General features: G+C 35.1%; 1 protein-coding gene across 2 annotated transcripts; it reads left to right on the top strand.

Moving 5' to 3' along the window:
* Nucleotides 1-23,266: 23,266 nt before the first annotated feature.
* Rpt5 (26S proteasome regulatory subunit Rpt5) lies at nucleotides 23,267-65,455 on the top strand. Of its 2 annotated transcripts, none has more exons than XM_081747839.1 (9): nucleotides 23,267-23,423; nucleotides 29,503-29,709; nucleotides 32,210-32,317; nucleotides 36,671-36,871; nucleotides 44,768-44,870; nucleotides 49,959-50,138; nucleotides 58,358-58,464; nucleotides 64,282-64,509; nucleotides 65,151-65,455. In XM_081747839.1, the coding sequence occupies exons 1-9, from the start codon at nucleotides 23,376-23,378 to the stop codon at nucleotides 65,259-65,261; spliced, it is 1,293 nt and encodes a 430-aa protein (XP_081603965.1). In that variant the 5' UTR covers nucleotides 23,267-23,375; the 3' UTR covers nucleotides 65,262-65,455. The 2 variants fall into 2 exon arrangements, with proteins under 2 accessions (XP_081603965.1, XP_081603960.1); XM_081747834.1 differs by lacking the exon at nucleotides 23,267-23,423 and adding an exon at nucleotides 23,534-23,611.
* The last annotated feature ends 6,634 nt before the right edge of the window (nucleotides 65,456-72,089 follow it).

Here is a 72,089-nt window from a genome sequence, read left to right as displayed (position 1 = left end):
GTTGGCGGAAATCATAGTGATTAGTACGGCAACTTGGACATTAGTCCCAGGCGTGGTCAGAGTGACTTTAACGGCTGGTATACTGCGGGGTGGAAGGCAACGGGAAACCACCACTCTATTTTCCCTAGTTTGCTGGCAGCAAAAAGAGAACATATGAACAATGGTCTTTCGCAGGTTAAAATGTAGTTCCGGAGGTAAAATATCCTCCCATTCGGATCTCCGGGAGGGGGATGGCTTGGGAAGGACTATTGGACGAGAAAGTAATAATGGGAGGAAGACAGACAGAGAAAGAAAGACAAGGAAGAGCAAAAGGTTTAGGATAGGGACATGGAACGTACGTACTATGTTACAGGGAGGAAAATTAGAAAATCTTAAAGAAGAAATGAAACAAAATAATTTAGATTTGGTAGGCGTTTGTGAAGTTAGATGGGAAGGTAATGGGGTATTGAACAGCGAAGAATATAGAATGTTTTATTCAGGTAATGAAAAGGGCGGTCATAATGGCGTAGGAGTAATTCTTGGAAAGCGCTTAAAAGAGAAGGTATTACCTGACCAGGATATTAGTGCGGTTTTTCGTGGAGGGCGCTAGTGTTGTGTTTACATCAGTTTGTAGGTAAGCGCGGTGGGACAGGGGAACGGAGAGCGTCACTCCGCAGTGTATCCAACGATTTTCAAAAGTTGCAGTTTACATGTTATAAGTAGCCTAATCTGTTTCGCTTACTAAAGAACTCCATAAATTATATAGTTGTTATTGAATGCAGTAATAGTTATTCCTGCAGTAATGCAGATGTATTGTGGATAATGGCATATGCATGGAAATTACAATTTAAGAGCAAGATAGCACACAAGTGAGTTTCTACCGTGTATTAAGCAGATTATATATATATATATATATATATATATATATATATATATATATATATATATATATATGTATGTATAAATCGATTACGTTTTATTTGATTTCGTTATAAAACAGTAGAAACCTGTAAAACTCAGTAATAAAATGTTAATGACTAAAAGATTAATTATGGGTTGGTAGCCTAGATACTTGTGCAATATCTTGTAACTGTAAGTCTAAATCAAGTTAAGGCTCGCGATGCTTGTATTTGTTTTAATGTAGATCTATCGATTTACAACTAAATTACTTTCTTGAGTTGTTGAAGAAAGAATTCCGATATGTTTCCACTCGAGAACTGTGGAAGTTCTCTCCGTTGGTCTATTGGCTAGCGCATGTGTCTTTGTTGCACGTGGTTCTATGAGAGCCCAACAATTAATTTTACAATCTTTCACTTTCATTAATCATCTGTCTCCTCTAGCATAAAGAGCATAATCATGGGACGTTAAACTAAAGAAATTTCGTTTAATTTTTTCGATGAATGTGAACCCTTTGGGGAAAAAGGAAGTGAAGAAGAAATTTTCCTTAATTTTTTAAAGGGCTACGGGATTGGATAGTTTGTCTTTCGGAATTGCCTTGTAAAACCTGATTACAATGCATCTTTCTTTTAGGATTATTATTGTAATCCAGCCTTTTGGTAAATGTGAAATAAAAGTATCGATAAAACATCAGCGTATGGGTAATGTAAGCATAAATATCATTGGTTCAATACACAATAAATTCACAACTTTTATTTATGAGTATAGAAATTCCCTTTGAACTCCCTCTGAATTTCTTTCAGACCCTAAGTCTCTTGTGACAAAGAATTAATTCTACTATCTGTTTTCATACACAATATAATTTTGAAACTTGGGAGCCTAGTGTTGTCTTTGTGTCTGTAATACATAATCATTTGTCGATTGACTTCATAAGACTGAGTTTAGCCCGTGAGCATAAGTTGCATATAGTTCAAACATATCAGATGTACGGTCTTGTTTAACAAATCATGTATGCACATATGAAATTCAAGGACAAAGGCAATCAATCGTCTTTAAACAGCTGTATTTTTATTTCAAGTGTAATTACTAAAATGTGCTACGTATAGTTCCAAGAGGTTGGGATCCTTAAAAAAAAAAAAAAAAAAAAAAAGGGAAAAAAACTGAACTTACATACTTAACATTGACACTCATCTTCTTCTTAATGATTTGATGTAAGAAGCGGCCGCATGATTTCCGGCCAATCGTTTCATCTCCGGTATCTTTGAGATGGCAGTGGAAGACAAAACTTCGTTCTTCTAACTTGATATTTTGAAAAACTTACGCAAGTGATTTTGTTACTTAAATACATATCTATTCACTCTAATCAATTTCGAAAGTACCATTAACTTTATAATAACATAATGAATGTAAGAGTTACCATGAAAATGTATTTTGTATTTCTTTTTAAATATTAAATTCATTTTTTCTGAATTTCACTGGAGCTATAAGAAATCAATTGTCAGGCTCCCCACTTTAAATTTTAATCGCTCCCCTACCGCCCCCAATGTAACATTGGGTTTATTTCTTTTAAATAAATTTTTCAAAATATGGTAGAAATAGTGGATTTTTAAATTACCAAGCCATGCTAAATAATGACAGGTTAGATATCAGAGAAAGTTATCTTTATCTACCATCTTAATTAGGGGCGGATCCAAATCTCCTTCGGAGGCTGTTAGATTATCAGTTTCTCTCTCACCAGTCTTTTGCAGCACATCCGAAAATGATCTCAATGTAACTTTGTTAACTGAAGGTACTGTCAATCGATCGATCACATGGTCCAAATTGGTAGCAATTTCGAAGACGCCTTATCTCAAAACTACACAATAGAACTTGCTTTAAACAATGAAAGCGCAGTTGCCAAAGTATAACTTTGATTCACAAAGATGAACTTCGAGGTTTTGTTAACAGATGAAGTAGGAATTCCTTACACTCTAATGCTACGAAGTTCTCAGTGTTCCTTTGTACAACACTGAGGTTAGGTTATTCGCTACTTATTGCCAAATTAGTATGGAGTTTTTTTTTTTTTTTTTTTTTTTTTTTTTTTTTTTTTTGCAGTCCCTTAAAATGTTCTGAAAATAACTTCCATAACTTTTGAAATTGTGTTTGTCTTAACTTGAACATATGCGTGAAGTGGTTTATTATGAACAGGGCAAAAACAACTGTGATTAATTACAAGTAATCCGGTTAGAAACATTGTTGTTTGTATTTTAGTTCCAAAACCGGCCGCCCGCACTCGTTCGCTGGTTAGATTATAGTGAACGTAGAATTTATTGATGATAGAGTTATGATGTTAAGACTTAAAGGAAAAACGAAGTATCTAGTGGTGATACAGACATATGCACCGACGACTTCGCATGCATATGAAGAAGTAGAGGAAAATTATGAGAAAATAGAAGAAATTATAGATAGGGAGAAGAAAGGTGCATGCATAATTCTAATGGGAGATTTCAATGCAGTTGTGGGAGAAAAACAAGAAGGTAGTATCGTAGGTAAATATGGTTTAGGCGAAAGAAATGAAAGGGGAGAGGGACTGGTGAATTTCTGTAGACAGAATTCACTAGTAATTGGGAACACTTGGTTCAATCAGCACAAGAGAAGAAGATATACATGGAAATCACCAATAGACGGCGGAAGATATCAGATAGACTATGTTATGATTGAGGACAGGTATCGGAATAGCTTAAAGAACGCGAAGACCCTTCCCGGGGCAGATATTTTCTCCGATCATAATCTTGTGCTGGCCGAAGTAGATATTCAACTGAAAAATGTAGGCAGAAGAAGAGTAGGTAACAAAGTGTTGAATACTGAGAAGTTGAAAAACGAGGAAATAAGAAATCTTTTTGTTAAAAAATTCGAAGAAAAATGTTCAAACGAGGAAAGAATAGGTGCAGGTAGTAACGCACGGTGGGAACATATTAAACGTTGCTTACAGCAAGCCGCAGAAGAAGCAGTAGGTTACCGCGAACACAAAACTGCTAAGAAACCATGGGTTACAGAGCAGATGTTACAGAAAATGAGGGAGAGGAAGGTGTGGAAACAGGTTGATACAGAAGAGGGCAGAAAGATGTACAGAAAGTTAAATAATGAATTACGAAGAGAAACAGACAGAGCGAGGGAAGAGTTTTACAAAAGAAGATGCGAGGACATAGAAGAATTACAAAGAGTTGGGAAATACGAGGAAATGTACAAGGAGGTGAAATCTATGGAATTTCGGAGGAAACAAGGGGGATTATGATGGCAGTAGAAAATAAGAATGGGAAGGTAGTCATCGAGAGAAATGAGGTCATAGGAAGGTGGAAAGAATACATTGAAGACTTATATGAGAGTAGGGATAGACCGTGTAGCCTAAATGTTGAAGTAGAAAATGAAGTAGGCGAGGATGATAAAGGATTTAGTATTCTTCGGGATGAGTTTGAAAAGGCTATATCCGAGATTAGGAATGGGAGGGCAACTGGAATAGATAACATACCAATCGAATTCATTAAAAATATAGGAGACAAGGGAAAGAAAGAATTGTTCCGACTATACAACGAAATATATGAAACAGGAGAATGGCCAAAATACTTTCTGAAAACGATCATGATACCGATGGCTAAGAAATCGAATCCAAAGAGATGTGAAGATTATAGAACTATTAGTCTCATATCTCAGGCAGCTAAAATTCTGCTCCGAATACTGAACAGAAGGTTATATGAAAGAACAAATAAAGAAATTGAGGAGGAGCAGTTCGGGTTCAGACGAGGCAAGGGCACAAGAGATGCAATTGGATTATTAAGGGCGATCGGTGAAAGATTTATAGAAAAAGGGAAACAGGTGTATGTTATATTTATTGATCTAGAAAAGGCTTTTGACCGCGTGAATTGGGAATTGTTGTTGGGAGTTCTAAGGAAGATAGGGTTAGAATGGAAAGATAGAAGACTTATAAGAAACTTATACATGAACCAACAAGTAAGTGTTAGGATAAGGGAAGAACTGACGGAAGAGAGTGCAATTGGAAGGGGAGTTCGACAAGGATGCTGCCTCTCGCCAACACTATTTAATGTCTATCTAGAAGAGATAATGAAAAAGAGTTTACATGATGATGATGGTATTTCGGTAGGAGGAGAATGATTAGATGCATAAGATTTGCAGATGATATGGCGCTTGTTGCAGAATCTGAAAAGAAAATCAATAAAATGTTAGAAAAAATGAGAAAGGGCTTTGAAGAATATGGGATGAAAATAAATGTTAGAAAGACAAAAGCCATGGTGATTGGAACGAAGGGGTCTGTGTCAAATATAAAAGTAGGAAGGGAGAAAGTAGAACAAGTGGATAGTTTTCGATATCTGGGTAGTATTCTTAGTAATAACATGAAGTGAGAACGTGAAATAAAAGCAAGGATAGGAATGGCGAAAGAAGCCTTTAAGAAGAAGAAAAGTCTGTTTTGTGGGAACTTGAAGAAAGAGTTGAGAAAAAGACTCATAAAATGCTTCGTGTGGAGTGTTGTACTGTATGGGGCGGAAACGTGGACATTACGTAAAGGTGATGAAAATCGACTGGAAGCCTTCGAAATGTGGGTGTGGAGAAGAATGGAAAGAATTAGTTGGGTCGAGCGCAAAACGAATGAGAGAGTGTTAGAAATGGTGGGTGAGAAAAGAACATTTTAGATATTATTAGGAAGAGGAAGAGAAACTGGTTGGGACATTGCCTAAGAAGAGATTGTATCATGAGGGACGTCCTAGAGGGTATGGTGTCGGGAAAGAGAGGGAGGGGGCGAAGGAGACTACAATTAATGGATGATATAAAAACAGAAAGATCATACGCGAAGACGAAGAAGTTAGCGGAGGACCGTGGAGCATGGAAGCTTCTCAGCTGCGGCAAGTGACCTGCCAATAAAGGCAGAATACCTATGATGATGACATGTGATAATTCGTTTAAAATTTCAGTCTCGCTATTTAAAATTAGTAAGTTATTTAGCCATGTACCCCATGCTTGTTCTGAGGCGACTTTTTACATTTTTGATACGATTCATGGTTATCTCAGCTGAGCAGCTTGTTACAGAGAATGAAAGCAGAATTCTGTAGGGCCCATATAAGTTTGGAAATCTCGAGAGCTGCTGTAAAGTTTAAGTGTTGTTTGCCACGACTCGATTTTGGTGTTGTTTGCCACGGTATTGTTCGTTGTGGCTTATCTTATATCACAATCGTGAAGATTTATACAAAATCGACTCATAAGCTATGGGTTGCCAGATGACCATATTATAATAATCAAATCCATTATATTTATAAACAGAATACATACAATACAAGCTGTCGCAAGCACGTTTTTGGGTTCCTGCGCTATCAGCTGTTAACGCCACAGTTAAATTTATTTAAGGTGAGTTCAAGCACTCAATATAATAATTTGTTTGCTTAGAAACTCTCCAAATGCATTTCTAAAACTGAAATGGCGTACAATTTGTTTGCGTTTGACTGTGTAGCCAACATTAAATCAAGGCATATCATTAGGACTACCCATAAGGGGGATAGCAATCCCGACAAATGGAGACCCGAACCTTCCGTAGGGGACGCGATATACTTTTTTTTAAATATATATTTTATAACCTTTGTAGAAATCAAATTAAACAAAATTAATTTAAAAACATGGATTTAGCGATCTTTGGTGAGGGGAGCAAAATTTAGTCTATTGGAAATACAAAAATTTAGTAATTTTTGTATTGTTATTTGGCTATTTTCAAGTTCACACAAAGAGCTTCCTAGTGGCTAAGCAGTTAGCATACGAGCCTTTGGCGTGGGAGACCAGGATTCGATTCTCGACCGGAGCTCATGTGGTTCGGCTTCCACGTTAAAATTGTAGGTTCACGTTTCATATAGCCTCGATGCTGAATGGGACGCTAAAATTGAAAATCAAATCAATCCCACAGAGATTATTAAAATACAAGGGTCGGCAATCCCTCCATAGCCTTTCCGAAACAAGATGGAATGTGCATGAATTGGAATGGATTTGAGTTAAGCCTGGGCCTACAGCCTAACATGGTTTCCGATCCATATGAGTTTCCACTGGTAATCGAATCCGGGTCTTCCACACCAAAGGCGCGTACGCTATCCACATAGCCACAAGGGAGCTCTGTGTACTATTTGATACAATAAAACCTATGGCAGAAGTAAACGGGCAGATTACATTTCTCTAAGTTAACACCATTAATTCTCTCGGACGTTTGAAGGAAAAATTTAGAATGTAAGAAGCTGAATCCCGCAATCGAAAGATAACTCATTTGATACTGAACCACTCCCAGAAGAAACCAAAGAAGAACAATTTAAAATATTGGTTTTTTGATGTAATCGTTCACAAGATCTATCTCAGGTGGATACTGGGTGTGCAGAAATGAGAAATATTTGCTTAACTTTTCAAGCAGTTTTCAGAGTAAACACTTTGGATGACAGTGACTCGATCAAGAAATCAACATCAGAGTTAGTGTCTGATGAAGACAACGTTAAGTTGTCGAAACCGTTACACTATAATTTAGTTTTTAATAAAGAAGTGTATACTCTGGTCAGAAGTGTTTATTAATTCTTGAGAAAGAGAGATATAAAAATGATCGAAAATGGCCACTATCAGTGTTGAATTTATAGTTTTCTGGGTCGGTTAGATGAACAGTGATACTTTCGATCCGTTTTAGTTCAAATTCAAACCCGCAACTTGGGGAAGGGGGAGGAAGAGATATTTAAAAATGATCGAAAATGACCGATATTAGTGCTGAATCCACATTTTTTGTGTCGCTGAGATGAACGGTGACACTTCCGATGCCATGGACCGCAACATGGGGAGGGATATATATATATATATATATATATATATATATATATATATACAGTAGGAAGTTGAAAATCCGAACTAATTGGGACCACAGGTAGTTCAGATTTCAAAATTGTGCGGATTTTCTAAAATGTTCAAGAAAATGCCATTTAGGCTTAAATACGGTACGGTATGCTCTTCTATCGATACAGTGGTTATACAGTACATACACACGGAGAAAAATGCATAGTCCAGTCGGCATGTAAATGCTGTTTTTACCAGGTTACGCGCGTCACCACATTAAGTAATGTTGTTTCATCCGTAGTACGATCTACACCACCGTCCAGCGAAAATTTTGTATTGTGGGACCACCATTTCAAATCTAGTATTAACGCCATACCCATTCCGATGGTGGCAACTTACGTATATAATGTGGTTACCAGCTTCCTACGACTGTCCCCTCTTGGTTCTTTCTAAATCTGTGACTCCCTACCGTACGAGAGTAATAAGACGTCATATCATTCTGTGAGAAGGAAAGAGAGGAAAGATGTTTTTAACACGAAATCCAGACACCGAACTTCAGACTTGGCATGATGTTCCCACCTGTTGTACTTTTATAAGGCTACATACATTTAATGTTTCTAAAGAACCTGCTCGTACACTAAATTACACTGTTCTTGTAACTTACACTTAAAACTTAACTTGTATAAACCTAAGGGAAAATAAAAATAAAAATATGTGATAAACAATTACCTATGAATGAGCCTTTGTAAAAACACTGACTTCACACTGAGAGATGCTCTTTAGGGTTCTGTCAAAATTACTGCTCTAAGTGGTCACATTATTCTATACGAGTGGTGTCCAATTATAATGAGCCTGAGGGCCATAACCGTCTTTACTAGTTAGGTGGAGGGCCGCAGCTAATAATAACGATAATAATAATAATAATAATAATAATAATAATAATAATAATAATAATAATAATAATAATATTTTATTACACTACAAAAGAAAAATATAAAAATGTATTTGAAATATTACATACCTATTCAAAGTGACAAATGAGGATGACTAGCATTGTTTACAAGGGCTGGGATATCTATTGTTGTGGGAGCCGCTGGGGCTCAGTGGTAGAGCGTTCACCTCTGGTGCGTGGGGTCCCGGGTTCGATCCCAGCTCCGGCCAAGTGAACTTTGTTGAGGACAAACACCGTGTGCGTGGGTTTTCTTGGGGTTCCCCTGTTTCCTCCCACTTTCTTCATTCCACCATTTCATTAATTTCTCATCATCACTGTCTCCTTTAGCCAAGCCGGCTCAACCATGGGACATAAAACTTAAAGATGTCATGTCATTACATTTTTCTATTGTTGCCAGCCGCAGAAGATGTAAAAGAGAAGCATCTCCAATTCAGCTTCTGAAACGATTCTTCACAATTTTCTTGGTGGAAAATGCACTTTCACACAAATAAGTACTACCAAACATTGACACTATTTTCCGACCAAACTCACAAAAGTTAGAGAAACGTTCGTTAGAAAAGTAACCTGAATAAATTTACTCCTTTCTCTGTCATTGTCTGAAAGAATGAGTCATCCTGAAAGCCACGAAGTTCGAGCTGCAAGTTTGCAGATTGTTCTTCGATGTCCGTTGTCATTGGATTTGTAAATAATGCAATGTCGTTTTTTAGTTTATCAAAATCTGAGAATCCTGCAAATGCATTAAATTCATTCATGACACTCTCGATGTCTCTAGAGAACTCAAGAAAATCAAATGCTTTCTTTTCAAAATCTATTGTCAGACGATTGCGACTTGGAAAGTGTGTTAAATTATTTTTCTTCTAGTCAGAGTTCGAAGAAGAAAGGGTCTGCTTTACAAAGCTACACCAGATGTTTTGGTTTGATTTGGCTTATTGAAGTAATCATCCCTTTTAGCAAAGATGCCTCGCCTGTAGTTACATTACCGACTCCAGTGTTGTCGTGAATGCCTGCACCTTTTTGTTGTACAGAAGCGCCATATGGATGCCTTATTTTCAAAGAAGAGTGGAAACATTAAAAGAATGAATAAATATAATTGGAAATATTATCAGTAATAACAATCGTAAATTGTGAGTTTCGTGGGCCGCAGAAAATGGTTTGGAGGGCCGCATGTGGCCCGCGGGCCGCCATTTGGACAGCTCTGTTCTATACCGTCACCTCATCTAATGTCACTTTAAGCACTGACTCTCACTACTACACTCACGTGAACCCTGTTCTCATTCTTGAAATGTGAGCATGTGAGATTAAGAAATAAACGCTTATACCTTGTTGTGAGAGATCGTATGTTTAACCCTGTAGTTGTAAAATTTTCAAAAACAAAGATAGTTAAACTAAAATTTACTGTTCCTTGATATAACTGGGTAAAATTTACTGTTTTGTTTAGGTATAACAAACGGTTCTGTGAACTCGAAATATTTTAACAACCGGTTCTCACGAACCAGTGCGAACCGACTGAATAGCACCACTATAGGGTCACTACGAAAGTTTTGAGATGTGAAATAACTTACATACTTAAAATCAATTTAACACGTACATTTTCTCAAAGTATTCACCATTACACTGTACACACTTTTGCATCCTCGCAAACCACTTTTGGAAGCAGTGTTGCCAGTCTTTTTCTTCATGTGTTGAAAGTTCCTTCTCGTAAGGCACCACAGTTTCTTCAGGGCAGCAAAATCTCTTCCCACGCATGCTCTCTTTGATCCTAGGGAACAAAAAAAAAAAAAAAAAAAAAAACACTGGGTCAAAGCGATAAAGCGGATGAGTCATACGTTTGACCTCCATAGATCCTAAAAACTGAATTGGATGTTGGCCGTGTGTGCGGACGCGTTGTCATGATGAAGCAGGATCCCACGCAATCCAGTTCTTGGACGCCGTTCTCGAAGCTTTTGGAACACTTTTGTTAGGCAAACAGGGTGTACCACTGAGCAGTAACAGTCCTTTGTTCTTCAAGTGGAACAGTTGCAACATGGCCAGATTTGGAGAAGAAAGTTGCGAACATCTTCTTCCCCACACTTCGCGGTCGCTTCACTTTCGTGGGTGGATTTTCGTCTGGAAAGATCCAAACTGTAGACTGGCGTTTATTTTCAGGGTCAAATTGATAGATCAAAGTCTCACCACCAGTAACAATGTCAGAGACGCGTCGAGAATTGCCTCCATCAAATCTTGCAAGCATTTCTTCACACCATTCCACACGCATGCGCTTCTGCTATTCAATCAAAGTGTGAGGCACCAACGAGATGAAACCTTCCTGAGCCGAAGATAATTATGAAGAATTTTTGTTACTGCTGGCGATCCAATGTTCACTGTAGATTCAATGTCCTTGAAAGTTGTTCGAGGATTTTTTCGAATCATTTGTTCCACAGCGGTAATGGTTTCATCTGACACAGCTGTTGCCGGACGTCCAGCTCTCTCTTCATCTTTAAGCGATGTCCGGCCTCTTCTGAATTAACCAAACATCCGAAAAATTATAGCACGGGAAGGAGCAAGATCCCCAAATGCCCCCTGCAAAAGGTCAAGGCTTTGTGTCTCGTTCAAACCACTTTTGAAATCGTAAAGGATCATTGCCCGAAAATGTTCCCTTTCGAGCTCCATTCTAGACAACCGAATACTGCTCACATCAACAAACAAGTGAAGGTGATACGGCCACGCCAATAAGCGAGGCGAGTTGAAACTTGCTTCGCGTCGCTCTGGATACCACTACCGAACGCAATTGTTGGAATTCAAATACTGTGCCACACAATGCATACCGTATCTCAAAACTTTCGTAGTGACCCTCGTATATATATATATATATATATATATATATATATATATATATATATATATATATATATATATATATATATATATATATATATATATATATGGTCAAAATGACCGATATTAGTGTTGAATCTATAGTTCAAGTGACACTTCTGATGCTGTTTAAATCCAAATTCAGAGCCGCATCTTGGGGGGGGGGGAGGGAAATAAATGAACCTGATGAAAAATAACCCATATTAGTGTCGAATCCATAGTTTCCGGGGTCGCTGAGATGACCAGTGAAACTCCTGATGCCATGCCGCGCAACATAGAAGATGAGGAGAGGGAAATATCTAAAAATGATCAAAAATGACTTATATTAATGTCTGATCCGTAGTTTTAGGGTCGCTGAGATGAAGAGTGACACTTCCGATCCCGTTTAAAACCAAATTCAGCCCCGCATCTTGCGAGAAGGGGAGATAATAAAATGATCGAAAATGACCAATATTAGTGCCGAATTCATTATTTTCGGGGTCGCCGAGATGATCAATGATCTTTCCGATGCCGTTTAAATCGACACCATTAAAAACGAAAACAGCATATTTCACGGGTACTAATCACATGAGATACGGAATTGTGCATTTAAATTTTCATTTCAACCCAGCGAAGCGGGTAATATATGCTAAAAGTCATCACTCGCTTTTACCTTCCATCCAATGCAAACCTACCTTTACTTAAGTTATTCAATTATAATTTAATTTAGACATTACTGTTTCTTGCTTTTACTTCATTCTAAAACCAGAAAACGATAATGTTCTGCGAGAAGTAAATAACTACGAACTTACGGTATGAGTAACATTAATGATATTGTTATTTTTAGACGAAACGAATTTGAAAAAGTGGGGCTCAGTACCGAAAGAAACGGAAGGAAAAGCAGAAGAATGTAAAGTGGAAACAGAATGTATTATTGAAGTATTTTTTTTCTCAATAACTTTAGGCAGTCAAAACCAAAGTTTTAAAGTACATACTGGTAACTGAAGTGCGACCAGAGTTGAGAATTCAGAATTCAAAATGCGTTCTAGTCGAGAAAGAGCCAAGTGACATTAATGAACGTGAAAGAAACGTCGATCTCAGAAGAAACTACAGTTACCAAAGAACCTGAATCTCAAGATAACCACTTACGCTCAGATGAGTCAGAAGATGAACCTGCTCAACCAACATCATCGACCTATTTATGGTATGTGAGCAAATTAACTACAATTAACGATAACCTCAGGATGCTACTTGTTTGACATGGCACTTAAGTAGTTCAACATGCAGATTGCCATTTCGCTGATGTTGCTCGATGTGGAGATTTAACCAAAAGTGAAACGAGAAAATTGACTAGAGAATAATTTTACTATTCTCTGCCAAATGCACTCATGGAAGTTTACTCTCCTTTAAAAGAACCTCTGTTCTGCTGCAAGTTGTTACCACCCGTAAGCACCGCATTGCATTTAGCTCGGCGGACGGTTTCAGTAAGCAGTGAAAGTTAAATCTAAAAATGGCAAACTATGAGTCCAGTGCAGTGCATCTACACAGTTTCGAGCGATGGAAAACTTTGTAAATCCGAGTCAACCGACAAAAGACAATCGACGATGTAGTATATAAGGTTATTGAAATAGACGAAAGAAATGGAGGTTTATTCTTACACGAATTCTCGACGTAACCAGGAAATTGGCTAAACAAAATTTAGGATTTTGAGGATACTGAGAAAGCGTTGTAGACGCTATCAGCGGCGGAAAGGTTTTGGAGATACTGAGTCTTTTGAGAAAATATGATCCAATTATGAGTGAGCCCCTTACAAAGGTCAAGATAGAAAAGAAGATCAATTGTGCTACATTTTACATGTAGAAGGAATTTATCAGCGAGCTGGAGGAGCAAATTATTCAGCAAGTTAAGAAAGCGAACCTACACACTACATGAAGCATCATTTTTACAGTATCTCCGCTTCTAAAAGGATCAAGTTAGTCAAGTTTCGTGATATGTGAAAATGGATGACGTAAAAATAAAAGTTTGGGAATCTTCGTTGAATCCTCGTCGGAAATGGAGGGAGAGAATGTAGAAGATCTGACGATATTGATTCTGATCAAGATCAAGAAAGGTGAAATGACATTCAGGATTGTAGAGGACAAGCATATAACAATGCTAGCGAGTGTACATACTGGAGTCCAACAACGCATAAAAAGGTGACCCCTAAACCACTGTTACTAGCAAGCACTAATCATTTTCTGAATCTGGCAGGTGTACACGCTGCTCCTGTCGCGGCTGATTCCGTTATATTTTTCGGAACATTGGAGTGTGCTTCCGTTTCTCCTTGTCAACCCAAAGATAGGATGCCCTTACTGTTGTTACAGTTACAGGACAAGGTCTGAAGCACTTGATTGAAACTCGCTGGAGTACATTACAGGATGCAGTTAAGTTGATGAAACTCACTTTCCTAAAATCATAGAAGTACTGAAACAACTTTCAACGAATGGAACAGAAAACGTCGCTGTTCTGTAACTGATACTGCCTTATTGCTCACTGCAATGGAGTAGCTCGCATTTTTAGGCTATCTCGAGTTCTGAAGTGGACTCCTCGACAAAATTAATTTCATACAGCTGTAATTGCATATGGAGAAAAAAACTTCAGCGTTCACCATTTTGAGGCAAAAATTAGAAGCTAGGATGGCTGTTCCTGAAGAACAAAGGTAACCTTGTAGATAACGGATTCAAATACACTAAGAATCTTTGTCAGAAACTGGACATGGAGTTTTCGCCAAACCGAACAAGAAAGAAGAAACTGAACCCTTGTACGAACAGAAATTTAGAAGATTAATATTTTACTACCCTGGATGAGATCACTCAAGACATCTCTACACAATTCCAGCATTCTTCATGAACTAGATAACCAATTTTGTTTCTTGGCACCATCAAAGCTTTTGGATCCTGAATACGAGTGCAGAATGAATAATGTATTGTAGATACATGTTAAAAGATTATAATATTGTATTAGGTGATTGGGATAAGTATAATTTAAAAGTCAAATTTAAAGCTTAGAATATTACAACGGTGTTAAATTGTGACATGTAAGGCACGTGTTATTGTTTGTTATTGTCTGTCTGTTTGTGTAAGAAGTTGGACATGGTTATGTTTATGTTTGTTACTCGTGAAATCCTGGCGAGACGCTAACTCGCAGGATTATGTAAATATAAATTAAGAAAATTAATGTCAGCTTGAAATGAGTAATAATATCATTTGTTAACATTGATACAATTCGGATATGGCATAATATTCAGATTCGCAGAAATTGATAGTCTGGGAATTCGGTCACAATGTAATACGGTCTGAAACGAATGTTGACCAATAGCTGAGGTAAACAAAGTCGAATCACGAAATGACGAATTCCATCGACTGCGAGAAGAAACAAAAACCCAGATTTGGATGGAATCAGGATCAGTCGAAGAGTAGCGGATGAGCCATAGATCAGTCGCAGCTCAGAAGAGATCAGAAGTTGATCTACATCAAGTTCCAAGTACTACGAACTACCATCTACTAATGGTTGGCCATTAGTTGACTAACAGTGGAAGCCGAGTCGCAGAGACCAACCTCATCCTGATAGAGAGAGACGTAGCCCAGCAGTGGATATTCGTCGTTCCAGTCTGAAGCTATATTACCAAGGTATGTGTACCTCAGTTATGTGTGTTACTCGTGATCGAAACTCCAGGCATTTGACATACTGTGATCTGAACAATTAGGTCATATCCAATATTCCACACACTTACACTATGACATTCATTATTCAAATACATGCCATTTAATTAAAATAAAGTGTTTCTGTGATTATCCTCTCGCTAGAACTTCTACTTACTCGGTACCTACTCATTTCAGATAATGAGTGGCAGTGGCTTCTTTACGTCAACTCTTAATTATCCCCAAGGTTAATAGGCACGACGTAAGGAGGTTGTTAGTATGTATGTGACAGCGTTAACACTGAAGAGTTTTGAACTGAAGAATAAATATTTAAAATACTTCAGAACAAAAGGAGATATCTTAAAGTTTTACAACTTGTCTAACTGTTTAACATTAGTATTTCTGTTCCAAATATTGGCATTTTGACGATTGAAATAGGTATTGCCAGTTGTAAGTGGAGCTCCTCTAAGTTAAACTAATTAAGAATTATTTAACATCGTCTATGATCCAGGAAAGGTTGACTAACTTGGCAATTTTGCCGATTGAAAGAAAATTGCCAGGTGAAATTTATTTTTTGATTATGTACTTTTAGAGTTTGCTACTTGGAAAGAACATAAAATTTGTTAGTAAGTACAATGCAAAGATAATTTGATATGCATTATAAATAAACAAATGCATTTAATTAACTCTATACGTCGACTTTTACCTTAACTACTTATTAATTTAACAGGTAGCATTAAGATTGTAAGTGATTGGGGTAGTTATTTAAGACTTACGTGGGAAAGAAAACTGCAGTTCGCCCCCGGTCCCAATAACACAAGCTACGCCATTGCTTGTAGAATGTATTCCGAACCCGGGTACGTCTGTCTCAGCAACAAAGGTATGCAATATCTTAAATCATGTTAGACAATGTACGTTTGATACCTGACAGAGTGAAAGTATTATTATAAACGAGCCCGTGTAAGTTGTTATTGCAATGAAAAATAGCAATGTTAAATAATAAACTTTCCATTATAATTTTATTTTCCCATTTCAAGACAATTTACATCTAAAATCACTGTCCAGAAACAATTATTCCATAATTATTGACTTAAGTTGATAACTAACGTATAAAAGACAACTTATTAAGGAAGTAATAAATAATGAAAATCAAGTCATGGAAATAAAAGATATTTTCATTAACTATAGGGTAGTCGAACTATTTTTCAATATCAAGAAGAACATGGATCGTATGTTCTACGTGTCCTTCATGCGATTTATATATTTTCACAGGCTGAAGTTCGTGGTTGTAAGTGTATTGAACACCATACTCGACGCTTCGACCATTCCTCATATTTAAATAATCTTTGTCTCTCTGTACGCATTGAGCTGGAGTAGGGCTACCAAATGTACTGCCTTTATATAGTAACCTTCTCCTATATGAACTGTTGAGATTCCAAATGCCCGGTGTCCTTCCAAAACCAAAGTTTATACCATTCGTGCGATTTTTTTAGAATCGCTTTTATTAGTCATCGAAGCTTAACTGATAGGAATAATCTATTATCTGACACTCACTGTTGTTGAGTGCTGACCTATTATTTAATTAAGTCTGACATTTGAGTAAAAATCAAGTACGTAGCTATGAATATACCGTAGATAGTCATAGGGAGTACCTGGTTTTTAGTCAAGAAATATGGAATCTTTAGGCCTGAAATATCTCAGACCACAAAATCCAACGATTCGTCCAGCGCAGAGCACACTTCATGACATTTTTTAAACATCACTTCAATGCCCGAAGAATTTGATATCAAGCTAATATACAAGAATATACACTAGCTAAAATATACATTAGCTAAAATAGCAGTCCTTCGCACTGGAAGATCAGGTTTACGGAAAATATTTGAACCCCCTTCCTCTTTAGGATACGCATTTCAATGAAAATGTAGTTATATAAAACCATAAGATAGTCTATTTCTGATATATACTTTAAACTTCTCTATACCTCCTTGAGATACGCCTGTTAATCAATGTGACATGATTAAAACCAGGAGACAGGAGGAATGTTCAATTCTACGTATATACATTGTTCTATTTCAATGTGGCAAAAAAGCAAAAAAGAAAAGAAAAGAAAAAGAAATAAATTGCACTCCCCCATTAAAACCGGAATTTTGGAAAATGGTGAGTCGTGTGTCCGTTTATTACATCTTAACTTGAGAGGTTCATGAGATACTCTATTTTTCGCATTAATTTTAAACCCCATGCTCCTTTGGGTTACGCCCTTTAATCAAAGTGGTGATTGAAATCTAGCACTAGGTAGATACTTAGTATATTCCAAAAAATTATTTCAAAGTTTTCAGCCATTTTCACGTAATATGATCAGAAACAATAGGCAACATCACTTTAAGTGCGAAAGGATAAAAATAATAAGACATACCTTTTTCCTCTTAAAACAGAATTTTAAAAAAATCGCTGGGGCAGTTTTTCGCTTATTTTTGATGACGAATTAATACGTCAAGTTTCATCTCCCTAATTTCAATGATTTATGTGGTACTCTATTCTGGGCAAAATATCTGAATATCATTTACCTACCTTGGCATACATATTTTTAAGAAGTGTATCGTATTAATTGCTCTCGTAACAAAAGGAGTTTTCTGTCCAAATATTACGTTTCTAGATATAGTAATATAGCCTGAATTTTCAGGAATCACCTTCACTCTTCCATATAATCATACATCTTGTTCCCTTCCTCTTCTAGGAGTGGGATTTTCGAAAATGATGAAGTACGTGTTTCCTTATTTTTACTTTCGAGCGACGAAAGGAAGAGAAGAAAGTTCGGTGGTGGTGAAAAAAATCGAATACGAAATTTCAACGGATTTACACATTTCATTGTCCACAGATACTGAAAAAGTGAGTTTTCGACATCTGTTCATGTGTTCGTCCTGACCTAGAGGCCATACCTCTTAAATATCTCAACCAAATTTTAAATTTAAGGTATCCTTCAGGAGAATTTTCTGAATTTCTTTCCTGTCTCTAAAACTAATGGTAGCTTACTTAAGGGTAAAAATAAAAGTTGCGATTTTCTCAAAAACGGGTCTAACGATTTTGTTCGTATTTTATAAATCAATTTTCTAAAAACAACTCCACATTGTGATATAAATCATTTCTCTAGGGAAAATCAAAAATTGGTAGTTTATTCTTAGGGATATTTTTCTTTCGGATGATTCCCCCCCCCCCAAAAAAAAACACTACTCATGCGATTTTCTTCATAATTCATAAATAAACATTTCATTAATTACCTGACAATATAGAATAACTCATTTGTCCTCAAAAAATATACGAGGAATAATTTAATATTTTGATGAGTTTTTCCGAACGATTTTCTCAAAAGCGGCTCATGTGATTTTCTTCATACTTCATAAATAAATAAATATTTCATTAATAACATGACAATATGGCGTAACTTATTTGTCCTAAAAATTGCGAGGAGTAGTTTTATTCTTGGGGATGATTTTTTCCCGGGAGATTATCTCAAATAGGACTCATTCGGTTTTGTTCATATTTCGTAAATAAATATTTCATTAATAACCTGAGTATATGGTATAAGTCGTTTGTGCTAAAATATCTAAGAGAGGTAGTTTATTCTCTGGAGCGAGGTTTAACGGACTATTTTCTCAATAATGAGTCATGCCATTCATAAATAAATATTTCATTAATAATTCTTTAATCTTGTATAAGTTATTTCTTATGAAAATAATCACAAGGAGTAGTTTTCTCTTAGGTATGAGTTTATATTTAGACCACTTTCTCAGAAACGACACGGGCTATATTGGCCATTTTTCATAAATGAATATTTCATTACTATTCTTATAATGTTGCAAATGTCACTTCCATAAGAATATTCACAAGGGGTAGTTTACTCTTGGAGAGATTTAGGTTTTTTTTTTAAATTTTTTTATAAATTTATAAAACACTGTTCACGCTATTTTATCATTATTTTATAAATAAACGTTTCATTAATAACGTTAACATATGGCATAAGTTATTTCCTATGCAAAAATAAACAAGAGGTAGTTTGCTTTTCGGAATGAGTTTTCTTTCGAGGAAGTTTTCTGAAAACGCCTTGAAATTTTATTTTTATTTTACAAGAAAATATTTTGTTAATAACTACAACACAACATTTTTTATTTTATGGAACTGGAGCGAGAAAGTATAGTGTATAGGCCCGTGCCTTTTATTATTTAAGAATATATATAGCGAATTTTACACTTCCAACACAAGTGAGTCCTTACGTTAAGTATTTTGTGAATAAATAATGGGAAAGAAATCCTCTTAAGGAAAGAAATTTTCGCAAACGCTGAAATATGTATTTAATTATTTTTATTTAAGAGTTTATATGCCGATTTTCGCATCTTCAAATTATGCAAATTCTCAAAGGCACTTTCTCGAAAAAGAAAGGACAATTTGGATATTATGGTAATGAGATTATTGACCACCTTCTTCCTTCTAAGATGAAGACTTTTCAAAATACTGAACACCCGTCTCATTATTTGTTTTTAAAAGCTTATATAGACAATTTCACGTCTCTAACTTAAGCAAATTCCCACATATGGCACTCCTTTCCCCCTTACGACAAGAACTTTCAAAAGTACTGAAACAGTATTCTCTTATTTTTAGTTATCAGTTCATAAACCGAATTTCACACCTCCAACTTAAGCGAATCCTCACACTAGGAATCTTTCAATAACAAAAGTGAAATTTAGACTGTATAGATTAGGACTTCCCTCTTAGGAACAGAATTTTCGAGCACATTGAAATAGTTGTCCCCTTATTTTTATAGAAGAATTTATACATAAAATTTCTCATTTCAACTTAAGTGAAACTTATTTCGAAACTTTGTGATTAAATAAAGGAAAATTTCCATATGATTGAAATTGTTCTCTTTCCCCTCTTTGATGTGGAATTATCAAAAACGCTGAAATAGGTATTTCCTTATACTTAATTTAAAGTCCATATACCGAATTTCAAATCTGCAACTGAAACTAATCCTCACGATAGTACGGGCCCTGGCCATATGTCCCGTAGGAATGGCAGGTCTGACAGCTGTTCTCTCCGGATCCGATATCTACAATCAAAAACAAGTATTAAAAAAAACTTGGGTAGGCAGTCTGAATTCCGGACAGTTTTTTTCTATGACGTCATCAATATGGCCGCCAAAGAGTTTCGACTTACCAAATTTAAAATTTTATAACTGCCTTACTATTCAAAATAAAAATTTTTCATTCTTCTTTTATTTGTCAGAGAATATATTGGACTTTTATTGTAATTATAAAAGTTTGCCTTCTTTTGCCACCATTTTTAAATATGGCCGTTCAAACTAGAGAAATTATAATTTTCACATTTTTTTTTAATGTTTTATGTCAAATGCCTTTGAAACGGTTATGTTTAAGGAAAAACATCCCAAAACAAATGTTATGGGGCATTTAATAGCTTTCAAACGTGACCAGAATCATTGATAGATTAATAATAGATTAATAATAGAGATATTCCATTTTATGTTAATTAAACGTAAAATTTTCTTCAGTAAGTTCGAAGTATTAAAATTGTATCCATAGATGTTGGCGCCGAGAACTTTCGATGCCAGAGCTGAAAATGCGGAGAAGTAAGGTTTGCAGAAATGTTTAGAAATATATTTGCCTTTAAAACGAGAATAAGGTTGGATAGCTTTAAAACACTAAGCCGCAAAACTCGAAAATCAAGGTTAGGTTGGGTTAGATATGCCGAACCTTTTTAAATGCCTTTTCACCTTAGTTACCTTAGAATTTCGGCTGTAATTCCTAAAAAAATACACTGGGCTCTGAAAGATAGCGTACCCATAATTTATCCAGTAGTCTGAAATAACTATCATTATTTTGTGTAAAATAACACGATAGCTATTTAGCATAAACTTTCCATCCGCTTTCCATTCTTTCAGGTCTATATTAATATTATTGCTACTGGAGTTAGGAATTTGTTTTAATATTTACAAAGTGTTATTTCCACTTTCAGGATGATGGTGAGAGGGGCAATTTGTGTTTAATATTATTTATCCAGCTAATATATATATATATACCAATAATTCAAATTATATTTATCTTTGTTTTAGGCTATATGAAACATTGAGCTTGTAACGATCAGAAACCCTATTGTACCATGGCATCAAAACCCTATTCATCTCAATCATTAGTTGGAATTAAATTTCCAGTGGAAAGAATGAAATATCATGAGACTAGTACCCATATTGACATTGACAAATATATTATCTGTCCACCAGCTACGAAAGAAATAACATGTACGTCAGTCGTTGGAAGGAAAAATATTCTTCATGCTGATGAAATAAGGAAAGATGTAGGTTTAATTAAGAACTTCTGCATTGCAACCAGAAACAGAGTTTATTTATCATTGCACTAATACATGTTACAAACAGCACATTTTAAAGAAGACATGGCCGAAGTTAGAGAAGAGTTTAATTGGAGAAGGAAAGGATGATGATAATGGACTTGATAATATTGAGCAGGAAAGGAAAAATAGATCGATCAGATATCACATCTCGAGAAAAGCCATCCCGAAACTTAAATCAATTCGAAGTGAAATGTGTAGCGTGTGGTTATAAGAAACGTGGCGATATCGAAGAAAAATATATTTCCAGAGCATCAGTATTTCTTGAAGCAACTTTATATGTGAAAGATGATGTATATACTTGGAAGATGAAACATCTGTTGCGACTTGGAAGATGAAACATCTGTTGCGACTTGGAAGATGAAACATCTGTTTTTGGAGCTGATCTGTTTTATCACAAGATATGCCTTGGAATTTACATTATAAAGTACAGAAGAAATCAGAAAGGAAATGAAAATAAAGAAAGGTCAGTACAGGTAATCAACAAAGAAGAAATGTTGCAAGATGTTTTTCCATTAATTAAAGATATTCTAGATAAAGGTAAAGGTTTTACACAATCTGAAATCGTGATTAAATAAATCAGAAAGGAGAAATAAAGGTAACAAACAAGGAAGTAAAACTTTATCTGCCCAAACCTTTTGGATCTGATATAAAATTTCTAATCTGATCATGAAAAATTAACCTAGTTTTGTTTATTCTTCTAAGTTAAGTGTTGATCAGTTAGCTGAAGCCATACGAAATACAAGTGTAGCAAGAGATGCAGGAGTATTGATTTGTGAGTCTATTTTAAATTGTGAATTTTGTTTGAACCATAGAATTGGTAATTCTGAAGATTTTAAACAGCGCTCTCGCTGTTGTTCACTGGAGTGCTGTGCGATTGCCAATCCCATTACTTTCCGAACAAACTGTGTATGGATAAACTTTACCATGCTCACTCTTTATGCAGATAATAGAAATTACACCAAGGGCGTCATTTGCGAAGTGCAGGAAGGAAATTGTCACCCTGAGTTTCGAAAACACATGTTTGTTAACAAATTGTATACTAATACCAAGGATGTTATAAAATAGAGGATCTGCCCATACGTATCTTCATCATATGAACTCACTGAAGACAAAACAAACCGAGCATCGTCTGAATCGGCACTTCGGATTGGCTACTCAGGTTTCCGCCATGATTGTTCGCTCGAAACATTACGATCTTAGTGGCGCGGAGTGGGCAGAGTACGTGTGGCGAAGCTGTGACGTATGACTTCACGATTTTCTTGTATCGGCAGATCCTCTATTTTATAACATTCTTGACTAATACGGTATACTAACAAAAACATAAAACTTTTATGTCAGTAAACAAATTTTACTCTTACACCTTAACAAACTCGAAACGATTCTACTGATATTACACTCGATTCATTTTAACAAAATTGGTCCAAATTCCCCTAACCCTAAAGATAACCCGACCGTAAGCTACTCTACCCTTTTAAAGCGGTCCTACTTATAGATGCACAGCTGAAACATGTTGTTAAATTGCTATAATTATTAAGGTTATAACATTCTGAAAGCAGACAAAAATCTTGGTGAAAAAAATGTCATGGCAGAAGTTCAAATTTTGTGTTTCTATCTTTATAACTTCCATTTCACCTAGATTTCCTTGTTGCAAGAATTTTGTTTTGAACATACCAGTATGTTTCAGTACAATGATAGTTTGATATTATATTCTGCAGAGCAAGAGTTGAAAAATGGACAGTGAATAGCGCCCACTGAACAGTAAAAGTGCAAGAGTTGTGAACATGGCGGCTGGTACACTAGAGGATAAGTCAATTTGGGAAGATGGAGAGGTATACCAAACATTTGCTTTCAATATGTTTGCGTGTAACATGAAGTGTATTTCTTAGTTTTCTTTGTCTACTATTTGCCTTATCGTAAGGGGTCAGATTCGTTCGTTGCAATGATTTGGGTCTCGATGAATCGGCATAAGCGGTGGCGGACATTCCATGTAGTGACAGTTGAAGAATCATATAAACGGGTAAACTTTCTTGTGTAGCAGTCCGCTTTTTATATTAACAGATAGAAATGGAGATAGCAATATAAGAACAGTAGCAGAGTCAGAAAGAAGGCATTTCCTTATAAAAGTCAACCTGGCAACTAAGAAACTGTAACTACATGCACAGCGCTATTTTTGTCATCTTTATCAATGAACTCGATTTGACAAATCATTTATTATAAAAAACAAATAAATAAAATACGGTGTAGGTCAATTTTAGGTACACCATATTTTGCAAAATTTACACCAAAATTCAGTATTCTGCATCGAAAGACATGCTTACAAGGAAAATATTTTGGCGCAGATACAGAATAGTCCATCAAGGAAAAAATAAAAATAAAAATTTCGTGCTGCAAATTATTCCCGGCCTATGTTTAGCAGAAGGAATCCAGCTCTTTCCTCTAAAAATGTTACAATTTTGGTAATTTCTGTTCACATTCGGTTAGTTTAGGGTAGGTTAGGTTAGGCTAGTTTAGTTTACTTTAGGTTAGGTTAGTTTAGTTTATGTTATATTAGTGTAGGAGTCCCGCATAATTTTCCAAAGAATGATAGAATTTCGCTTATTTCTACTAATATTAGGTTAGTTTAGGTTAGGTTAGATTTGGTTACGTTATGTTACGTCTAAGTACTTGCATCATTCATTTCTCCTGTAAATTTTGTATTTTTTACGTGCTTCTGGACCCCTTGTACTAAACATAGCTACTCCTTATTCCCTAAAACGTTCTGAGCTGTTATTACTCTGGCACATACCCAAAAGATTGCGTACAAATAGATGTGAATACCGCGTACGGGTACTGGTGTATGCCATAAAAGAAACTAAGCAAAAATCAAACCAACGTGTGCTAGATCCCACTAAAAGCGAGAATTCTATGTAAGTAAATTAGGGTAGGAAGGCTTTCATCATAGTATATTATGCGTACATAGGGGCAGCCGCGTCAGTAATGGAGGGTTTGCGCATAGACGAGGATACTGAAAAAAACATAAATGGGAACACTTGCAATGGTTTCATACCAGTAGTTCTATACTTAACTTCCTACATCGTTCAAGAAATACTCGGCCTGTGGGAATTACTGTGGTACGCAGTCGTCTTTGATATGCACTCTTCCATTTTAATCCTAATGTTGGCATTTATTCCGAAGTTGGTCGTCCACCTAGTTTTTGGCTAAAAGCTTGGTAATTGGCTCCTTTCTGTGCCAAAGTTTAATATTTAATTCACATATTATTGCCAAGCGACCGTTAGCGAGTAAAGGAGGGTTAGAGTCCCGCAGGGCACATTGTTTTCTGTCTTTATTGCAGCTAAATGGAAAGAGGGACCTGTGTTCTAGAACCTTGCCGCCATGTTGGTCGTTACCGTTACATTGAAAAGTATAACTTTCTTTACGTTTCTTTACAGTTATTTGCTTACCGCATTTTCTACAATTTTTAGATTTATTAAGCCGTGACTTTTACTAACTTTAGTAGATTTTCTTGATTATCACCAGCAATGTTTACAGAACAAATCTTCATTGTATTCCCATAATCCTACCATAAAATAACATTGCGCCAGGTAGTTCCCTCCGCTTGCTAAATAGTTCCATGTTTAGAACCGTTTATATAAGAAAATAAACAAAACATTGGCTCTCCTTATACATTATCAAGCTCACAAAAGAGCAAACTATTGATTTCTTTCCAGTAAATTTTCAAAATTTTGCTAGAAACGGACGACCAACTTTGGAACTTTCGAACTTAACCCCTAATGTTACACTTATAGTGGTTTTACAGTTAAAACATTACTGGTTTCCTACATTGTGCAGAAATCCTCTGGCAGTGGAAATTAATATCTTTTATATGCACTCACTCGTCCTAAACGTAGAAATACCACTTGTATGACTAACTTTTCGTAAACAGTACCGAAAAAGGACTGTATTGATATTACGGCCTTTGTGCTGCAGAGTAAGTTAAAAGCATGTTAAAAGCGTACCTTAGGAAAGGATAGTTTACGTTAGTTTTGATTAGATTTAATATTCCGGAACGTATTCAATGCACTTTATTCGGTTTTTTTTTTTTTTTTAATACGGCATAGTACTTCTGCACAGTATATAAAAGCTATATTTTATTTTACAAGGGTATTATTACTAAAGAAAAACCATTACAAATAGTATAGGAATTCGTATCACTGCAAAAGCTCAAGGTTTCAGTACCCATCACTTACATGCGTATTCATCATAGCTGACGCGCCTGTTCCCAAGAAACATCCCTACCTTTCTCATCCTGTCCAGATTCGGTTTGATAGCATTCGTGTTTTTAGTAGCCATGTAGGACGTTTACTAGTTTTTGTGGCGCGGGCGCTGTATTTACATGCAAATCGTGAAAGAAGTACTTTTCAACAGTTACTTCTGGTGACTCCCTTGAACTTCAGCTATGCTAAATGGAGTACTGTCTTATCGCCCAGCGCAAATCTTTTGGAAGACAATAGTTAAGAAATCAGTGAAAAAATTATAATTCTCAATAATTATTTTTAGTGGTGTGCTTAATTTTGACTTGATTTGAGTTGAGTTGAGCGTACCTCTCAGCAGGGAGGCTATATGAAACGTGGACCTACGTGAACGAAAATGCTGTATGTAATGTAACATAAACGCTATTAGTTCGAAAGGTGATCATGTGACATTTCACTCAGAGTCCCTCAGGAAGTAAGAATGGATACATCAAGATGATAATGATTAAATTTACATTTCTTAGTCGAAATAATTGTAACAGGCAGTTACATAAGAGGGCTACTTGCCTGCAATGTTAAAATTTTCACACTTTAGTATTACATTTTAAGCGAGTAGATGCGTGTGTTGGGTCAGAATAGTGTAGAGTAGAATAGGTTCAGTTACTTGGACGTGCGGAGTTCAGTTTTATTTAGTTAATAAATGGAATACGAATATTTTACGGCATTTCGTGTATTTTTGGAAGGGGTTGATGTATTTGCTCCCCTTTATTGGCTAGACTGACATGTGCTTTCTGCTTTATCTTAAGTATATTTTTACCTTGGAATTAAGTATTTTGTCATTCATGTTAATGCCGTAAAAGCTACTATTCCAGTATGTACTGTTCACTTTTGTGGAGTATGCTTGCTCAAGGAGATTATTTCATGATTATTGTGTATACCGAAGTAATAGAAGTTACTTGTTGCAGCTTAGCGTTCCTTTTCAGCACTGAGACTATGTGGGTTGTGGACCTACAGTAAGGTCGAATGCGAATCACCGTAGTGCATTCAATGGACTTTTACCGGGAATGGAACGGATGCCCTCGTGCACTAAAGACGCGCGCGTTAGACCAGTGAGGAAAGCTGCAAATTAATTTGTAGTGAGAAATTCTTATTGGTATTCTATCGGCAGAAAAAGTTTATATATAACAAATGAATACCTTGGTAAACATATGATTTCTAGCGATAAAAGCTATAAGAGTGAATTCATATTTTGTTCATAGTCCTGAGCGAGATTATTTGAATATGTGGAAATTCCTATACATTTGTTACATAGTAAATATAAATCTTCCTACTTTCAAAGAGGGTTACCGTTATTGTATTTGGCGGTGGCAATAGTATTAGCCAACTATTTTGTGACTGCTTAACGACGCCCTGTTCATCAGCGCAAGCGCGAGTAGCTATCGTTCACGTTGCCACTAAGAGTAAATGAATATAGTAAAATTCCGAATATTAACACTCACGGACGTCAGGTTACATTAGGCAGAGTTCAGTTTTCGTTATCCTAAACGTTCTGTGAAATGAAGTTTTGAAGTATAACATATTTCATGATATATTTCTGAACCGAAAATGAATTGACCAAATTCTTTACCACTTCATGTATGATAAATGGAGAAAATAATTGATTTTATCGCACCAATTCCTCAGTGGATTCGAATTCGATGTATTTCTTATAACCACTTCATTTCATGGTATTTTCTTAGTTTTAGAATATTGTTTTATCTTAATGTGAAATTCGCAGTTTCTTGTGCAGTTATTTAGGAGGGGGAATGTGCAAGTTTTCTTGTGCAGTTATTTAGAGGGGGGGGAGGTGCAAGTTACAATTATAACATTACTATTCCACGTCAATTTTGTGAGCTAAGGAAAACGGATGATTAATGAAAGTGAAAGGTCATGGAAGAATCGGTGGAATGAGTATGTTGATGGAAACGGAGGAACTTGCAGACACATGTCCACCATAAACTCACGTGAGTATTGTAGTAAATATCAAATAAGGAGGGGAAATAGACAGAAAAGAGTAGTAACTAAGCAACGTCTGGTATAGCGCCATATTGGCTTAATGAGTCACATGAGTCTTACCAGGTTCAAACGGATAGTTTAATCGAAGATGATAAATAGAGACCAGATGTTTAGGCATTAAAAACCTGGAAAATAGACAAGGAATAGGCACTTAACATTTAAAAAGAGGCACTAAAATGTAACTCGAAATAATGAAGATAAATATTCAATACGATTAAAAATTAAAATTAAGTCATAGATAATGTTCAGATAAAATATCAACATACCTATTTGTTAATATCTTCTTTTACTGTATATATAAAAACGAAGCTTGACATGTATTCCATGTGTATTTGGTAAATACATTCTCTACAACACTTTATCACTACACATAACAGTCCAAATTTTATACACTTGTCAGTACACACAGCAGTCCCAAGTTTATGACATCTTATCACTACAATCAGCACTTATATTTCTCGGAAGAGGCAGAATTCTGTTTTGAAATACTAAATTATATATTTTCACCCAACAAAGTGGCATTTTGAAGAAAATGCATAGAATAGCTAACATTAGGCATCAAAGCAATTATTTAGGCAGAAATGGGCGAAATAGGCAAAACAAAATTGGCCTAAATTGAAACTATAACCCCTCCATATAAACTTTAAAACGTTATTTTTTATCATATCTTTAATATTAAAAGAATAGGCGTTTTACCTAACATCCGGTCTCTAATGATAAGTATTTCTGGGTAGGATGATAGGTAGAAAGGTGTATATAAAAACTTATGGAGAAGTAATAAATGTATGTTAATTAATAGAAATGATCTAAACTGAAATAAAAGGAAAAAATTAGAGAATAGAAGATATAAATAATAAGAATATGAAAATTAATTAAGAAGAAAGTTATGATAAAAAAGATAGCCATAAAAGATAGTAAAAACAATTTTTTTAATGTAAATTGGAAACGAGAAGAAATGTAGTAGCGTAGAAAAAACCGTATTAAATACAAACTTTATAACATAAAAATTTCAGACCTTGTACTTTTTGACTTAAAAAAAATCTTCTAGAGGCATTTACGAGATAACGTGCTCTTACCTTTACGTATATATTTGTATCACAAAAAGGAATGTCAACATCAAACTGAAGGAACATCTAACAGTTCTTGAGGTCTACTATACGAGGAACGTGGAAACATATTTTTGTTTTTCCTTTGAAAAGGATACTTGTGTACATATCCGAAATATCTGACTTTTTTTTTTTTTCTGCTTCTAGGGATACAATTAGGTGATTAATCTATTTTATGATCGTTAATTTAGTTTGTCCTTGTTTCTTTTTATGTGAGAATAAGACCTCTTGAAATGAAGATATGATTTTATACGTAGGACAGGCACGTGATGTCTATTCCGAGTCTCATATCAGTGTCAAGGAAGGTGACACTTGAAAATGAAAGTGAATTTACTGAACACCACAACTCTAAATTTATAACTATACATATTTCTAGTATACATTTTTCTAGTAATTTTGATGTTGAACAATTAATGCTTAAATGCACAAACAAATTGTTACGTAGCTGTTAAAACTTCTAATGTTCTCTGTTTATTGTTTCTAAGGTTATATTCTTACTTTGTTGGTTTCTCTTTTAGGAGGCGCTTGCGGAAGAAGTACTTCGAATGTCCACAGATGAAATAGTTAGTCGAACACGGCTGTTGGACAATGAAATTAAAATAATGAAAAGTGAGGTGATGAGAATATCTCATGAACTTCAAGCACAGAATGAGAAGATTAAAGAGAATAATGAAAAAATTAAAGTAAACAAAACATTACCGTATTTGGTATCGAATGTGATAGAGGTAAGATTATTTCTTTAATTTAGGGAGGACTAAAGCCAATTTTTAAAAATTCTTTGATTTCATTCTTTTACTCCTGTTTTTGTGAATATATACAAATGAAATTCCTGTAGACAGCACAGTGACTTTTTTTTTTTTTTTTTTTTTTTTGTACTGGTACTATACCTTAAATCTTTATATAAGTCCTGACTAACTGATCAACACCTAGGCCAAGCTGCATAAACTAGAAACATATGTAGACAATATGTAGGATTTCTGACTTAACCAGTGAGGAAAAATTTTTGGAAATCCGAGGATAATAGTGTGTTAGGAGGATAATAGGGGTTGGAATTGTTATAATAAGATATCCATATCTCGGAATCCGTTAAGGTTAGAAACATAAAACTTGGTAGTTAGGCTTTTTATTTAAAATAATAAGTTTTAACTTTTGATGTTTTGAACTAAGATGCCCATACAAGGCGTTCGAATTTAGTGCGAGACTTCCGAGTTCAGATTAATTCTATATGAAATGTGCAGAAGGAAGAACGCAAAATATATTTGCTAATACAATGTAACGTAGAAGCTATGATCTATTGAAAATATACTAAAATTCTTCCGCAACGATGTGTATTGCGTTACAAATGACTCCCTTGTCTCAGTCAATGGTAACAGTATGTGAGGATGAGTTCATGAGTAAAACACGTGATAGTTTTCAAATGTATAACATTTTATTTTTTTACTGAAAAATGTTGCTACACTAGCAAGAGTACATCCAGAGTACTTTAGTTACCCGGATTTCGAATGAATACGAACAAAATTAAAAAGGATTGAAAATTTGACTTCTATCAAAAATCTTTATATCGAATAACTACTTAGATAAGTACCTCGTCCAATTGCATAGGTTATATATATATGTGAAGATAATAATGCCGTTTATAGGAACTTGATATATCAAACCTTTATGAAGATGCGGTAAAAACAAAGTTTGGAACGCTACCAAAATTATGTAATTCCGATAATTTTGTTGTACTTACACCTATCAAAAAGTGTGGTAACGCTATAAAAGGAGAGAAAATTAGAAATTGTTTTTAAAAATTCCCACAATTACGCCATTTTAAGCAATATATCAAAATTTACCATTTTTTTTCATATCTCCCGAATGGTTTGAGATACCAGATTGTTTCAAACGGCATTATGATCTTCATGTCTATTGAAAACCATGTTTGTAATTGGATATGATACTTGCCTAAACACATTTTTCGAAATAAAGTCTTTGAAACAAAGTTTTCAGTTTCTTGTTGACTTTCTTTTTACTTGTTCAAAATACGTCATATGATAACAGTAGTATTCAAGATTAAGGTCTTTTGGATGTGCAGTAGTACCCAGTCCATCTCACTTGCGTTATTACTGTTGTAAAACCCTCCAAAATTGGGATGAATTTTAAAGTTTATGGTATTATAGCGTTCTTAGTTTCCAACACTGCATGACAAGTGTGATGTCGTAGGTTTTCGTTTCACATGTAGATTTCAAACAGCCCTATGTAATAACCTGACATAGTGCCATTTGAAAAAATTCAACTTTATGATAGAATGGCAACACTGTTAACTTTGTGGTGTCACAGAATATGCCAAAGAAGTCCCCGTGCCGGTACTTGCATGGTGCAAAATTTCAGTGGTTTTTGTCCATTTGTTTAAAAGTTACACGTCTCCACTAGCTGTGTACTTTCATATCTTCTATTTCGCATAATTTTTCAACATTTTAACAATTATACCTAGGTACATTTTTTTTAACCCTATGCTCGGTAAGGATATGCTAACTGTAGAGTAAAAAATATTGCTAGAGGAAAGAAGTGATTAATGCAGTTTTCTTATAGGGAGTAAGAATTCATATTGTATTTAATTAATGCATATTATAGATGGTGCCAACCATAAAACATGCTTTGATCTGTTTTCCACTTGTATTTTACATGGCACTTGTTAACAATTTCTTCATATGATATTTATTTGTTAAACAAAGTTCCAGATACTGCTTGGTTGTAATTTTACACCGGAATGTGGTAAAAGGAGAGAGAGAGAGAAGAAAAAAGCGTAACTAAACAAGGCAACTTAACCAGAACAGCAGTTTGAAAATGGCTATAGAATTGCCAAGCACAAATTTTACAATTAATCCCTGTAACTTTTGTCCATGGTTTCCTCTTCAATTAAATAAATATATTTAACTGCTTCATAATGTAGTATCTGTCTTCGCATTGTAGTTTTCCCCATAAAAATCAAACATGTCGCTTATTTAGATGCTTCACAGCTTCTTTTCTTCTCTCTCTTCGTCTTTTCCTTCATGTTTAACGAGACATTGGCCAAAAGAGCTTCTGGTGTAATTATTTAAGTATTCCGATTATAGTTTTATTATTTTCTGATAAATAATTCATTATATATATATATATATGTAGTGTTTTTATTCATCATATGCATAAGATGTTTTCAAGTACTAGACAAGAAGTAAATAGTCGCAATTCATGTGCTTCTAGCTGTTGGATGTTGACCCTCAAGATACTGGGGAAGAAGATGGAGCAGTAGTAGATCTGGATTCTCAGAGGAAAGGAAAATGTGCTGTGATAAAAACATCAACTAGACAGGTAATTAAAAATAACTATTGATGCACAATATTAACGGTAATTAGGCTTTAATTTTTGTATAAATTGAAATTTAGGAAAGAGGAATTGGCCTTAAAAAATTAAAGAAATATACTCCGTGAAATATACTTCCCCTTTTCAGCATATTTTGGAAAATAAAAGGGGGAGTAACGTAGATAAATGTGCGTTATGAGACCCGGATTCGATTTGAAGAGTACCGTGTGTATATATATAATTTGACATTTGACACATTTAGGTTAATGTATCGTATAGAATGTAAGTTTACTAGAATAACTTATCCTGTAAATACGGTATGCATTTTTAGTTGGACATATTATTGATTAGATGCTGCTACTAATACTATTAAATAATTTGCTGAGCTCAATATTTAGTTTTTACTTCAGGCATTGAGAAAAAAGTATGTACAGTAAATTCTAATGACTGATTTTGTCTCATTTTTTTAATCTGCATTTTCACATAAGACATAGTACATATTACTCTGTAAGTTGCTCACCTGTCTGTCTGAGAATTGGGGCGCACTGAAGCAACGCGATTTCTTTGCTGTTATGATCAGTAATGTTAATGTATGTGTGTTGGACATCTACGTAATCTTCATTTTTTAAAAGAAATTTCAGAACGTCTTTTAAAGTTGTATGTTTCAGATGATCAATTTAATTTGTCTAATGCAAATTGGACTGTTGTATTTTTGGATGGATTAACTTCTCCAAAAATAGAACAGGTAATGGTACTGCTTATTACTTTTATGACTATTGTCGACAAGTCCAAACCGTATTTTATAGTCAGTGTAGATGGATTTATTGAGCTGTAATTACTTTCTTCGCGTATTCAAATCTGTTTCTTCCGAGGGGAGGAGAAATTTAAAGAAAATTTACAACAAATGACGAATTGATTCTTGTTGCAGATCAATATTACTAATGATAATAAAGGCTAAGTTTTTTTGAATGAGACGTTTGTAAAGGCATGACAACAGGTCGCTTTTGATATTTCGCTGCTTTGAGGAGTGGAACAGTATAAATGTTTTAAACATTTCTGGAACTGACAGTCTTTTCTGTATGTATCATCACAAGTGAAAGAGAGAAAAGAATAAATAATGTGTCGTAGCGTTTTATCATATTTCAATGACCATAGTGTGCAAATGGCAAACATAGATATTTACTACATACAGAGTTTTTATGTTGTACAAATAATTTTTATATTATTTATAAGTACAAACTAATATGTAGATAATTAGTTAACTACAGTTAAAGTATTTATATTACGATCTACAATATAATAGCTTTTTCCCTTGAAGTACACCTATTTTGCTCTAAGCTGGCAGCTTTTCAGTGGAACTTACGGTGGTCAATATGAACAAGTTTCACTGTGTGTATTCTTTCTTAATGCGTTCTAAATGTGCTTAATTTTAAATCAATATATGTATCAGTGAATGTGTACATTATTAAAACGCAATGAATGGATATTTTTTGTGGCTGAAAAATTACATACAACCGAATATTTCCTACCTCTTTAATTGCAACGTGAGAACGAGAAGCTATGAAAGATTTACCTCCTAAGCATGCATTTCGTAAATTATACAGATTTTTATGTAGTAGCGTCAAACAGAGAAATACTCTATTATTAAGAAACGTAAACTTTTTCTCAAGAATTTCAGATTTCGAGGAAAGGTCGTTGCAACCTCGTCTTCGTTTTTTCGTAACCTTAGGGTAGGAAAACGCTGCTGCTATGTATATCATTCCAAGTTAGATTGTTTATTAGGAATTTATTTAACATGTGCCAATTTTTGTAGAATGGGCAGAATAGTTTTGCTGATAAGGAGTAGCTTGAATGTAATTAAACTAGGAATAATTTATTTCACTGTAACACAGATGTAGTGTGCAACATGTTTCCAATTCACCTTATCCATTTTCAATGAAAACACTAATATCAAACGTCACTGTTTCAACTATTGTTCGTAAGCTACTTACACTAGCCCAAAACATAATAAAAGTTTTACAAAAATAACAATGGTAAAATGTTCTAAATGGAATAGGTAACTCAGTTTCCAGATTGTGTCCGGGAGCTGCCAGTTGAAACAGTTTGTCTATGGATGATATTTGGCACTTGAAATACAATGGAGTGAGTGGAGTGAAATATTCCAAATTGTAAATAGCATAACTAAATAGTTGAGACTTCTATTGTTTTAATTTTTTTTACAACAGTGATAGGTTTTGGATTAGTGTGGTAGGATCAATAGTTGAAACAGTGACTTTCGATAGTGTTTTCTTTGGAAAGGAATATGGTGGGTAACATGTAAACATCTTTGAGAACCAACTTCTTCGTAGTATACTGGTTTAACGCTGGGTTTGAAAAGAACTTTTTTTAAGCCCTTATCATTGTCATAACTTGCAACAAATTTCTATTCACTGCTGTTTTGAAAAAATGGCCGCTATTTTGAAATTTTATATTTACCGAGAAAATGTACACAGCAAATTTAGAATGTCTCGTGCTTCTATTCTCAAAATTTCAACTTAAAATACAGAAAATTGCGCTTTGTAGCGTGGATACCCGCAATAAAAAATAAATAAATAAAAAATAAAAAAACTCCATTTTGAAATTTTACGGTGGTATGCCGCCAAAATCTATCCAGGAAATTTAGTATCTCGTGCTTGTACCCTAAAAATTTAAACTTAAAAGACCGAAAGTGGTACCCTGTAGTGGTACAGGCAGACGAACGAAGAAATGTAGATCGAATCATCCCAGGAGCCTCAGTGACGTTCGCTAAATATGAACACTACATATTTTAAATATATTAATTTAAAACAAAGATATAATTCATGTTTCATAAAATAAATGTTTCAAAATGTCTTATACGACATAAATATTTTCCAAGTGTTTGTGCGTTCAATTGCGGGAATTTTCCGAGCATTTCTTTCACTACGGGTTTGTTTTCGAAAATGCAGCTTTCTTTTACTGTACATCGAAACTTCCACTAGTACGGAAGTTTGAATTCAGCACTTGAAATAGTAAGCATTACGTAGTCTTCGGAACTCCAGCATTAAGTTTCTTAAATTTGACAAGAATTTTTACGCTATTACTGGTGTTGATTGTACAGAATGCTTATTTGAAGAGTAGAAACAAATAACTGAACTAAACTGTTGTTGTTGGAAAATCAGATTTAGTGAATAATACTTGTGCTACCATCAAAGGTAATAAAAAATATTAGTAATAATTTTACTAATGCACTTCATAGCTCTATTTACTGGTAGTGCCGGCACCTATGGCCTTAAACCCTATACATTTGAAGGATATCGTCCGTTGGCATCGCCGAGCACACTATTCACGGAAAGTATTTTCTAAAATATAAAATTGCATATTTTACTTCAAATAGGCTATAAGCATAATCCATACATTAATTTGTTCTATAATTATCTCAAGCTAAAGTTTTTTAATCATTCAGTGCATTCAGAACTTCATAAAGGTCTTATGTTAAATGTTGTTGTATACCTTAAGGGGGAAGACTATTAAATATTTTTCCAAAGCTAACAATTTTTCGTAAATGAAAAGAGAGAATGAAATGTAATTTACCTCAATAATAGATAATGTTATTCTACACCCGAAAATACGAATCGGAAGAATTTTCAGTGTTGCCATCCATAGAAATTACAGTGTGATCAGAATTTGAATTACCCAAAACTCTAGGTTAAGGCAACGACTAGGAAAATGAACTCAACGATAATTGATGATTTATCATGCTATCTGTGTTCCTTGTTAAGTACTTTTTAAATAATATTTGTATTTATTTTGTAGTAACTTATTTATTTTGTAATAACATATGTAAGTTATTTACATGTACTTAACGTATGTAAGTTAAGTTTAGAACAAAACTTTAATTTATGCATTGATTTTACTTACATACCACGAATTTTACTGAACAGTTAATTCGTCTGCCTGTAAATTTAGTTGTTCAATTTTATTGAAATAAATCTGTTCCTGAGAATAAAAGATAACTGTGTACGTAGACCTTTACTCCCATCTGAGGGAATATCCTAGTATGTTTTTATCATCATTGGCTTACCACATTTAATACAAAAATTATCAATTCAATTCATTCGTCAGTTCTAATTTTAAAAGTTGATTAAAAATGGGGAAAAAATGTTATTTGATATTCTGTTTCAAGTAGTTTCCCACAAATTTACTGCATTAATAATTGTGATACCGTATTAACTTGCTTCGATTCAATTGTGGGGAGTTTTGTTTTTAATATCTTCTCTAATTGCAGGTTTATGCGAGTAATTTAATTTTGTTTTGTATTTTTAATAATGTTACTTTATATATATTTTGTTTCCTGTGTCATAGACGTACTTTCTTCCTGTCATCGGGCTAGTAGACCCAGAACGTTTGAAACCAGGAGACTTAGTAGGAGTAAACAAGGACTCGTATTTGATTTTAGAAACACTTCCTCCAGAGTATGATGCCAGAGTGAAAGCAATGGAAGTTGATGAGAGACCAACGGAGCAGTACTCTGATATTGGTGGTTTAGATAAACAGATTCAAGAGGTAAGTCTTAGGTTTTTTTTTATTTATTTATTTATTTTTTTTTTTTTTTTAATTTTCTTTTCTTAAATCTACAATAACACTATTTTAACTTGGCGCGTTGGGTGTACTAGGTAAATTTTTGCAGCTCTAGTTCGTGAAATTATCTCATTTAATAATAATAATAAAAAGGACGCAGGCTAACTTGTGGCAAGTAATATTATGGTGATGTAATTCGGAGGAAATCAAGGTTGTGAAAACCCAGATTGAAGAAGAAGAAAAGAAACTAACTCAGTGGATTTTATTGGTTAAAATTGGATTTTATTAAATTTTGTATTATATTTAAAGCCATATTCCTATTTAAAATACCATTGAAGCACTCATGTTTTATTGCACACATAAAATTACGGAATTCCTTTTCCACGTGGCTTCTTCTAGCACGGGTTCCTGGTTCGATCCCAGCTCTCGCCATGTGGGTACTGTGTTGGCACCGTGTACATGTGTTTTCTCGAAGTTCCCCCCTTTTCTCGCACATCTGTCATACTACTACAGTGAAACCTCTCTAAAGCGGACAGCCGTGGGGAATAAAAAATTGTCCGCTATAGAGAGGTGTCCGCCTTAGGGAGGTTTCAATATTTTCTTACGTAAATGAGTAAACAAGGTAATATGCAATTCGAAACAAATATTTTTTGTATGAATCATATATTTACGAATGTTGCCAAAATGTTACTGTACCCGCATTATCCTCCGCCATCCAGTACTCTATGTTCGAGGGATAACATGGAAATAAGATGATATAGTTCTCTGCACTTTACACTTATCACTTGACTACGTTTTCAGTATGTCGCTTTTATTTGCGGTTAATTGCAGTCCAGTAGTGTCTTTTTTGGGACAATATGCGTGCCGCGGACTGAAAAACCAAACTTGTGTTTTGCTTGGTTAGAGATTCCAGCGGGACAGTAGAATAACATGTCATTCCAAACGGCGGACAATTATCAATCACTTTTGTGTCTAAAACAGCTTGGGTGGGAGTGGGATGCAAGCAAAAGACATGAGAGTGTTGTTAAACAGAGGCTCTTCGTCTGGATTGCAAGCAGACAGTTGAGAAGGCAAAGTGCTGTGCATAATGCTATAGTGACACATGTATGAATTACTAAAAATGTATTTTTACTGAACTTTTCAACTTGTTTCTAGAGAAAGTGTCCATAATACGGAGGTAAATAATACCTATAAAAGACAGAAAATACTGTCCGTGTCCGTACTAGAGAGTGTCCGCTTTATAGAGGTTTGCCAATATGTTTTTTCCTATTACAGTGTTTGGGGATTATAAAATATGTCCGTTACGGGAGGTGTCCGTTAGTAGAGGTTTCACTGTATTATTATCCGTCTCATCATCGTCTCCCTTAGTCTCAATGCATAATTGTGAGACATTAAACTAAAAAAAGAAGAAAAAAAAAGTAACGGAAAGGAAGGAATCTGTGAATCCCCATCCTCGTTTCGTGAGATACACTTGGCACCATTGACACACTCATATATTTCGATTTCTAGAAAGGAGAAAGTAAACAATTTTGTATAGTGACAAAGAGATGGGTAATTCTATATAATATATAATAGGAGTAAAATTTATCTATTTACACTCACGATTCAAATCCGTGAGCCAGTCATCCTGACTAAAGATTCCTTTAATTTCCCTCAAAGGGCTAATACTGGAATAGTACCTCAAGTTCAGGAGCCAGAGGTAATAAACGACTTCTTCTTCTTCTTCTTCTTTTTTTTTTTTTTTTTTTTTTTTTTTTTTTTAGTCAGTTTTTTAAGAACTGAAATGTTAGGAGTTTTAATAATTCTCATTTCGAGTTGCCAGTTTGCTTCTTTTTTTGTACAGTTTTTACAATTAAATAACAGTAATTGTACTACTACACCAGATCTGCAAGGACAATTCCGTAGATTCACGATCTGATTCCCGTTGATGTTGAGAAGATTGAGATATATTTTCATTAATTTTTTGTTGTGAGTAAAGTGTTCTTGATTTGTAATAACTGACATACGAGAAAAACGTTTTATTATTCGTTTGTACTAATACGCGAGTATGCACTACAAAAACAGAGAGAATGTAGTCGCATTACTTTTTATTCCAGACTATAACTAAAATGCCAGTTCTTTGTACTGGGGAATTTGGTCCATTGAGCCTCCTCTTCCTATTAGGATATGTACAACAGTGAAAGTTTAATCATAAAATCTCCATAAGATATTGTGTTTCGTCATAAATCTTGAACCTCCTCCTTTATAATATACTTTTCTTTTTTAAAATCAAAGTAATATAATAAAAACCGAGCTCAAGATAGATAGTAGCTATCGTCCAAAAAGATCGCTATCGTCCAGACTAGTTACAGTTTCCCTGTGATGCCATCATAAGAAACAAGTAACATCGCTTTCAACATAAAGAATTAAACTATAGCCCCCCCCCCCCCCTCTCACGTTACCCCACTAAAACGAAAATTTTCAAAAACACTGGACACACAAACACGTATTTTTAAAAAGGAGTTTATATATCGAGTTTCATCTTCCTAACTTGACAGTATCGTGAGATACTCAGTTTTTCGCGTAGATTTTGACCCTCCGCTCCCCCTCGTGCATTTTAGTCAAAGTAATATGATAAAAATCCAGTTCGAAGTACGAGGTAATTACATGTAAAAATTCAATTAAATGTTATGATCACAAACAAGATGTTTTTTATTTTTATGTAATGGATTAGTTAATCACTTAGAGCAAATTTGATAAATTTACGATTTAAATATATATATAGTCTGTCACAAAAAATAGCACCACTCAGAGTAACCGCAAGGGTTTCATTATATTTACTATTTAAATAAGCCATTCCGTGACATACTGGTATCTACTTGGTGTTTCCAACAACCTTTATGTTTGGGGAGGGTCAGAGCAGTATTTCGCGATACAGTAGTTCAGATGCTCTCTGTTTGATGTCTCTGTACTCAATATGAGTGTGGTTGAGACTTAAAATGCTTGTTTTGTTTGCTTTTCTGGGGCGGTGTAAAGTGAAATTTTAATAAAAATTACGTATTATTGAATGTTTCTTTTGTTTACGTTGTAAACGGAAGTGCTTCAAGTATATTACAAGAAGTTAAAAAATGTCATTATTCCCTAGAATCTCGAAATATGAGAAAAGTGTGTGGCACAAGCCTTTGTAAACAAAGACGAATTCTGACACTGTGAAGTGAGGGCTACTCAAATAGACAAATCGCCAAATTTCTAGATATACATCATACTATCTTTGGTAGAATAATACAGAAGCAAGAAGAGCATGGTATGTCTTCTGAATGAGAACGATGTGGCAGAAAATGAAAACAACTGCAAGATTAAATCGAGAGGTTCCTCGCTTAGCTGTATCAGACAGAGCTTCCAGGGACATGAAATGCAGCGACTATTTATTCTAATGCAACTTATAACATAAGCCGGGTTACTGTTGTAGACGATTGAATGAAAAAGGATTACATAAGAAAACTCTAAGAAAGAACCCACTTTTAACTGATAAACATGTAAACGCTAGAAGAGAGTTCGTGAGTAGACACGGTGCATGGAGCGATGAACAGTGGTGGCACGTAATTTTCTTGGATGAGAAGAGGTTTATGATTGTTGGAAATAACATAATTTTGGATGAGAAAAGGAGAAAACGTGAAGTCAAAATACATTTCCAAAAGAAGGAAATATGATGAAAGTGTCATGTTGTGAGGATGCATTACTTCAAATGCAGTGGGATGAATTAAAATCTGGAATAAACAAGTTAATACGGCATATTACATTGACATTTTGAATCGAACGTCACTACGACCATCTGTTGACTATTTATCAGGTCCTAATTTGAGTTGATTTATTTTCCAAGACGACAATGCGCCGTGTCACAGAGCACGGAGTGTAGCGGACTGGTTTCAAAGTATGAATTTCCAAAGATATGGTAGCCACCAAATTCTCCGGATATGAATCCTATGTATAATCGGTGGCATATTACGTCACAAAAAGTACATGGGAAGATATATAAGAGTAGGAGACAAATCACCAAGGAACTGGTTCGAATCTGGCACCTCGAACTGGATATTACATTAGGTGAAACACTTGTGAACATCATATCCCGTTGGTTTGCAGCATTAAGAGCTGCCTGTGGCGGTATAACGAAAGACAAGTGTCATAAGTGTTGTGGTATAAACAGTTTCCATTTTTCATTTACTTTCAGTAACTTACCTCCGTTTATTGGTAAACTTTGCACAATAGTGTGATAATAAAATATATGCATTAAATTTAATTTCTGGATTATAAGGTCCCTTAATGTATAAAACTCAGTGATTTCATATAATGTTTATATATGTACTACAGTAGCACAACATAAACATTAGAGAACTATTAAAAGATCAGTTGAACAGTGTGTGACCAACGAGGTGTGCAAAATAGGACTGAAATTAACAGTATGTTTTTTCGAAGTGGTGCTATTTTTGTGACAGACTATATATATAATAATAATCTATTCTGGTGATGATCTCTTGATAAATACAGTATATATTTTAAGTCAATTTGGAAACTAGACGTGTAGTAAGAAACATGATTGAAGAAAGTAATTAGAAGCATATTAAGATTATTAATTCAATCCAAGTTTCGAAGTGTATTTTTGGAGATGGATATTTTTGGGTTTTATTGTGGCTTTATCTTTTTACTTTTTTTAGGTATTTTTGGGCTTGGGAAAATCCCAACAACCCTAGAGGAAATAGAACTTAAGATGTAGACTTCCTAGTAAGATGAGTGATTGTCACGCTTTCTCTGGTGTGGGTAATCTCTAGTTCTATTTCTTGTAGGAGTTCATATGTACTTACAGGGCTATAAAGAAGTCTGGAACGTTAAAATACAGAACAAATTTAAGTTCTATATACATTCTGCTAATTTGAATAAATTCTATACAATGCTGTTTTAATAAGATTAAACATTTATAAATATTTATAAAACGTATAGGAATGTAAATTAATATTTAATACCTCCCATGATGAAAAAATAACATTTTAAGTTTATCATAACATTTTTTTTAACTTTACGAAATGCTGTGTTCTAAGATACTCAGTATTATGGAGTTTTTCACCAGGACCAGCCTATGACGTCACAATTGACTTAGAAAGATTTTACTCGACAGCAACAATAAGAAACTTATCCATAGCATACTATTCTAAAGTAACAGTTTACTTGTATTAAAAAAGCTGCGCGGTACAATAATGGGTGATATCAATAAAAATAAGTAACTACTCCTGAGAAGTCCTGCTCGAGAATCGGAGTAACTACACCTGGAGTAATCTCCTCCCTCAGTTTCGTATCAATAAAACAAGTCACTACTCAGGTCTAGTCTGCTCCAGATTTATGAACGTTTACTCGCGCTTCCTCTGCACGTAGCACTGAGTCGTATCAATAAAAGAAGTAGTTACTCGTTTCTCCCATCTGTTGGGCGGTCATTTCGCTGTGGGTAACTTCTGGCGCAGTATCCTAAACGCCATGGAAGGGACAAGTAGCAACGACAGTTTCAATTAAAGTGCATTTGTGGATATTATAAAAGTTCCAGTGGTACTTTCAAAGTCACAATTACCAGAAAGTAAACGAAGGAAAGCCGAAGCTTTGAAGGCAATTACAGTGAAATGCAACGAAATATCAAATACATCTACAAATGAGACACAAATCCAAAAGAGAATCTTTAATATCCAAGCGAACATTAAAACAAAAACAAAAAAAAAAAACTAATTTGAAAAAGAAAACGGGCAACAAGAAAGTAATACCGAAACCACGGGAACGAACCTCTTGAAACTAATGGCTGTTGATTGGAATCCAGTAATATCAAGATTAACACGACAAGTGCATATCACGTGTTGTCCAAGGTCTTGTCCAAGATTGATTGGCTTTAAAAACGAAATCAGACACTTGGTCCCTTTGTTTCCTTTTTTAAATAGTCCAGCCAGTCACGTCGTAAAGCACGTCCATCTGATTGCGTTTTTCACACCATACATGTCCTCTTTTACCTTGGCATAAAAAAATATACATTCTCATGTATACACCCTTCCTATCAGCGTTGAGTTGAGTTGATTTTGAGTTTAATGTCCTTTTCAGTAGCGAAGCTATATGAGACGGAACCCACTGATTAACTTAGAATCCGAACCATATGAGCTCCCGCCGGGAATCGAACGCGGGTCTCTCATGTCAAAGGCATGTACGCTATCCGCTTAGCCACGAAGGAGTTCTTCCTATTAGCGTATTCGTCTCCAAAATACTAGGTTTCTTTATTGCCACGTGTTTATAGTCGAGTGCTCCGATAGCACCCGGAAATGTATATTGTTCTTGCCACTCTGCCTTTGCTGTTTGAATATTACACACACCTCCGGAAACAATCAATTTTCAGATTTCGCAATAATCGCATTCATTACACTTGTAGCAGTCATAGACACAGTACTTTGAGCCACAACAGAATCCCCTGACATTCAGACCTGGAATCCCGTATCACTTACGTAAAGCAAGAAAACCCGCATCTTTTCATCATTACGTAGTGCATCACCCCAAATTTCCGTTGATTCTCCTAAAAAATGTGCTAACTACTCTACATTTTCTTTCATGAACCTGTGTTTTTTGTAATCTCCATTTGCAACATTTCTGTGCAATTTATAAATATTGCTACATAGCAAAACAATCATATACTCTGCCATATTTCGCACGGAGTCACCTATTTAGCTTGCTCCACAAATTTGGAGAAGTTACTAGCATCACAGAAGAGTCTTTGATTTTATTGATATCAAACGCGGAGTAGTTACTCGGCTCGAGAATAGAGGTGTGGTTACTTCAAAAGGGCGGGGCTTCTTCGAGGTCAGCCGAGACGACTAGTGCTCAGTTCTCTTTTTATTGATACCAATGCGAGTAACTACTTCAAAATTGGGCGTAATGAGTAACTTCTCCGTTTTATTGATATCACCTAATATTTGTATGGATGTATTTATTTAAATTTTGCAGTTTTTTAAAATGAAAATAAGTTGTTCAAAAACTCAGCCTACACGTGTGTCTAATTTGAAGTATTTGAAGATCATGTAAATAATAGTTTCTTTCTTGCTTTAAAATGTAGTACTAAATGCAAAAATGATAGCTAGAATCAGTGGGAAGACATTCTATTTTATACCAAGCGTGACTGTCATAAAATTTATAATGAAGTGAAATATTAATTTAACGACATCAAAAATAAATGAAATTTGATATTTCACAATTTCAGCATACTATTTAATACAAAAACAGGAAAAAATGTCCGCAGTTTTGCTGTTGGAAAATACTGTGTTTACAAGTGAAGAAATGTGTTTAATACAAGTTAAAATAGCTATGTTTTTAATATACTGAATGGCAAATCCCAGAAATGGGAACAGGATATATATACAATTTATTTGAATCAAAGTGGGTGAATGAGTACTGCATGAGCAATATCCGACGCTTAGTCTTTTATGAATTCCTGGCTCATCGCTAGTTCAAATTCTGTAGTACCGTGAATTGAATCTACAAATATAATTTCCCTGCTTTGGTGCCTGAGTATTATTAGTATATTAATTTTGAAATCTTAGCTTATCGAAAATTTCGGCTATCAAACAAGATATGTATATTGTGGGTAACAATATATTTTTTGATTCAGAGTATTTGATCTTTTGTGCCATTGGGGTAAAGAACCCTATTTGTCTCGACATTTTTAGCGTATTCTGTGCACAGTTGTATGATTAAAGTTATATTTTGTAATATGAATCTTACTATCTTTTATTGGATTCTGTACTGGATAATTTACCTGGCAAAAGGAGGGGCTGAAATAAAATTAAAAAATTCAAAATGTTTCTAATCTATTTATCTTTTTTATTTCAGCTAATTGAAGCTGTGGTGTTACCAATGACACACAAGGAAAGATTTGAGAATCTAGGTATCCAACCACCAAAAGGAGTATTATTGTATGGCCCTCCAGGAACAGGTGTGTTTTGTTTATATTGATATGCACTTTTGAGAAAGGTGAAGAAATGAAAGGAAACAATAAAACACTTGCGATAGTGAACATTTTGGTGAAAATTCTATGTTCCAGTTGTAAATTTGCTAAATACTAACTTAAAGTACGTGAATTGAAATACTCAAACAATAACTGAAGTAACATAGGTTTATTTACGTACTGAAGGTCGATCCATATGCAAATGGTCAGTAGTGGTTTTTATTATTATTATTATTATTTAAGCATATGCCGAGGCAGTCTCAATTTAGTGGAATTGCTGAGTAAGGAGTATATATTAAAATAAGTCAATATAAGATGACCTACTCAGATTTTCAAGTACTGTTCTTAGAAGATTTGATCTCGACTTTCGTAAATAGGATTACATATTGATAATTAATTAAAATAAGGCACTATTTATCTTTAATAGAATAACACAAGAACAAGTAGGAACTCTCTATAGGAATTTTCTCTTATTGTAAATTACTAATATCTAAATTTTCATAGAGCTCCTTCGTAGCTAAGCGGTTATCGTACGCGCCTTTGGCGTGGGAGACCCGGGTTCGATTCCTGGCGAGATGTTATATAGTTCAGATTCCACGTTAATCAGTAGGTCCACGTCTCATGTAGTCTCGCTGCTGAACGCGACGTTAAATTCAACGAAATTTTCATAATTACTTTAATACCACTGAGGTGTTATACTAGAACATGTGATTTACTATCAACAGTTTAACATGATTTAAACTTTAAACCATCCCGACGAAGGACACTCGAGCTTTTGCCTAAAATATAGTGTAGCATTTGAAGTTAATTCCGGTTTCAACATGAATACTTTTAGGTTAGTATTGACTTAAATGAATTGACTTTTCTCTTTCATGATCTTCTATTGAATTCTTATAGCGAATTTGTTGACAATTCTGTCGGAAGAATCCAAAAATACGATAGAACAATTATCTGGGTGTTCAGTAGTATATTTTCAGCAAGAGTTGATCATATTAAGTTTGTTAAGTAAGAAATCTATATCATTTCTGTGTACAGCATCTATGTAGTGGTAGTATGTATTGTATCTAAATGTGTTGTCCATTAACATTTGGTTCTCAAAATGGTTGAAAACTGTGTTCGTTAGGAGCAGGGAAGGGTCTTCCCATAGCCAAACCATTATATTATTAGTAATAACTATCTTTAAACTGAAGCGGTTAGTATTTAGACAAACGTCCAAACATTTATTGATTTCAATTTTACATTCATTGCATTGTTTAAGCCAACCCTTGTATATTTAGTTACTAGTTGGATTGATCAGTACACGTCCAAAATCCGTTGAAATTTCTGTTTTAGTATATTTGTAATTATCCGCCGTAAATTTGATTTTTTTTTTTTTTTTCTGTGATGTAGTTTGTTAACCATTTAGAAAGAAGATATTCTGGATGCTGCATGCCTGAAATGGTAGACCTAACAAGATTGGTTGGAGATTTGTGGACTTCCGATAACTCATTAGATAGTGCGAAAGATATCTTGATCAGTATTCTTCCTTGCTCATTAAGCAGTCATAATTGTTTTATTGTCCCTCGTAAACTTTTATTCGTATAATGTTCCATTATATTAAGTATTTTTTTTCATAGACAAGTGTATTATTGTTGAGTATACATGGTATTATTGGTTGTGTTTTCATCTGCACCGATAAAATGTGTTACTTGGAAAGTTAGTGAACCTCTTTTCTCCCACATCCTCATTTTAAGTTACTCATGGTAGAATTGAACACATAAAAAATGCAGCCGTTTGCCTGCAGACTCGTAATTATACTGGTACTGATCTTACTAAGACACAGAGGCACATCGTTTCGTCATCTTAGAAACAATAGAAAGACAATTACTGGCAGTTTTATTCTAACACGCATTGTATTTCATATTATTACATTAGTACTCAGTGTTATAGTAAAGATATTAGACTAATAAAATTTCGTGTACAATATAGAAATAATCTGACAAAAAAATAGAAATAAAAGTCATATCTGAGGCGTTAAATTACTAATAAAGTGGCATGGGAGATTTTTTAAAGTTACTAATCGAGTGTGTGAACTAACTGAAAATTAAAACGTTCAACAATCAAACGTAAATTAGAACAATCCCTTATTCTAATAAGATCTTTGATTTATTCAAAAACTCGGCACTGTTTCGTCGTAAGTGAAGTATATTTCCATAATAAAATCAGTAGCAAGTTCAAATAGGAAACTAAGAATTGTGAGAATGAACGAAGAATAAAATAAAAAGATATTTCTTTTTCTTTAAAATTGCTACTAGTAACTAAGCCTACTTAATTATAGGATTATAGTGGTTTTCAAAGCTAAACCAACTTGTCTTATCAGCAGTAAAACTGTCATATGGTTTTTAGCGGCCACGTGCGGTTTGTCAACCAGTTGGATGTTGCCGGTATTACAAAAGCTTAAGCGCTCTCCCCATCGCCAGGGTAAACAATCAAGTCTCGAACTATTTTTTCTGAGTGTTGCAAACCCATGAGCAGATAAATAAAACAAGAATAACCATTTAAAATAGGAATAAAATACATACAGGTGATTCGACAAATAATTTTCTCTCCTTTTAATATAATAATAATAATATGAGCCGTTTCGGACTACTGTGCATTTTCGGTAATGCTCGGAAAATAGAATCGATCCTGGACCGCCCGTTGGACCGATATTGTATTTTTACCCGTGTGAATCGGGTTTTCCCGATTGAACCGTATGAATAGGGTTGGCCGGATAGCCCCGTTTTTATGAAAACAAGCTTGGTCGGTCATTATTGGAAATAATGTGTTGTTTCACTTTATTATCGTAACACAAATTGTTCTAATTATCACGTAGGAACGAGTCTATCGGGTCAAACGGTCCAAACAGGCGAAACACGGGTCAAACGGGTTTATCAGATATAAGGATCGAGTAAACCAAACGCAATGGTTATCGGGCGGATATTGTTTACCTGAAAAGTTCAAGCACTAATTATAGTCAATCTTAAGAGTTCTAATTGTTTGCTTTTTTTTTTTTTTTTTTAAGTTAGCCGACCAACTAACTTGCGGATACATAAATAGAAATGCTCAAATCTAAATTATTGCATTATATTATAGCAATGAGCATGAACGTGATTTACTATTAGGAGTTAGTGTGATTTAGTGTGATGCACTAATGTTAGTCTTTTATAAATAGCATTATTATTATTATTATTATTATTATTATTATTATTATTATTATTATTATTATTATTATTATTATTATTATTTGACAGGCCATCTGTCTATAATGATAATTTAAAACTTTTTCCTTTAAAAAAGAAATGATTAAAAAGCATTCTGTTAAGTACCTAGATCCTCATATTTATTAATGTGTGCAGGTTAATATCTGAGTAATAAAGTTATCGTTATCATTATTAATTTCCTGTGTATAGTATCCTAATTTGTGGCTTGACCAGTTCTTATCGTCCAATAACGTGACGAATCACATTAGAAAGAAACTGATCAATTATTAGCCTGTCTAGTTATATTAGCCTGTATAACTTGTATTAAGTTAGAAATAATGTACTTAACGAGCAGAGCAGACAAACAGGCAGTATGTATCTTTATTAAGCCTATTACTAAAATTTTTATTATGAGCAATAATAATAGGCCTAATGATAGACTAAATTCCTGGCGCAACAGCCCTTAGAAGGCTTGGACTTATGGCACTCATTCCTGTGGGGTGATGAGTTGTCAGCAGATCGGCTACCCTCGCCATTAATGCTTGCTTTGTGAACTGCAGTTCGCTACTTTTTTCTTTCAAGTAGCTTCCAATTGTCCTCACGATGCTGGGTGGACGCCGCAGCGCCAACACCGTCTGGTGAGTACGAATAGTCACACCTATCTTTCCTCTGACCAGACTCAGGACTGCTTGACTTTACTGATCTCATGGGGAGTGATATTCCAGTGTGGCTAGGACGTTGGTAATAAAATAATAAATGCTTATTGAAATAGTGAGAAAATTAGCTAGGAAATATACTAAACTGACTCCCTGGAGCTACGGTCCATGAGGGGCAGTGCCTACCTAATGTCGCAATACAACACGCATCAGCTACGCACTGAAAATATTCAAGATAGCACGATCTTGGTTTTTAAACTGTGCCCGAAGTGGAAGATCTAAGAAAGTATACCCCGCATACTCCCCTCTTCGATTTAGAGCATTGCTTTTACGTCATTTATGGAAAAAAACATAATGCAAAGGCTTGGATCGGGAATAAAGAAGATTTGCTCTATTCGATAACATTTGCATACTTCCCGACGTAATAAACATCAAAGTAATTTGTGTTTTAAACTGTACAAAGTAGAATAAAATAGCTTTCATATATTGTCACATGATGTGGGCTGATTGCAAAGACTAGCTACCGAAACATACGTTCTTCAATCACGCTATAAAAGCTATGGATGCCAGACGGAACAAACGCTGTACGATGCTATTATGATAACCGTAATGGCGTTAGTCATACTGAGAGCTTTATACAGTTCTACCTGAGTTGGAGCGGCAACGCCGAAATCTAGTTACAATGAAGGATTTATGGTAGGGACAAATAAACCCTTAGATCTTGACCTTCGAGGAAAATATTGGTTATGTTTTGTCGCATACTATACCTTGTCACTTTTTATCAGAGCTCCATCGTGGCTATCTTTTTAGCGTACGCGCCTTTGGCATGGGAAGCCTGAATTCGGTTCCGGTGGGGTCTAATGTAGTTTGTATTTCATGTTAAGCTCTTAAGTTCATGTCCTATATAGCCTCGGTGCGAAAAAGTTGCTTTAAATTTCAATCGAACCATCCATTTTGTCTTTTTTTTAACATAACACGTATTGTTTTAAGCAAAAAATAGATAAGAAAAAGAAGTCTATCTTTTATCTTTTGTTATCGCTTAGTGACTTCTTTCCTTGTCCAAGAGTGGCAAAGATTTTGCTTGATATATGTATATATTTTTCCTCTTGGAAAGTCGAAAAGGAAGCCTTCAAAAAGTACAATTTAATAAAATACTATTACTTTTTTATGACACATTTATTATATTACTTTAATTTTAGGAAAAACTCTTTTGGCACGTGCGTGTGCTGCTCAAACAAAGTCAACGTTTCTGAAGTTGGCTGGCCCACAGTTGGTGCAAATGTTCATTGGTGATGGTGCCAAATTGGTTCGAGATGCTTTTGCTTTAGCAAAGGAAAAAGCCCCAGCCATCATATTTATTGATGAATTGGATGCCATTGGTAAGTAGTTTCCATTATATTACATAGATTACTGCTTATAATAAATTTTATTACGGAATTTGTTCAGAATATTACGCGTAGGTTGTCAGTATTCAGGTGTTGAATTTACATATGAACATGACGAATCATATAGGAGTTATACATGGTGGCCCAAAAGTAGGTATACAGTTCCGTATTGATCAATTCATTGCTTTTTATATCATTTCTTATTATTATCCATCTAGTAGATTTAGTTTTTTTATTATTTGTTCTTATTGTCTTTTTACTTATGTCTTAAGCTCGGAACATTCGAAGCAAATAAACCTATAAGCTAGAATGTTATACTTGACTAATGCAGGAGTGTATACACATTTTTGGGCCACCCTGTATATGAAAATGCCATATTAAATGCCACCAGAATTAAAGAACAAATTCAGAGATTCAGAATACTTACAGTCTGGTCTGAGTAGCTATTTGGAGGATATAAAAAAAGACAAGGGGGTGAGGGTTATTAATGAAACAACAAATAAAATTTTGAGCTTTTTTTTGTTTTTTTTTTAAAAAAAAACTGATACTGGCACTTTCGACAAGAGTTGGCTTTCTGATTGACCTTTTTGCTTGGTTCAGCAATCTAAAAGGAAGAAGCTCAGGCTTCATGGATTGGGTTTTCTTAAAACGGTTATTTGTCTTCATTTTCACATGGTGAAGGATTAAAATTCATGCTAGATTCTCCTGTTATATATATATATATATATATATACCGGGTGCACCATTTATAATGTCCCACCTTTATAACAGAGGAACTAAGAGAGTGACAGAAGCGAAACTTTGCACAAAGCAACTACAGGAAGGGGGACATCTATCCATATATTGGGTAACATCACTAGGTGAACAGTGTTGCCAACCCAATATAAAGTTATGATTTTTTAAATGGAATGACCTAAATTTAATATCATAATTCGAATCAGCAATGAAAACAAAGACGAAAGAGATGACACTCGTAGATCAGTGTTGCATACTTTTTGAGAAATATTGTAAAACATATGTCAAATTTAAACGCCTTTAACACACACAAGGAATGAAGTAGTAACTATTTGTGCACATTAAATGAAATACTGGGAAGAACTCTTTAAAATGACTTCAAGTTTAGAAGGATCAGTTAAACAGTGTTGCCACAACAGAAGAGAGAAAAATTGAATTTGGAAATAGTGCAATAACTTGGAAAAGGTCCCTAGTACAGCATGGGTTTAAATGCATAGAGGAAATCAGTATGTCATAAGGAGCATTGTCACGTTTATTTGAGATCGATAAGTCAAGTACTTACTAAGATATTCGGTAGTCTGTAAAAGCTGAGAATTTTGTGCTGTACAAGATGGTAACGCTGTTTCAAAATTCCCTTTTTTCCTTCAGCGTTGGAGAAATCGTGAAGAAATGATTAAAATGAAATAAAACATTAATCAATGTACATACAATGAAATGAAACCCATTTCAGTCCTTGAAGGGACTAATTAAACGTAATGTGGATATAAATTGTTCTTGAGTTAGTAATACCAATTCAAATTTTAACAGGATGGTAGAAATACGTTTACGAGACCTACCTAATAGTTATTTCGTGCAGTGAATATACTTATTCTCGTGCAACTTTAGGGGAGTAATATCGAAACAATTCAATATTATCTGTAAATATTACCGACTTGTTATTATTTCTTTTTTAAACACGAATGAATGAAATAAGTAAGAGTGTTCCAGTTGAAGCAATACAATGAATGATTTGCGAGCATAATTTCTTTGGCTGTATTGTAGCTGTTGGGTGTACCCAAGTGGTGTAATCAAGATAATTACTCAGTTTCTTCGTTTGCACGTCTAAGAGGATCATTCGGAAGCATTGTCCAAGAAATTGTTCATACAAGAAATGCAAGATGTCATTATAACTGCTATGCCGATGATCACTAACAAAATGTTAAATATTGCTTTGCGTTGACGTAATCCATATCGGAATAGTTCCCCAAGTCTTCGGCATTACCCATCAGGTCACGAAACAAATTTCTTTGTGTGGTATACTTTGTACAAATGAACTCTCACTTAGGAACTTAAAATTTTAAAGTCATTGGCCCTAACTGAGTATTTTTTTTTTTTTTTTATTTATTAATATTTTGCTACCATATTATAAATCGCTACAAAGGTTAGCTGTATGAATTGTAGTCTATATGCACCAATGAAATGGGCATTTTTTTTTTCTGGAAATACCTAATTATATGTACCATAAAATTCGTGTATTTTTTAAATTTCTACTTTGCCGCCAACTTTTCAAACTGCACGTTATCTTTTGTATTTGTCAGCTCATTTATTGAATGTATAGTTACAAATCATCGAATAAGTTTGAAACGCGCTACTGCCTTTCATGTGAAGCTCGACATAATGTTTTAAGTACATTTTTAGGAGAATTTCTCGTGCAGCTTTACCTTTGCCGTACAACTCAAAATAATTGTTCAAAAATTAGAATTCTTTACAAATTCCTTCTTATTGTTTACTAAATGATTTGCGCTGGCCGACATGAAAACATGTCAAATGGAATAGTTAAATTTCAAGGGGACCATCATAATCAATTGTTGAAAAATTAAAATTCTTCTAGGATTTGCGTGTAAATACGGCGTCCGGATGTATGCATAAAAACTGCAATGCAAAAAACAAGAAACAACCTGTGCTAGTAGGCCACTAAAAAGCACGAATGCTATCTAACCGAGTCACGGCAGGGCGAAACTGAAGGGTATCTCTGGAGAGGGGGTGAGTCCGAAGGGAGGAGGTGCGTCAGCGAAGGTTGCTATATGCCAAAATAAGGATAGTGAAATGAATGGATTTTGGTAATGATATGAGTTTCAATAATACTTGTCACGGTTTCATACTTGTAGCGTTCCACTTGTAAACATAAAATACAACTTATGTACACTGTGCACAAATACAGCACCGGTGGAAAATAGTTTCTAATACAACTATCATTTATATGCACTCACTTATTTTATCCCTAGAAAAGCACTCGTAAGAATTTTACACATACTCCGCGCCACCCGAATTGGCGTGTGGCATAAACCAATAAACTCATAGTGCACTGTTACTAAACCTTCAGAGAGGAATCAAATCATTCATAATTAATTTTGTTCGTATTTGTGGACAATTATGAATGAATAAGTTCCTCCCTGAAGGTATAGCAACAGCGCATTGCGATCTTGTTGGCTGATGCTACACGCCAATTCGAGGGACGCGAACTATAGTAATCTACACTTGTAAACATAAAATACAGGTGTATTACTTTGTATTTAACTCTATCACTTGCAGAAAATTGTTCTTTATGTCTTTTCATGCAAAATACGGACTTTTACCTGTAAATCTTTCAAAATTTGTTGCGTCAAAAGTAAAAAAGCACCATATTTACTATAAATTCAAAGGTAAATAAATTGACCAAAATGCAAGTACTAGCAAGTAGTAAGACTGACGTAATGTACTATACACTGGCTCACGCACAACAATGCTTGATATGTTTGTAATATAGAGCTGATGGGATTCACTAAAATTTTACTTAGGTGTTTTTTTCTTTCTTTTTGTCCTTGAACATAAAATATGAGTTAGGATACGTAGGTTGGCTTTGGTTAGCTTAGTTTAGTAAACTCCTTCTATGATACTGCAGCAAACGTAAAAATTTGTGAATTTTGCATTAATATCACAAAAATCATTGGTCCAAGTTTTCTCTTACATACACAATTGCTAGGTCGTAATTACTGAATGTCTTAAAATTGTTTTATACGGCATCATTCTGCAGTGAATTGTGTTAACGAAATTTAAAATATGGCTTTTTTTCGATTATCGGTATGCAATAATAATAATTATTGCATCGTTTCTGCGTTCGTTTGCGATTCGCAAATTTTGCGAACATTATTACGAAATTAGACTCATATACTGTTATTTAGCGTGGCACATAGACTGTTATATTTGTTATGGTACCAATAGCTTCTAATGTTTGCAATTAGTATTTAGATGTACTGCTACGTACAACATTATGTCCTAGCAACTGTTCGGAAAATTTTTTGCAATGTATTGTACGACAGTCACTTCGAAAGTTTTGCAGACTGAAAGGTGTTATGCAAGCTAATAATTTATTGTACAAAATATCTTTTCATGCGTTCAATACAATCTTCATACTTGTTTATAACAGCTTCCCAACATTTGGCAAATTCTGTATTCTGGATAGGGCACCTTCTTTGTTGAGGTGTCTGATTACTCGGGTCACCTCACTGAAAGCTTCATCAATCGAATCAGAACTTTTTCCACAGAGTGGTTCTTTTAATTTGGGAAACAATTCAAAGTCTGGTGGGCTCAATCAGGACTATATTGCGAAGGAAAGTATTTCCTATCCATACTTGTTAAGTGTCACTCTTACTTGTAGAGGAGTATGCGGCCTTGCATTATCGTTCAGAATACACCAGCTGCAAGAATGTCGGGGTTTCTTTCAATAATTTTCGGGCGCAAAACATTGTGCAGAAACAGCATGTAATATACGCCTGGTATAGGCGTCCCCTATGTCACTCTATTGTAGCCATCCCTCCATTCGTATCATACGCGAAGATCATCGTGAGTAAAACGTTTGATTGTTGCTAGCGGAATTTCTTCGGGCGTGAAGAGTCTGAACTGTTTTATTGCGACGAATGAAACTTCAATTCTCATTCAAACTCTCGTATCCAGACTTCATCAATTGCAACAGTCGTTTGGAAAAACTGATAACTGGAAAAACTTCTGTTTGATAACGTTGAAGCAATTTTTCTGCGATTCTTTTGCAACATGCTTTCTGCTCTTTACTCAGATCATGCAGAACCCATCTCGTCTTCATTTTCAGCTTTTCAGTAATAATTCTGTAAAGTGAAGTGACAGATATTTTGGTCTCATACGCAATTTTCTTACATATTTTCGTCGACCCTCTCTCAAAATGTCATTCACAATAATCTCAGGAGTGTAGTCTGTTGCAGTTGACGGTCTTTCACATCTTGAGGTGTCCGCAATGATTACACGACCTTCACGGAAACGAGCTGAGCACCGAAATACAGTGCTATGATCCACTACACTATTTCAACAAACCTCCCGCAAAACATTGTAAATTTCAGTTGAATTCTTTCCACATAGAGTTTCGATGTTGATATAGGAACGCTTATCATCATGTGTAACCCAACCTCAGTCAGATTCACCACTGAATTTCTCACAACACAGCTAAGCAAACCAGAAAGCACAGAAACAATCATCAAGCCCAAACTCTGACCCACAACAAATCTAAAAGTGACTCTAAACGGTCGTGCATAGGCTGTGTGCAAGACTTTTGAAATGACCCTCGTACCTGGACCATCTCATTACGTAACGGTTTGCGTCAACACAAAGCGAAAAATAAGCAGTTCGGTTTTACTTTCACGTGGTGACGTGTTTGTTTTCTACGGACAGTTCCACGTTTGCTTATCCTGAACTCCAAAATATGTTACATCATAATGACCACGTAGCACAGGATGGTGCTTGTCTCTCTCCCTTGTCTTCCTTTACGCGCATATACACTGTCGCTGAAATGTCTCCTCCATACGGACAAAAGCCCGTGTGAGTTTGCAACTTCGTTCAATTCAAATAGATGAAATGATAGTTTCTAGTGACCACCATGCATGGGTTTGTACGTATTTTTCCGAGAATAATCACTTTTCAGACATATCATTTTGCAGTATATCATAAATCTGTATTCAATTATTGTTAAGCATTGTACAAAAAGCAAAAGATTTTGATTGAATCATAATAGGAAAATTGTGTGGTTATGCCTTAAAGTTAAACGGCGAGGGCACGGTTGTTCAGTGGTAGAGCGCTTACCTCTGGTGCGTGGGGTCACTGATACGATTTCTGATTCAGTAAGTTTGTGGTGGATGACATCGTGTCCATGGAGTTGTCAGGTACTCTCGCTTTCTCTCACATTCTCATCCCATTAATTATTCTATCATCAGTCACTTGCCTTAACCATTGTCTCCCTTAGTCTAAATGGCATAATCGTGGGACGTTATACAGAAAGTTACGCTGCGCTAAGGTATACAATGTCGTATATAATTTGCAGAACTATGGAATATTCTTTACACAGTATGTTTACACTATTTTGTTTACAAGCATACGCAACTTTGCAAACGCGCCTGTCCCTATAGACACCTTGAGTTTCCACTAGTTTCGCCCAGCACTGACTTAATTAAATACTTCCTTGCCTTTTGTGGCCATTCAGTACAGATTTGATCATGTTCTTTTTTTACACTGTACTCGTTTACTCGTCAGCCTAATACGGATCCAACCGTTCATGGATCCATTAGGCTCTCCGTTTCTTAACTGATCAGATGCATTTCTTGTTTTTAATGGCCACCTAACACAGATTTTTTTTTTTTTTTGTGTGTGTTTGTTCAACTATAGCTTTTATGGCATATTTCTACGTGCTGTACTTTTACTAGTAACGTTTGGGTCCTCATAAGGGAATCGGCACCTATGAATCCATAAATGCAACTCACTTCTTAAAAACAATTTATACATTAGTTGTAGTTAATTTCGTGGTGAATGAAATACAAAATAAGTTGTGTATGGTCCCCTAAAATTGGTCAGTACGTATAAATATTGGATGATCTGAAAAATTTTCCTACCATTTAACAGAACTTAGCCTATGTATTTTCAATTCAAATTTTATAACTATTAATATCTACGTTTTATTGTCTTTTCCAACTTATATTCAGGAGAAAAAAATAAAATTAAAGAAATATATGTTTATGATGATAAGAAACAATTATTTGTAACATACATTACAAAATTAACAGAAAAAATATTCTGTTACCTTATTTTAAAACGTTTGCTTTAATTCAGCATGTCACAGAATATAACTTGTGTCACAGATTAGTACTTTAATATTTCTCCAAGGAAGAGGGAAAAAAGGGAATTTTGAAACAGCGTTACCATCTTGTACAGCACAAAATTCACAGCTTTTACAGAGTACCGAATATCTTAGTAAGTACTTGACTTATCGATCTCAAATAAACGTGACAATGCTCCTTATGACATACTGATTTCCTCTATGCATTTAAACCCATACTGTACTAGGGACCTTTTCCAAGTTATTGCACTATTTCCAAACTCAATTTTTCTCTCTTCTGTTGTGGCAACACTGTTTAACTGATCCTTCTAAACTTGAAGTCATTTTAAAGAGTTCTTCCCAGTATTTCATTTAATGTGCACAAATAGTTACTACTTCATTCCTTGTGTGTGTTAAAGGCGTTTAAATTTGACATATGTTTTACAATATTTCTCAAAAAGTATGCAACACTGATCTACGAGTGTCATCTCTTTCGTCTTTGTTTTCATTGCTGATTCGAATTATGATATTAAATTTAGGTCATTCCATTTAAAAAATCATAACTTTATATTGGGTTGGCAACACTGTTCACCTAGTGATGTTACCCAATATATGGATAGATGTCCTCCTTCCTGTAGTTGCTTTGTGCAAAGTTTCGCTTCTGTCACTCTCTTAGTTCCTCTGTTATAAAGGTGGGACATTATAAATGGTGCACCCGGTATATATATATATATACTGATATTTGTTTTTAATCTGGATAACTTAATGGTGCATTTACGATAGGAATAAAATCATCACTTCGGACCAAATTTTTGTCTCTATGAACTTTCCTTGCTATAGTGGCTAGAGTTCGTGCCTTTGGTGCACGAGGCCCCGGGTTCAATTCTCGGTGAGAGCATTGAGCTCGCTGCGGTAATTTAGCTCCCACGTTAAACTGTAAGTCGCATTCTGTGTGGTCTCGCCACTGACAACAGACGTAGATACAAATCAATCAATTAGCTATCTCTTTGAATTAAATTTGGAAGGTTAGTAACGACCAGTGGCGGATTCAGGGGGGTGATCCCCCCCCAAGAAAAGGAAACTTTCTTTTTTATATATAAATAAAACCCATCCCAGAGTTTGGAGCTCTTAAAAGTAGCTCTAAGTAGCAGTATTACAACCCCCCCCCCCAGAGGACGTCCTGGATCCGCCCCTGAAAGTGTCATACAGTATTGCATCCTTTAGGGGAGATCTAAAGTAAATACGATATTGATGGACAAAACAAAAAAGAATTGAGAAAGTCAAAGTATTCCAAAATTCACAATTTTAAAGTACAGTACTGTTACTTTTTGTCAAAATTATCTTTCAGGCACTAAACGGTTTGACTCAGAAAAGGCAGGAGACAGAGAAGTACAAAGAACTATGTTGGAGTTATTGAATCAGTTAGATGGATTCAGCTCAAATACAGAAATCAAGGTAAGGTAGCAATATCTGTATTCTGGAATTACGTTTTCTTTAGTGAATAGTAGAACATTGTAATTATAAATACGTGGTGGTTTGTTATCAAATGTAGATATTAGCCTTGCACGTAACATTCTTCTCCTCTGATAGCAAGTATGTGTCAGACATACACAGTGTTCATCGTCAGGTTTTTAAAGAAATAAAGAAGAAAAGGGAACTAGAATTAAAAGAAAAATACACGAATCGCTAAAATGTTCGTTTCAATGATGTCATTAAAATGTGTTAAAAATGTTTTGATAAGGGTGTTTCAAATGAAACATTCCTTTAATCATATTCACCATAGAAATAAGATTACGGTAGGAAAAGAAAAAATCAGCCAATTAAGTTTCTTTGTAGATTTATTAATATGCAAGAAAAATAATAAGTTTCACACAAAAAATCTGTTGAAAACTGGATAAATATACATAGATACACTCCTCCATTCATCAATGTATATATATATATATATATATATATATATTTATATATATATATATATTCATCAGTATGCTCCTTAAAAACAAAAGTGAACATCTGAACTAAAATTCTTCCAAAGGGCTTTTTCGGTGTACTCTGGAAATGAAATGCAGAACGAAGAAATAAAATATCTTTGAAATCTGGAATAAAAATAGTTACTTTATAAAGTTATTTAAGAAAGGGTTAACGGAGACTAAGGACCGTAAACGACAACAAAAATAAATAAATATGATAAAAAATCTGTTTACCGAACTTCCAAATTGTAAACAATTGAACCCCTTCCCCCCAAAGAACTTAACTGACCAAACTCGATGGTTTAAACGAAAACAGGCGAAAATAAGGAAACGAAGTGAAATATAGAAGTTATTTTACGGAAAGTTTACAAACCAGTGGGTAAAGATTTCTAGATATTACAGAAAGAACCATCAACGAGAATTTAAGTACATATAATGAGTGCGAAAAAGAACATCCTGTTTATGTTGGGTATCGAAAAATTCAAAACACAATAACTTACGTGGCATTAACGAAATGAAAATTTTATATATAAAGGTAACCAAGAAATGTTACCTCGGAACGTAGAAGATCTGCTATTAACTGAGAACCAGGTAACTGTGTAAATCAAATAGCATGGTAACAACACAGCAGAGAAAATAGGAAGAGGAATTATCAATGGGAATTTACTTTATGAAGTTAAATATACATAGGGCGGTTTCGTGAAGATTTTCTTTTCAATTCTAGTACATTTTTCTTCTCCCTTCTATTATTATTATTTATTTCTGTACTTTGATACAAAATCGAGTAGTGCAATCACCTTGAGCAGTAAGTCTTGGTTTATACAAGGGCTGCTGAAAAGATTTCTGCAAGCTGCTATTTACAGTGGCACTGGTATTCCGATATTATAAAGTTCGGAAGAATAGACATTTCTGTATTTAAATTACGTTTGATTGTTTGTTTAAGCGTACATGTTTATTTTGTGTGAGGGGAAATTCCTCGTGAACACTTTCGGACAATGATTTTATGATTTCAAATGTAGTGTAACGCAGAGTCAATGCATCGAGCGACTTTATGGGGATAAAGCACAATCTATTAGGACTGTACGATTGACTTTGAGTTATAATGTGGTTGTGTATTTCTGAGTGAGGAATTTCGTGAAGATCGTCCATCCAAGTTTGTTGTTACCATTAATGTTGATGTTATGCGTAAAATGATTGAGAGAGATCGACATACAGGGTCGTATCCAGAAGTAGTAGGACTGATTTTTTTTTTTTAATTTATTTATTTATTGAACATTTTGGTACATCGACTTCATACTCTTCAAAATAGGCCCCTTGGGCATTCACACACTTCTGGTAGCGAGCCTTCCAGGTCGCGAAGGCCTTCTGGAAATCGTTCTCTGGGATGCCGTTCAGCGCCCTCGTCGTCGCCGCTTGGACCGCTTCCACCGAGTCGAAACGATGCCCCTTGAGCTGCCTCTTGATACGGGGAACAGGAAGAAGTCCGGCGGTGCCACATCAGGGCTGTAGGGGGGATGAGGCAGCGTGGAAACTCCGAATTTGGTCAGGAGATCCCTCACAATCCACGCGCCGTGGCATGGCGCGTTGACATGGTGGAGCTTCCATTTCCGCACCAGGCCTGGTCGCACGCGTGTGATCCGTTTTCGCAGCCGTGTGAGCACTTCCACGTAAAATCCGTTTCGCAGCCGTGTGAGCACTTCTACGTAAAATCTTGCATTTACACTCTGTCCAGGAGGTACAAACTCATTATGGACATGCCACGACGGTCAAAAATTGCAATCAACATCGATTTCACTTTCGATTTCGACATTCTGGCCTTCTTTTTACGGGGTGATTGTGCGGCGCATGGTATCCTCCTTGTAGGCCTGCGTAAGCATGTCCTTAGTTTCGGTCGCTGATTTTCCCAGTTTGACGCTAAACTTGATGGCGTACCGCTGTTCCAAATTTCGCTCCATCGCAACTGACGACGAGGCGTCACAACAGGAGGTCACTAACACAGTGGTCCACACTCAACTAACGCACGCAGGCGACTGCCGCCGGTCGACACCTGTTCCCAAGGCTCCCCTCCATAACATCCGGCCTTGCAGTCTCCCTACATTGCTCCGCGCGCGGGGGAAAAAAATCAGTCCTACTACTTCTGGATACGACCCTGTATGTCATACCGTGAGATTCAAGCATCCTTGCGCATCCTTGCACATTGACATGAAAGCAATACATACGAATTTTCGTGCCTGAACGTACGGAAATTTTCAAGCCGTGGGATCCCAAACAACTTGACCGCTCACAAGCAAGCTGGTGTCAATTGGCGTAAAGAAATGCTCAAAAAATTCAACCGAAGCAAGTCAAATTTAGGATACTGCATTGTTACAGGGGACGAAACTTGGATCTGTTCACAAGAACTCGAAACTAAACAGCGACGTACAGTTTGCGCATTTCAAAGTGAGCCGAAACCAACAAAAGTTGTTCGTTAAAGTAGTGTTGCCAAACAAATGATTGCATGTTTCATCGGTTATACTTGATATGTAGCAACCATAGCTTTAGAAGATTGAAGGACTGTAAATGCTGAGTGATATATAGCAATATGTTCGTAAGAGGTCATCAGTGAATTGCTTAAAACAAACCCAAATCGGCGCATTATTCTTCACCACTTAGCGCACTTTAGTTTTCACTCAACACTCCAAATTGAAGTAAAAATGTCGAATTACTGATTCATTGTCCGTACTCATCTGATTTAACAGCAAATGACTTCTTTATGTTCCCTCTTAGCGTATGCGCGTTTGGCATGAGAAACCCGGGTTCGATTCCCGGCAGAAGTTCTTGTTGTTCGGATTTCTAGTTAACCTGTAGGTCCACATCTCATATAGCCTGAGTAAACCAATTGCTGATACATTCCGAGCAACAGTTTCTTAAGTACTTCATCAGACTGACGTGAAAAATAAACGAGCAGGCATAAACAATCAAAAATAATTTAAACATAAAAAAGTATACTCTTTCCCAATTTTATAATATCGGAACACTAGCTCTATTCTAAGTAGTAGTTCGCTGAAACTTTTCTAGCAGCCCTAGCTTCTGTTCTGAAAAGAGACGATAAACTTCAGTCAGTCAGTCAGTTAGTTAAATTTTAATGAAATACATCAAGGAAATAGAATCTTAAGTAGATTTCATTGAACATCGTGTTTTATAAACAGGATGCACATACACATCTTAGTTCATACAGAGTTAAGTAATAGCAAAGCTTTCACAACACATTTGATGATTTCTTAAATGAATAGGCTGGACATATACCAGGGCTCATAGCGAGCCACTTTTTTTTTTTTTTTTTTTTTTTTAACTAAAAGTTACTTTTTTTCATGTTGGTTACTAAAAGTTACTTTTTTTTTTTTCAAATTTGTCACTAAAAGTTACTTTTTTGTGAGGTAAAGTGACTTTTTCATGTGATTTATGTTTTATATTGGCAGTTTTTTAAGAAAAATATTATAAAAATAAATGGAAAAAGGCAGAAACTTGTTACTCATTATTCTTCTGAAAGCTTCAGTACTTGCTGCCACATGTGAAACAGTCAGCTTTATTCTCACTTCAGCTTTTATTCTTTCTAAATCACAGTGGATGGTTAGTGAATGCCTAAGCTCTCAAGGTGGGGTTGAGAACCCTTCTGTGTCTATTCTTTCTTCTGTCATAACAGTCTCTCGTAATAGTTAATGCTCCGCTGAAGTTTGTGTGGTTCATCTTGTTCGTCTTGTGTTATGCTTCTTGTATGTTCTTCTTAAGAGTAGGTGATGAATTTGAATATTTCATGGCTTTGAGAGCTCTCAATGCTAAGTTAAATATAATGTCTGAGATAAAGAAATTCGGAAATAGGCCAGAACTGGTACCATTTACTCAGAAACTTCTTACATTTCCTAAGTCTGCTTACCGTAACTACAAAGCATACTTAGAAAACTTAAGAAAGGAGGAAGCTCAAAATGAAGTAAAGAAGAAAAGATGAACCAAAACAACAAACAAAGAGAGAGATGATGGAGAAATTGACAAAGAAAAAAAGGGTCATGATGAGATTTTGGTCACTTTTCAACTATTTACAAGAGACCAGACCACTATGAGCCCTTATATACGTAGCAATTAACAAATACGTTCGAGAACACTTCACAAAGTCCAAGAACCAGTAGCTTTCGAAAGAGATTAACGGTACAATTAAAACTTTTTCTGGCCCTCATTATGCCTCACAAAGCTCTGTTTATTTGGTGTTTATTTGGTATTTGGTGAAATGTTATCAATCATCCATGTTAAAATTTTCTTGTTAAATTATATTGTTGTGTTGGATTATTGTTGTTAAGTGGTTGCTGTAGAAGCGTATTCTTATAAAATAAACTTATGTGATGTGTGATAAATCGTAAACTTTAACATGTTTTACGTAGTTTTCAGTGTAAGTAATGATATCCAAACTGTATTCAGTTAGAGTATCTTACCAATAATACTTTTTAAATCTCGATAAGGAGATAGTGCATGAAGTTGGGTTTAGAATTAAAATCAAGAATATTGTATTGGTTTAGCTAAATTGGTATGGTAACCAGCTATAAGTTTTTAAATTCTAGTTGCTACCGTGAAATAAACTATCATTGCGAACTACACAATCATCATCATTATTGTCACCATATTAATCATATCACGCTGTCACATGTCATGAATCAGACTTAGTAACTTCCTATATCTGGATACATCCTAGTACTTAATTTCATATCCACAATTACTACTGATTATTTCTTTCTTAATTACAGTATCATTCTGTATAACCTTATATCTATTCTTACAGTTTCAGAACTTTATATTCTAGCTTCCAGGAAGCATCTTCTATCAGTTAAACTTCGTGCACTAGACCTTTGGTAAACTTCCACCAACCATAACTCACTTAAAACTGAGATTTCATTTCATTTTACTATAATTCTTGACTTAATATCCCAGCAAATTGATCCCGTGTATATGTATTGACTTTCAAGTTACTCTGCTTAACTTTTTTTTCTTGCTTTTTTTTGGGGGGGGGGGGTAAGTTTATAAATCATAGAATCACATTTTAGCTGTATTTTTGTTGAATTGAGCATTATTTTTGTATAAAATATTCATCTGTAACTATTTTTAAAATAATAAAAAATAAATGGTTTCTTAAAGAAAAATTATTAATGATGAGAAACAGTCATGCCACTCTTTCAATATTCGCAGTTGATGATGAATAAAGGGTTTTACACGGAATTTGAATATTTAATAAGTTCTAATAAAGTATAAAATAATACACTTGATACTCTTTCGGCAGGTTATAGCAGCAACAAACAGGGTGGATATTTTGGATCCTGCTCTCCTTCGTTCTGGTAGACTAGACCGGAAGATAGAGTTCCCACACCCTAACGAAGAAGCCAGAGCCAGGATAATGCAGATCCACTCGCGTAAAATGAACATTAACCCAGATGTCAATTTCGAGGAACTTTCTCGATCAACAGATGATTTTAATGGTGCCCAGTGCAAAGCTGTATGCGTTGAAGCAGTAAGTTTGTTTTATCTTGGTCACATTAAGGAGTATATGTATTTAGCGGGAAACATGCTGGAAAATGTCGATAGATACTCATTAATTATATTGAAAAGTAAGAAAAACAATAAAAGAAATAGTTTTGGACCAAAATTGGTATGGAGGACAGGCAATAGAACATAAAGTATGTAGGAAAAGGGTGATTACGATATAAAAGATTTTTACTTACATTAGTATTATGTTTTGATAGCGGCCAGGCTACTTTTATTTGGGCCACCTGATATGATACAAGCCTGTTTACCACTATTGATGAACAATGTGGTATTTTGTCCGAAATATTTAAATTATTTGAAGAAACCATCATAGTGTAAAGGCAGATAAATTAGATTATAATGTTAAAGTATACTCTTTATGCTCTGTAAACATGCTCATCATCATCACATAAATATCACAGCAGCGACTCATCAGACTTAGTAATTCTCGGAGAGTTACCAGTAGTAATTTTTGTAGAGTTAGCATACAGTTCTGGTTTTGTAGAATTACCAAAACCAGTTCCATACCCACGTAGTACGATGAGAAGAAGTATGATTTTTATATGATTTGTTATACCCTTAATTTCTTTTATCATACTGAAATGATGAAATCTTTTTTTAAAACAGGGTATGATCGCCTTGAGAAGAGGTGCGGCTGCTGTAACGCATGAAGATTTTATGGATGCTATTCTTGAAGTCCAGGCAAAGAAGAAAGCAAACCTAAATTACTACGCCTAGATAATGTGGAGGTTGCTTCTTCTGAGTGTGTGAAAGTGTGAACATCAGTGATTTCAATCAAGTACTTGACTGTTAACGCTTGTGTATACGTACACTTTATATGTAGAGAGACCTAAACGAAGTTGTTGAAGTTGGTGTGTGATATGTAATGTTAATAAAATACATTCTAAATACAATATATATATTTAATTGATTGTATGGTATTTTTATTGAACATGTTGAGATATGATATGATTTATATATATATCGGGTGTTCTAAAAATGGGGCCCACTGACCACAGAGCATTATTCTACAAGTCAAAATAAAGCAAAAAATATATATATTTGTATATCTTTCGAGTCATCATCTAGAGAGACAAATTGCACTATGTGGCAAGGTCGCAAATAAAGAACCATAAATTAGAAGTACCAGTGAGCTCCTCGGTGGCTAAGCGGTTAGCGTAAGAGCCTTTGGCATAGGAGACCCGGGTTCGATTCCCGGCGGGAGCTCATGTGGTTTGGATTCCACGTTAATCAGTAGGTCCCGTCTCATATAGCCTCGCTGCTGAAATGGACGTTAAACTCAACATTAACTCAACTTAATTAGCAGTACCAGTCTATCAAATAGTTATATCGATTCTTTCCAGATTGCAACTACAGTCGATATCACTTGATACTAGCATCATTTATTAGTGTAGCAATAGATTCAACTGCTTTGTTGTATTCATAGACTAATACATATATATATATATATATATATATATATATATATATATATATATATATATATATATATAATATACAGGATGTCGACTGACACTGGAAATACTGAAAATACACTGAAATTTTGATCCACATACTGGGAACATTATGAAATATGCAAATATTATTCTTTGTAATCTACCCTGTATTTTTGAACTCCAAAAGTCCAGAGTAATAACAATCTTGTATTATAACTAGAATAGAATAGTACACAATTATTTGTACAAGTTATGCAAGTATAATTAATGATACATTTATATAATACAAATAATGATCTTGGCTCACTGTATCAGGCCTCAGAGCAGGGTGTCTACGGGCCATGAAAGGCATGAATTGAGGTTGTCGGTCAAAGGAAAGTAGTGAAATTGAGGCTTTAGACCATGAAAGTGATTTTATAGAACAACAATACTTACGTAATACAGTACAGTTACTGAAATAATAAATTGTGATTTTCCCTGATGATCCGGCGTTAAGAGGTGACGCCATCTATCTTGGGGTTGCATAGTCACTAACTTCACCCTTTCTACTAATACTGTTTTCAGTTTCCGCTTTTTTCTTCTTCTGTACTTCAACAATGTTCCGTATAACAACAACGGATGTATTATATTATATGCAATACTTCAAGTACAGTATACAGGCTGCAAACTAGTCAGTAAAAGTATGTCCAATGATGGGAAACTGAGGGCCAGTTTTAATGCTTGGTATGGATGTGGCATATTGTTTGTGTAAAGATTTTAGCGCTTTCATGAGCAGCTACGTATACCTAATCATTTGTATTTCAAAGAAATCAAGGCTAACTAACTTTATTAAAAATAAAATATTCATTTGATGGTAAAACAATTAGAAACCTGGAATCATCAAGAATGTGATTATTCCTAAAGAACTTTGAGACAATCGTTGTATTAGGTACTGGAATTGTGCTGATAGTTATACTGAATATACTGGGATTTTGAAATTGAAACTCGGTAGACACCCTGATATGCTTTTGCAGTTTTGTTTAAAATGTTGTACAAACATAAAAGAAGTAGTTCCGCTCTTCATTCTTATAATCGGTAGTATACTTTTTATGTTTCCGAAACGGCTGAAATTTCGACTTTTATTCTGTTAAGGAAATATTTTAAGGCTTATTTTCATTAATAAGTATCTTTATCATCTTTACGATATATGCAAAGATTTGTAATTGGCAAAAGTGTTTATTGTTTAGTCATGTAGTTTCATGGAAAGGAGGTACGTTTGAAGAATTAACAACAAAGGATGGAAATAATGTTACTTAATAATTGCATGATTTTCTGGCAACCCTCCCACAATGAAATTTGAATGAAAATAAAGACAAAAATAAGAAATAATTATTTGAATATATGTGTTGTATAAATACATATATCTTAAGTCAAACTGAGAGCATATCTCCTGTCACAAGGGACCGAATGTAAATCCGTGATGATTATAAGCAAAAACTACAGTTGTGGGAAGATAAGACACCGAAAATGGTACAATAAAATTTAAAAATTGCTGTTTACATTGCATATATATATATATATATATATATATATATATATATATATATATATTCATAAAATGGATATATATTTATTGTATTTGTCATCAATTTACCAAAGCTTACGTTAAATGGCGTTAACCTACATTAAGGATTGTAAATAGCACGTACTAATAAATATGACTGAAAGTATTAGTAACCAGAACACATCAAGACAAAGAGAAAGAAAAATATTACAGATCACAGAAATGTTAGTATCAAACATATTTGGTCTAGGAATTAATTCGTGCGGGTGGACAAGAGATGGCGCAACGAACGGAGCGTCCCACAGTTCCGTGTATCCACACATGTGTTGCAAACCCCTGTCATCGCGTATCGTTCGTAGTATAGGGCAGTGGATTAAAGCGTCAACAACACCAGTTTGTAGTTAAGTGAACATGGCGCAATTTGTGCCTGATAAAGTGTTTTTGCGGGGTGTCCTGCTGCATTACTTTAACATGCAGAAAAGTGCGACTGAAAGTCATCGTATTTTGGTGGAAGTGTATTGTGACCATGCTCTAGCTAAGCGAACGTGTCAGAAGTGGTTTGCACGGTTTAGAAGTGGTGATTTCGGCTTGGCAGACCAAGAGCGAGCTGGACAGCCAAAAAAATTTCAAGACGAAGAATTGACAGCATTGCTCGAGCAGGATTCGTGTCAAACGCAGGAACAACTTGGAGCAGCATTAGGCGTTGATCAAACAACAGTCTCCAAACGCTTGAAAGCCATGGGAATGATTCAAAAGATGTCACATTGGGTTCCACATGAATTGAAAGACAGAGACGTTGAAAGACGAAAAACCATTTGCGAATTGCTGCTTCAACGACAGAGCAGAAAGGGGTTTCTGCATCGAATTATTACGGGTGATGAGAAGTGGATCCATTACGAGAACCCTAAACGAAAAAAGGCCTGGGTGAAACCAGGTGAACCAGGTCCATCACAACCAAAACGAGATATTCACTGTGCAAAGGTTATGCTGTGCATATGGTGGGATATGAAAGGTGTGGTGTACTATGAGCTGCTGCAACCGGGTGAAACTATGAATGGAGAACGTTATCGACGACAATTAATGCGTTTGAAGCAAGCTCTGGCCAGAACACGACCAGAATGGGAGAACAGACATGATAAACTTATTGTTCAACATGATAACGCTCGCCCACATGTCGCAAAACCGGTCAAAACCTATTTAGAAAATGTCGGATGGGAAGTTTTACCCCACCCGCCGTATTCACCAGACGTTGCTCCTTCGGACTACTACTTGTTCGATTGCATGAACAACGATTTGATTGGACAGCGGTTTACTTCTTCAGAAAATATCGAAACATGGGTCTCTGACTGGATCGCTTCCAAGGATGAGGACTTCTTTCGCCACGGAATCCGTACATTGCCTGACAGATGGGCGAAAGTGGTGGCTAGCGATGGACAATATTTTTCTTAAGGTATTTATGTATTTTGTGTTTGTACTACAGCTTCAATGTGTGCGTACCAACCGCACGAATTAATTCCTAGACCAAATAGAACTGCAGAGAGAATACGCTAACGATACCGTGACCAAGAAGTAAGTTTTAAAAAAAAAATGAATTTTCATATTGGTACGCCGTACAACACCTAAAAGTATCGCACTCAGTAGCACACCTCGACCCAGTACAACTAAGCACGAACATTAATAAATAAATAAATAAATAAAACGCACTAGATTTTTAGCGCCAAGAAAAATACTGTATACCAGAGAGCAGAAAAGTCCCCCAAAATGCAATCCATTTCCACATAAAATTTGGAGGAACGTTTATAGTTTTCACATTTCCTTTCTCTTGATTCTTGCTTCAACTTCATTATCTTATACTACTATTGCGTTGGCATCTTCTCATCAGGGTTTTGTGTCCGCAACTTGTCCGAAAATAACGTTAAATATTTTCTGATTTCAGACGTAATTATTGAGCCTATCTTGATTTTTTTCTTTTCTCAGACCCCTATTGAAACTTCATTTTTATATTTGACATGCTATAATGTATTTATTATTTAGCAAATACCTGCTGTGCGCTTCATTCGCTTATTGAATGAAAAATACCTGCTGGAATAAATCGATTCTCGAACATCAAACAAAGATGAAACTCACCGTGACATGGCTGCGATACTTACAGTGCGGATTAACACATATACATATCTGAGTCACACGCTGTTCGGCTCTGCATGCCTGTTTAATTTGGCGCTACTCAGCGCTGGAGATTTTGCACTGACGAAAGCATGCTGACTCCAATAAAAATTTCTTCTTTCATTTCTTAAATTCATGTTGCAGTTATTACTGGAACATTTATATATGAAATATGAATGAAATTACAATATGCGTCCTCGGAAAAGTTCAAGGAAAACTCTCTATCTGTTGAGGATATTTTTCAAGAGAAGTGAGTTATACCATACTGTAAACTTGTTATTGAAACATATATAGTATGAACAAAATCATCTACAAAAACTCATCCCTAAAAATAAACTACCCTTGTGGGTTAACAAAAAAGGTACGACTTAACTCACAAGTAACACTTCCCAAGTGTAACACTCCGATTTTGATAAAATTTGGCAGGTCGATACTACACATGAAAAAAAAAACGAACACTTGTTTTATATTTTCGGAAAAATGGTTTTAGGGGGCAAAAACCCCCGTCCAAAATTTTGGAATTTGACGCCGGAAAGGCAAAAACAAGTGGGCAGAAGTGAAAGAAATTGTACACAGATATTGTAGACGTAAAATGAGGGAATACGGGTTTCGTATTTTCCTGGGAAAAACGGTTGGATGGGGCACGGACCCCTCCAAATCTTTGACCACGAAATATCAAAAGTGCTAATAACAGTATGTCAGATGTGTGTAAAGAACATGAAGAATTGCAACAAAACTTCGTGTAGGGACAATACGCAAAAAATAAACGAATACGGGGTTTTTAATTTCTGCGGGAAAAAAAACTTTTAGGGGGCAATAGCTCCCACCCAAAATTTTGAAATTTGAGGCCCAAAAGACAAGAAGAAGAAGTGAACCGAATTGAATGAAATTGTGCACAGATATTGTAGACGTAAAATGGGATAATTGGGTTCCGTATTTTCCTGGAAAAAAAGCGGTTCATTCCTAGGCCCCCTCCGAAAAAAAAAGTAAATATTACCATAATAGCACAAGAAGGCATTGACCGAAGCAACTGAAATTGTGTGTAGATATAGTATAGACTCTATGTAAGATAAGGCCTTTCGTGCTTCTCAAGTGTCCCTATCCGTTTTGCTTCAAATTTGGCACATCAACAGCAAACAGGAAATTAATCGACACGTATTTTTGTTTATGCGGAAAAGCATTGTAAGATGCCTCCTGAAATACTATAAAATTTGCTATTCTGTTCGTGCTTACTGTTGATCTGCCAAATTTGAAGAAATCGGATGGAGACACTTGTGAAACATGAAAGGCCTTATTTTACATATCCAATATCTACATACAACTTCATTCGCTTCGGTCCACTCCTTTCGCCACTCAACAGTTTTTTTTCTTTTTTCTTTTTTTTTTTTCAGGAAAATACGAAACACGTATTCCGTTATCTTACCTCTACAATATTTGTGCACAATTTCATTTACTTCGGTCCATTTCTTCCTGCCTTTCGGGCGTCAAATTCCAAAATTCTGGGTGAAGGCTTTTGCCCCCTAAAACAGTTTTTCCGCAGAAAATAATAAAAAAAGCCTTATTCGTTTATTTTTTGCGTATTGTTCATACACAAAGTTTCTTTGCAATTCTTCATGTCCTTTACACACATCTGGCATACTGTTACTAGCACTTTTCATATTTCGTGATCAAAGGTTTGGAGGGGTCTGTGCACCACCCAACCGTATTTTTTTTTCATTTTCAGGAAAATACGAAACCTGTATTCCCTCATTTTACGTCTGCAATATCTGTGCACAATTTCGTTCACTTCGGTCCACTTGTTTTTGCCTTTCGGGCGTGAACTTTCAAAATTTTGGGTGGGGCTTTTGCCCGCTAAAACGTTTTTTCCGAGAAAAAAATAAAATAAAATAAATGTATTCGTTTATTTTATGTGTAGTATCTATTAAAAGACAAATTCTGACCGAGGCCTTCATCAGATCAAGTTAATTTGCCGAAACCGTAACGCTATTATTTATTAGTTAATATATGCTTTGATCAGAATTTGTCTTTTAATTTACACAAGAAGTTCCAAAGCTAGAACGAGTGGTATTGTGTAGTGTACCTACTGCCAAATTTTATCAAAATCGGGCGGTTACACTTGGGAAGTGTTACTTGTCAGAACTATACGAAATTTAAGAGTTGTTCATGAGAGCTTTACAAATAGAAGACCGGGTGAAATTAAAAGAATATATTAAACAAGAATTTACTACTATTACTAGCAACACTGTTCTCAGGTTATCTCTACATTTCCTACACTTCTTCTTCGCTGCTTTCTTGCCCCGGCGTCAGATCTTTGGACAGTTCAGGTATATATGAGCCAGATGGTGTTGGTGAATTCTACACAGTCCACATGCGGAGTATATTCACTTAACTGTTATATAAGGA

This window comes from Thermobia domestica, chromosome 2, assembly GCF_964235325.1.
Source record: "Thermobia domestica chromosome 2, izTheDome1.hap1.1, whole genome shotgun sequence".
Classification (NCBI taxonomy): domain Eukaryota; kingdom Metazoa; phylum Arthropoda; class Insecta; order Zygentoma; family Lepismatidae; genus Thermobia; species Thermobia domestica.
This window is presented reverse-complemented; position numbering and strand designations above follow the sequence as displayed.

Coding starts and splice junctions, on each gene's coding strand:
- Rpt5 (XM_081747834.1), top strand. CDS start 23,534: ATGATTTGGGTCTCGATGAATCGGCATAAGCGGTGGCGGACATTCCAT. Junction 44,871..49,958: donor GTATGGCCCTCCAGGAACAG/GTGTGTTTTGTT, acceptor CTTTAATTTTAG/GAAAAACTCTTTTGGCACGT. Junction 50,139..58,357: donor TGATGAATTGGATGCCATTG/GTAAGTAGTTTC, acceptor ATTATCTTTCAG/GCACTAAACGGTTTGACTCA.